The following is a 72,089-nucleotide window of genomic DNA, read 5'->3' on the forward strand; positions in this document are numbered from 1 at the left end:
GGACGGTGACTAATGATGAGGGGAATTGTTTGGGGCAGATCTACCACTTCATCCACTTGCAGAGTTGGCTTCCAGCCCCTACACCCCTGCTTATCGCTGTTAACCTCTCCCTTTTGAGGACAACACTTCCCCCCGGTGGTGATTTGCCGCTGTAACAGGACCCCCGATTTGTGGACTCCATTGTCACCAGGTGGCGCTCTGCCACAATAACGCTGAGAGACGGAAATGTGACGCTGCAGCCTGCTGAAATGTTTATTCAAGATTCAAGTTTGTTTAATTCCATTTCCAGAAGACAAGTCTAAATGAGATGGAAATAATTCTTACTCCGTCTCCAAAGCAGTACAAAAACACGATAGTGAAAACATATATCCACAGCTTATATAATGTGCATGGATTGATTGTATGGCCATAAAGTGACGCTCGGCATAGGATGCCTGCAAATAAGATGACAGACAGAAAATTATAAAGTAGCGGTGTTTGGTGATGTGGAAGGATAGGTTAGTGGTTAGGGGTATTTAACAGCCTTAACTGCTTGGGAAAAGCAGCTGTCCCAGAGTCTGGTTGTTCTGGTGAGGAAGCTGCATAGTCTACCCACATCACACCCCCCCCCCCCACCACCACCCCCGATGGGAGTGGGACAAACAGTTCACGAGCGGGATGGGTGGAGGTTGATTATGAAAATCAGATTGATCTCAAGAGAGGGAGTTTGGAAATACCTGTGAGATGCTATTAGAATAGCTTGTAATTGTGCACATTAGAGTAAAAATAATTCTGGATTGGATTTTGTGCAAAGAAGCAAATTTGATTAGGGAGTCTCTGGGAAAGGAAACATGTGGACGCAGTGATCACAATAGGTTAGAATTCACCCTGCACTTCGAGAGGGGAAAGGTACAAAATGCATCAGTATTAGTACAGTGAGGGGAACTATGGAGGCACGGGAGAAGAGCTCACCAATGTTGATTGGAAGGGGACACTAGCAGGGGTGATGGCAGAATAGCGATGGCTGGAGTTGATGAACTTGACAGTCTCCCGGTTGAAAAGAAATATTCCAACTGCGTAGCTCCGACCTGAAGGCATGAATAGCGATTTATCTTTCCAGTAAAAAAATCACTGCTCACGTGCATTAAGATGTTTTTAAATACGACAGGTCCCGCAGGTGACGTCACACAGCCCCCCCCCACGCGCCTTACGTCACCCACGCGCTGCTGTGCTCGAGCCTTGTCGGTTCAACGGCTGGTCTGCTAACCGCGTGACCACTCCCCACCGCAGACAACAAACGCTTCAGGCGCTGCGCTTTTGCCATTGGTGCGCAGGACTGTCAATTACTGGTTACACCCAATAGAGGAGGCGGACCAGCGCAATGGGCGTTACCCCTGTTAACATCGTTTCCCACTCCAGTTCGATTTCCCGTTTACTGATTTATTTCCATTTCCCTCCGAGGGAAGTTGCGGGGTTTGTGAAGCGTCTACTGCGCCCGGAGTCTGATGTAGCGCTGAGAGGTAGGAGAAGACCGCTCGGGCCGTCGGTTTGATGCCGGTTCCCCGCGGAGGGAGGTAGAGGGGGATTTTATTGAAAGGATGAAGATGGTGTGAGAGGGGGCGGACAGGATGCTTGTCCCGGTGGGGACAGGAGGGACTCATCTGTGGAAATGTCTGAGCCCACGGTGGTGGCGAGCAGAGGGATTCACCACATTGGGGGGCAAACACCGGCAGACTGTTGCCCTGCAAGTGGGGCCAATGGTTCGGGCAAAGTGACAATTATTAGGGATTTGTTGAGACTGTCCCTGGAATATGGTGTAAAATCCCGCTGCCCATACTAACACCGGTTATACAGACCAAAGAACAAACTGCCAGAGGAACTCAGTGGGTCGGGCAGCATCTGTGGAGGGAAATGGACCGTCAACATTTCGGGCCGAGACCCTCCCTCTGGACTGAGAGTGGACGGGAAATAGTCAGAGAAAAGAGGTGAGGGGTGGGGATGGGGCAAGAGCTGGGGAGTGAGAGGTGGATCCAGGTGAGGGGGAGGTGAGAAGGTGGAAATAGTGACAGGGGTGGGAGGTGAGTGGTTGGGGCAACACCGGGCTGCAGAAGATGGAAATAAATTCCATAGAGGATTTACAAAGAGGTCAGAGAGTATTTATTATAGAGAGTGCAATGAAGATTCACCAGACCGATCCCTGGAGTGGTGGGTCATCATACGAAGAAAGATCAAATGCGATAACCCTTTCATTTAGAGAATCGAGGACTGAGAGATGAACACATTGAAATGAACAACATTATTACCGGTTGAACCAGGGATCCCAGTCTCTGAAAAGGGAGTGGACTGTCCGGGACTGAGATGAGGGGAAATGTCTCCATTCCACGGGTGGTGAATGTCTGTAAATCCCCACCACAGAGGGCGGTGAAGACTCGGTGATCGTCCTCACATAAAACCGAGGCCGGCAGATGTGTGGAGACCGAAGGGATCGAGGAAATGAGGATCGGGCAGAAACATGTAACTGTGATGGGTGAACAGCCGTCATCTTGTTGATGGTTATTGGTGTTGAATGGCCCACCTGTTTCTCACTTGATGTCTCAGTGTTCCTATCCAGTGAGGCCAGAGGAATGTGAATAGAAATTAGTGTTTATAAACATAGGCTGATTTAAATGAAACCAGCAAATTTCCTGTGTGGTGTGAATTGTGTGTCTGACCGAGCTGGGAATCGAAACTCTAACTATAAGAACTCTGTGACCTGGGGGTGGAGGGAAAGGGATCGAAGAAGATATGGAGGGAAAAACTAAATACAAATCTGGTGTAAATATGGAAATTACATAGGGAAATATTGAAATAATGTGGGAAGGCGGCGGTGGGTCTGGCAGCGTGTGAGGGGCGAGGAGCGAAGACTCCGGGTCACGTGGGAAACGCTCCACCGTCACGTGATCCCGTTTATCGCAGATCCGCAGCATCTGCAGGTTTGGTTGCGATGTCCCGCCCACTGCCTCATGACGCCTGTTTCGCATCGCGCATGCTCAGTCCGAGATGGGCCCTGTTGTTTTTCGTCCTTTGTGGAAGCGGGCCGGGGGTGGGATCGGTATCGGGAGGGGTCTTCCCTCCTGGGGCGGGGAGCTGGGACGGATTATTATCTGCGGGGCAACACCAACAATTTCCTTTCGGTGAGTATTGAAGCCGGTCCTGAGCGGAGAGGTCTGACGGTGGGTGGTGAGTTAACTTTCCCGAACTCAAACAAGAGAAAATCTGCAGATTCTGGAAATGCGAGAAACGCGCACAAAATGCTGGGGGAACTCAGCAGGCCGGGCAGCATCTAGGAAAAGAGTACGGTCGACGTTACCGGACGAAACCCTTCGGCAGGACCTGACAATAAAAGGTGGGAGTGAGGAAGAGACAGAGATAGATAGATAGATAGATACTTTATTTATCCCCATGGGGAAATTCAACTTTTTTTTTCCCAATGTCCCATACACTTGTTGTAGCAAAACTAATTACATACAATACTTAACTCAGTAAAAAGTATGATATGCATCTAAATCACTATCTCAAAAAGCATTAATAATAGCTTTTAAAAAAGTTCTTAAGTCCTGGTGGTTGAATTGTAAAGCCTAATGGCATTGGGGAGTATTGACCTCTTCATCCTGTCTGAGGAGCATTGCATCGATAGTAACCTGTCGCTGAAACTGCTTCTCTGTCTCTGGATGGTGCTATGTAGAGGATGTTCAGAGTTTTCCGTAATTGACCGTAGCCTACTCAGCGCCCTTCGCTCAGCTACCGATGTTAAACTCTCCAGTACTTTGCCCACGACAGAGCCCGCCTTCCTTACCAGCTTATTAAGACGTGAGGCGTCCCTCTTCTTAATGCTTCCTCCCCAACACGCCAATGAAACTCAAGGTGATCGGTGAAGAGGGAGAGGGAGGGGATGAACTTTCCCGAACTGGCGGCCTCGCCTCGCTTCCTTCACAGAATCTGCCGGGGTCGGTCCGGGTTGTGAGACCTTCACACCGAACCGTCTGAGATGAGCCGCCGCTCAGCCCCTGTTGTTCTGGTCCTATTAGCAGGATGACGTAAAACATATTTCTATATTGACACTGAGGGAGAATTGTATAATTTATGTTGCGTGTGTTATCTGAATGTACTTGCCTGTGATGCTGCTGCAAGTCAGTGTTTCTCTGTGCCTGTACCTACCCGTACTTGTGCACTTGGCAATAAATTCAGCAGGATCTGGGAGAACTGTGACATTTGATTAGTGATGATCATCTTGGCAGCTCGGTAGGTCGAATGTATGAGACAGTATACTGTTAAATGCAAAATGCTGAACAGTGTTGATAATCAGAGGGATCTCAGACTCCAAGTTTATCGCTCCCTGAAAGAGACTGCACAGATTGATCGGGTGGTTAAGAAGGCAAATGGCGTGGTTGTCTTTATTAGTTGAAGCAGTGAGTTCAAAAGTCGGGAAGTAGTGTCGCAGCTTTATAAAACTAGTTAGAGCACATCTGGAGTGTTTCTGACAGTTCTGGTCGCCCTCATTCTCAGAAGGATGTTGGGGCTTTGGAGAGGGCACAGAAGAGGTTTACCAGGATACTGCCTGGATTAGAGGACCTGAACTATAACGAGAGGTTGGACAAGATTGTGTTGTTTTCTCTGGAGCCGTGCCGGCTGGGGTGAGACTGGGTAGACGTTTATAAGATTACCAGAGGATTATAAGCAGTGTCTCAGAAAGGCAGCGTCCATTATCAAGGACCTCCAGTACCCAAGGAATGCCCTTTTCTCAATGTTACCATCAGATAGGGAGGTTCGGAAGCCTGAACGCGCACACTCAGTAATTCAAGAACTGATTCTTCTTCTCTGCCATCCAGTTGCTAAATGGACATTGAACCCAGAAACACTAACTCACTTTTAAAATATATAGTATTTCTGTTTCTTGCACGATTTTTACTCTATTCATAGAAACATAGAAAACCTACAGCACAATATAAGCCCTTTGGCCCACAAAGTTGTGCCAACATGTCCCGACCTTAGAAATTACTCAGCTTACCCATAGCCCTCTATTTTTCCAAGCTAGTTTGTTTTCTATTTTTCTCTGATGTGTCTATGTACCTATCCAAATGTCTCTTAAAAAACCCTATCGTATCTGCCTCCAGCACCGTTGCTGGCAGCCCATTCCACATACTCACCACTCTCTGAGTAAAAAAAAAACTTGTCTCTGACATCTCCTCTCTACCTACTCCCCAGCACCTTAAACCTGTGTCCTCTTGTGGCAACCATTTCAGCCCTGGGGAAAAGCCTCTGAGTATCCACATGATCAATACCACTTACTATCTATGCACCTCTGTCAGGTCACGTCTCATCTTCTGTCACTCCAAGGAGAAAAGGCTGAGTTCACTAAACCTATTTCCATATGGCATGCTCCCCAATCCAGGCAACATCCTTGTAAGTCTCCTCTGCACACTTTCTAAGGTTCCACGTCATTCCTGTAGTGAGGCGACCAGAACTGAGCACAGTGGGGGGTGAGCAGGGTCCTATATAGCTGTGACTTTACCTCTCAGCTACTGAATTCAGTCCCATGATTGATGAAGGTCAATGCACTGTACGCCACCTTAACTACAGTGTCAACCTGCTTAGCAGCTTTGAGTGTCCTATGGACTCAGATCCCAAGATCCCTCTAATCCTCCGCACTGCCAAGTCTTAGCATTAATGCTATATTCTGCCATCATGTTTGACTTAACAAAATGAATCACTTCACACTTATCTGGGTTGAACTCCATTTGCCACTTCTTAGCCCAGTTTTGCATCTTAACTATATCCCACTGTAACCTCTAACAGCCCTCAACAATATCCACAACACCTCCAACATTTGTGTCATCAGCAAATTTACTAACCCATCCCTCCACTTCCTCATCCAGGTCATTTATAAAAATCACGATGAGCAAGGGTCCCAGATATATATATACTGTAATTGATATAGTTATTTATTTTTATTATTTTATTTTGTGTTTTTTTTTCTGTATTATGCATTGCATTGAAATGCTGCTGCAAAGATAACAAATTTCATGACACATGCCAGTGATAATAAACCTGATTCTGATTCTGAGAGGCACATTCAGAGAGTTCAGAGGTAATCTACTGTAAACAGAGTACTAATTGTCTGTAAATGATTGAAAATGATTTATTCCGTGAACTTCTCTAACTGGATCACCTACTGCAAGTTCTAATCTGTGATTAAGATAGTGCCAAATTGTCACATCACGGTAATGTTCCTTGAGAATTGTAGCAACACCAGATTTTACACCATGCATGACGCTCACTCCGTCACTAGCAAATGCTACAAGGTTCTGTTTCAAGTAAGAGTCATCAAACCCATGGTTAATGAGACTGTTCAATAGATGCTCAGCAACAGTTGCAGCTTTCTGATCAGGCAGTTCAATTAGATCTAAAAACATAAAATGGGGGTCACCTGCCTTGTCACTTTCACATTTCAAATAATCTATTAATGCTTGTTGATTCATCCATGAGAACAGAAAATCTGCCATTTATCTGCTTGATACACTTGCAAATTTTCTTTTTTTCATATTAGCTGCTACAGTTGAAGTCAGAAGTTTACATACACTGTAGCCAAATACATTTAAACTCAGTTTTTCACAATTCCTGACATTTAATTCTAGAAAACATTCCCTGTCTTAGATCAGTTGGGATCACTGCTTTATTTTAAGAATGCGAAATGTCAATAATAGAAGAGGGTGTAAAAGTGGTTTACCAGGATATTGTCTGCATTAGAGTGTGTGAGGTATAATGAGAGGTTGGACAAACTTGTTTTTTTTTTCTCAGAGCGACGCAGGCTGGGGTGAGACTGGATGGACATTTATAAGATTACGAGAGGAATAGATAGAGTAGACAGACGTTATGTTTTTCCTGGCTGTTGAAATATCTGATACAGTTAACATGAGAGGAGATGTGAGAGACAAGTTTGTTTCTTTCCACAGAGTGGTGGGTAGCTGGAGTGCTCTGTCAGCAGTGATGGTAGACTCTACCAGTCACGTAACCCCATTTGCCTCTCCCTTTCAACCGCAGATGTAACAATCTCTTCACGCATGCTGTGTCTCCGGATGATTGGTGTTTTTTTTCCTTTTCGCTCAGTGTTCAAGTGGATTGTCTTCGGGATTGGGGAAGTGTCCATGCCTCCGGGGCCGGGGAGCCAGGGGTTGGGGTCCCTGTCAGTGGGCCGATGATATCACTTTCCCCTTGGAGTATTGAGACCGATCCGGAGCGGGGAGATCTGGTTTCAGCCATGAGCCCCGAACTGAGGGCTAATTGCTCATTTAGTACCCAGTTACCTGGCCTCATTAAAAATGTGTAGACTTCTCTTCATCTGCATTGAATGATCCAAACCGGGAGTCAAGACTGTCTATTCCTGCAGATTTGAAATTGAAGACCCACCAAAATGTCACGTGAAGCTGTTTACCGCAGATCCGGCCTGCCCTCTGCTTTGTGACATAAGATCACGTGGTGTGTGCGCATAGTCCCTGGATGGGTGGTGATGCTTTCGCCATGTTGTGTTGGGATGTCTGATGTTGGCCACGAAGTCTCTTTAACTTTCCTCAAAATGCCTCACATTTGTCCTTGAGATTTACGACTGTTGTGTCTTCTCCCGAACTGGGGTGGGTGAGAAAGGAAAATGTCCCATGTTGTGTGATCTTTGATTTCACTGCCTGCTTTACCGAGGGACTGGGAAGCCTAGGGGGGAAAGTGGTTTCTGTGATATGCTGATCTGTATCCAAAGGTCTCTGCAGTCCCTCACAGTCACAGGCAGAGCAGTTACGATGCAGAGCGTGAAGTGTCTGGATGGGAAACTTTCTATGGTGTGTTGATAAAAATTTGGTGAGGGTCAAAGTGTAAATGCCAAAGTTCTTGTTGTTTGTTTTGTTCTAACTTTGTCATTTTAGAATCTTTTTATACAGTAGTATGTACTATTCATTCACTATCTGTGTATTGCTGGAGGATCATCAGTGATTGTCCTTGATCCCTTCTCCTACCTGGTTCCATCTGGTCATTCCCTGCCTATCTTGTTCAGCCTCTGTCCAGTCTCCTCACCCCCACTTCAGTGATATACATCAACCATCTGGGTCAACCTCGGTCCACCCTGTATCCCACCTCCGCAATGTTATATATCAGCAATCTTTCTTCTAAACTTTTTTTCATTGTGAAGTGTTCTTTTGCACCTTTGGCCTTGCTGAGTTATTTCCAGAATCGTTTTTTGTTAGCTGGAATGCCGGAGGGTCATCAGGTACCACTTCTGTTGTGCATTGGTGTGGAGGTGCTAGTTTTTGAACAGTGACTGGCTGACACCCTACAGCATTTTACTGGCAGCAAGGAGTACTGGGAGAGTTGGTGCTTGGGCTATAATCCTGCGATCAGCATTCCAGGCATATGGAACTGTCGGTGTTTTGGCTTTGACTTTGGTTAGTGCTTCTACAGATGGAGCTGGATGCTCGTCCTTCTGCAATGAAGAAGATATCTCGAGAAGCTGGACATTGGTTGTGGGGAAATCCCGGATTGCACTACCCAGTCTGAGATGTGCTGATGATGTGTGAGACTCTCAGGGTGGGTAAGTGGCAGGTTCAGCTGTGTGAGTCTGTAAGGTTGGATATCTCAGTTTTAGATCCAAGTAAAATGCCCTTGGGGACCAAGCTGCCTGGATCAAGCTGTCAGGCAGTGGGAATCAAACAGAAACTCAAGTTGCTGGACATCTGCACTAAAAACTGAAAATGTTTGAAGCTATTCTGACAAAACGCTATTAGCCTGAATTGTAAAGTTTGTTCTTATGCCCATAGCTGTTCCTTACCTGCTGAGTGTTTCTGGTAATTCCAGTTTCTTTTTATTACATTCACCCTGAAATGGTTTATATTTCCTGAAATGGATCTGTTTTAATCTGGAAAAGGAAATGGCTCACTCTGTGATGGTAGAACAGTGAAGAAACCACAACTTTTCCCTGTAAATTATCCTGGTATCAATTTGTCTCTTATTCCTGGAAATGTATTCAGTACAGTTGTTGCTAACAAGGTTTACATGAATAATCTCAGGAATAATCAGCTTTATGTATGAGAAGCATTTGATGGTTCTGGACCTGTACTCAATGGAGTTCAGAGGGACAGTGGGGGTGGTGGAGGGATGTATGGTTAAGTAAACCTACCAAATGCTGAAAACCCTGGATACAGTGCACATGGAGAGGATATTTCCATCTTAGTTTTGTTCTTAGCAGAAATTAAGCAGAAATGTTTGGTTCTTTTTACTGTTAATGTGCTTCATTATCATTCATGTTAAAGTTAGACCTGCGGTGAGGGATTTATTGGAAGAAAAACCCCAACTGGAAGCAAACCACGACTGAAGACGAGGGAACACCAACAAGTGAACCAACCAAAGGATTGAGAGCATCAATTGGAGAGGACCCAACAGACTTGGAGATTCCAGTGATTTAGTCAGGAGAAAGTTTGGTGAGTCTGATTTACTCAAACACTGGTCCTTTAGATATTACATACCTGTACAAAGGAAGGTAGGAAATAGTTGGAGTGAGACTGAATGTGCCCAGAGGAGCCAGTTATGCCTCTGTCAGACGGAGTTGCAATCACTCCAGGTCTGGTAACGTGCTTCCAGCAACCCACCCCTTTAAAACCACTCCCATTGTGTAGAAGTTGAATCCGGATAAAGTCACTCAGAGACCGTATAAGTACAAACACTTTATTCTAAGCACCTGGGGCTTACTCAGTTAGTCGCTCAAACAGGGACAGTTTTTCACTGTTCCTACCAATCCACAAACTGACTAACAATTTCCCTTACACCACAGATATATCCATCCAGATATCCCCCACACAAGACAGTCTGGAGCCAAAGTTATATACTACATGACAGCCCCTAAAGACAATTTACAAAACAGTCATAATGGCTTACACACACAGAACAGACTGAAGCTGTCCTATCTCTACACGTGAATGCACAAGTAGATAAGCATCTAGAAACCGTAGACAGCTACCCTCAAGCAGAAATATGGCTCAGCATGGCTTAGCACATCTGTTGATCACTAACAGTCTCTTTCAGAAAAACAGGTTGCTTTTTTTTAACAAACTATTAACACTTTTACATACTTTATCATTCCCTCCTTTTGATCATTACATGATCAACAAAACGGTAATTTTTTACAGAGAAAGCAACCGAGTATAGCATTGATTTATCAGTGTACAACAGTAATTATAACAATGATATGCACAACTATTGGGCCATAATGCAATATCATGCCCCACATATTACCGAACAGTCCTTCAAAGACCAGCATTTCGACCCTTCAGTGAACCGGTGTAAATCCTGCCCTACTTTCTTGATGCTGTCCATCTCCTTGGCAGTGTGCTTGGAGAGGGATGTAATGTTAGAATCATCAGGGATATAGGTGCTACATTCTGTGTCAATAATAGCACAGGTTCCCCTTTCTCAGCGAGGATAAAATCTAAAGCCATACGATTCTGTACGACTGTTTGCTGGATTGCAATCATTTCAGTGGATATTTCTGTTACTTGGCCCTGTGTTTCTGTCAGGTCCTCTGCAGTATTGTGGCCAGCTCCTCAAGTGCTGTAGCCAAATTGATTATTTCTCATGAATTCCTGGCTACTCCATAGGACAGAAAAGTGATCATCCAAAATCGCTCAGTCTCAGCTATTCCTCTTCGCTGTTGGGCACCTGCAAGTATGGTCAGGATGCATGTTTCCCAGTAAAGGAACCTCCATTTGGTGTGGGCCTGAGATACCATCCCTCAAAACACTGACAGTCACAGTCATCTCTGACTGGATCACAGTTCCTCACTTCTCTTCCCTGATTTGAGAAAGCCCAGGCTGAGAGTTCCTCACTCTGGTTGAACGGAATTACTGACATTGGAATCATAGTTTTACCATGCTACAGAATTTCGGCACAAACCCAGCTAGACCCTAGTTCTACCGGTTTGGCATAGGTGAGACAGAGAGACAGAAAGGTGTTAACATGGGAGCCCCTGGATGCTGAGGTAATCCCTCTCAAAGACATAAACACGAACACCACTGTTACGTACCCGTAATGGTTTAAATAAACCAGCAGCCATAGACCACACCTGGAGTCTGGTTTTGATGTTAAAACCACTATCTTTATTAGTATCTACTTATAATATAACAACAAGCAAAATAATCAAAAATTAATGGTGTTATGAGTATACATATGTGTAAATATAACTCCCAAACCACTGAGCTCAGGCAATACCAAGCTTAAAGTCTTGAGATGGTAAAGTATGAAAGTTCAGTTTATTCACGAAATCAATGATGAGAGAGAAAAATTTGTAATCCAGGGTGAATGTCGAGAGAAGGCAATTACATCGAATTCTACAATTCCACGCTGGTAAAACAAAATAACATTCACCGTAGGTCATATTCATTGTCATTCCAAATCCACATACGAATTATCACCAAAAGTAGCTTATGACAGGGGTACCGTCTTCAAAAGGAACTACCACCCAGGCAGATTCCACAAGGTACTCCCAAGCCAGATCCAACACACAAATTACCAACAGTGATTTCCACAGAATATCCCCTCTCACAAGTGGTTACCACATAACACACCCGAATCCAGCTAAGGGTTAACAAAAGTGGTGGCCACAGGATACTCCCAACAAAATCCACATACGGATTGTAGGAATTATCACCAAAAGTGATTTGTCACAAGGGTACCCTCTTCAAGTGAATTACCACCCCCAGGCAAGGGTTAGTACAAGTGGTCTTCACAGGATACTTCCAAACCAACAGATCCACTCCAGTGGATCAAACAAATTGACAATCACACATTCGGTATACGCCGGATCAATAATCAACCCGCTCTTGTGGGCACAGGAGAGTTCAAACAGTGACCTTTGGCCACTAGGTCCTTTGTTTCGAACCTTCCATCTCCTTTCTTTCTCTTCGTCTGACTGTCTGTCTCTGACTGTCCTTGCTTAAATAAAACAAACTACGAGCTATGTAAACACAAGCTACCAGCAAGTGTAAACATGCTGCATAGTCAAATAGTTCTGCCCCTCTCTCTCTCTCAGTAAGAATCAAACAAGAGCTGAGAAAGCCAGCGGCTGACCTCACTCAGGCACTCTCTCTTAAAATGACAGTCCACGGCAAGCAACGTAGAGGTTCGTCACACCACTATCAACCAATACATTTTCATTTAGTCTGAGATGGTCCTTCTACTTAGTTCCTTCAGTAACACATTTGTAGTATGTTCGATGTATCCACCGAGATTGCCCCTTCAGTCTCACAGCCGTGGAAGTGGTCAGTAACACCTGATATGTTCCTCTTCACCGAGGTCTGAGTTTTCCTCGATCCCAGTTCTTGTTCAGGACAAAATTCCCAGGTTCTATGGTGGGATAGTCACTCCTCTCTGTGGGGTAGTTCTCTTCCTTGTAAGCCTGTCATACCTGTGAACGTAATGCTTGGAAAATCTTTTTTAGTTGACATATATATTTCCCCATCTCTTCTCCGGGGGTATGCATATCCAATTTTGCTGGTAGACTTTCTGGGAGCAATGGTCTAGGTCCACAGGGTGTCCTCATGGGCCGTCCATAAATGATTTCAGCTGGTGATAACCTTGCTTACCCCTGTGGGGTAACCCTCATGTGGAATAGGGCTAACGGCAGGACCTTCAACCAAGTGAGCCCAGTCTCCACTGTTAGTTTGGCCAATTTCCTCTTCAGAGTACCATTGACTCTTTCCACTATGCCAGTGGCCCGTGGGTGGTGTAGACAGTGGAACTATTGCTTGATAGCTAGTTGATTACATACCCCTTCGTTTACTTTCACCACAAAGTGTGGGCCATTGTCAGAGCTCAGCATCTCTGGCAGGCCATACCTGAGAATTATATCCCATACTAATACCTTCACAGCAGTCATAGCGCTATTATTGGTATTTGGAATAGCTTCAATCCATCTACTAAACACATCTATAATAACTAAGCAGTATCTATAGCAATGTACTCTAGGCAACTCAGTAAAATCAACTTGTCCACCTGTCAAGGGAGTCGTACCCGGAGTGCAGGGTACAGGTTACCAACCATTCCTTCCTTTCCCAGGTGTGTACAATTATATACATAATTGACCAATATTGGTAAAAACTGTGTAGGAACACAAACCTGTCTAGCTGGGGTAATCTTAAAACCAAGGTCAGGGTCTTTCTGGCACCCCATCTGGGACCACAGTTTGCGCTCCTCCTCAGAGACATCCCCCTGAAAAGTACATACCTCCTGTATGTCTGCAAACCCATTCTGCTTAAGTCACGGAGGATTGATTGATGGGAACCCGAGGGGACTACAACTACCAAGGATTGTGCCGCACTTTTCGTTGTCTTATCTGCTAAAGCATTGCCTTTAGTGACCCGGTCAGACATGTGGGTGTGGGCCGCACATTTAATAATACCCAAAACTCGAGGTAGCTGTAGAACAGTGAGTAAGTTGTTTACAAAGGTGACATTACTAATGGGGTGGCCAGAAGAATTCAGAAATCCCCCTGTTCCCAGAGAGCCCCGTAGTCATGTTCAACTCCAAATGCATAACGGGAGTCTGTGTAAACGTTCGCACTTTAGTCTGTTGCTAGGATACAGGCACGAGTCAAAGCAAACAGCTCAGCCTTCAGGGTGGAGACAGCTGCTTCAAAAGAGGCCTGCTCAATTATTTCACTGTCCATCACTATCGCATAGTCAGAATATTGTTTTCCTGCTGGATCCACAACAGAGCTTCCATCCTCATGAAACGTTGCCTCGGGCTTGAGGGCGTATTGCGGAATGGATGGGAGAGTCTGTCCTTCTTTCATGGTGATCCAGACAAGGGGAGCAGTTGGTGAGGCCAACTTCATGGCCTGAAGTTGCCCAGAGACGGAGTACAACATCTAAGGTTCGGTCAATATTAAAAGAGTGTCTTACCAGATGTCCCGCCTTTGGATCAGAGTCCTTCCAGTATTTGAGTTGGCCCGCGACCAAGTTTTGCCAGTCTCCCTCATTGCTGGAGGCTTGTTACATCAAAATGTAGGCAAGGAACCCAGGCTCTTTGGCTTGAACCCAGGGCAAACCCTAACGGTGGAATAGGAAACCACCAGTCCTATCTGTCGCCAAAGGAAATCCGGAACTTCGGCCAGTAATGCACTGCCCTCTCTTCCTTTAATCTCCAATCATTGTGACTGGGTACTTCTGTCCCTCAAGGAATGCATAGCACAGAGTCACATGAGGGTCGCCCACTGGCAGAAGGGGTTCAAACGCAGTGGAGTCCAGATTAAGTGCCCACCACTTGGTGTTCAGAAACTAGGGATGTTGTCGGTTGTTCACTAGTCCCAGAGTGATACTCTTGTCCACGCAGACAATCTCAACTTCCAACGGACAGAGCAAGTCTCTCTCTGCTGGATTACACCCCCGACTGGTGGTGACTGTCAATGAAACCTCACACTGGGTCCCCTGGAATTCCACCTGCAGTGGCTGGGTACGTGAATACATATGCTCCGTCCCTTCGAACCCAGACATAGTGATTGTAACGTCTGATAGCTGGAATCCTTTTCCGATGCCATTTCCTGGTAGAGAGAGGTTGTGGATGCCCCCATATCAATCAGAAACAGAAGGGGAATTTCAGCAACTTGCAACATTGCATTGGGCTGTTCCTGAGGGGTGGTACTCACGGTAGGAAGCATCCTTGATTGTCAATTTCTAAACAGGTTGCTGTCCCCACCTGTCCCTTGGTAGGTTTTTGTTCTCATTTCTTATCCCCAGATATAGCACACTCATGTCTTTTTTCCCACTGAACATATTCACCTTTAATATTAGTTCCCTTTGGGTTTGATCAGGATACGAATGTAGGGTCCCAATAATATGTCAAAGCTCATCACATTTGATTTCAGTCATTGTCAGGCCAATCCATTTTATTTGTTTTAATCATGTTGGCTAACTTAGTTGGTGCGCATTGGAGCAGTAAGACAATAAACTGGGGGGAACAGATTCCCATCAGTAAAGACTTGGTTTTCAGTGAAAGTGCCGTAGCAGGCCAGAAATCGCTCCCGATAGTGTGGTCCTGTTTCCCCAGGCTTAGGTTTGCATTGAAGTACTTTAGTGATGTTTACAGGTTGCTGGAGAGCCCTTTCCAAGGCTTGAATGATCTGGTCTGTCTGTTCATTCTCATTATGTAACTCCTGATAGGTTTTGATATCTCAGTTCTGCCTTCCATTTCCACCCCTCATCAGCTGAGAGAATCATGCGTCAGAGACCGAATAAGTCTTGCGTGGTCGCATTAAACATTTGTATAGTACTGCGGACACACTGAGCAAACTGTGCTGGTTTTTCTTTTCTTTATGGGGCCTACCTTATACGAGTCTCTCAACAGATTCTTTCCCAATCCTATCAAGGTACATTATCAGCCTTGGGCGAGGGTCCCTACCTTGAAAGGACCTAACAAAAAGTAAAATACCAATTGGACTCAGTCTCCGCCGTCCCCAGAGTGGTCCAGCCGCTTACTCAGCCCATCTGCTTGGCACTCCCTATTTTGGGATCCTGTTCGTGATGCTAAACGTTAAAGTGGAATCTGAGTAAAACTTGGGAGACCAGCTTCTTATCGTCACCACAGTTTATTGCGCATTCTCCTGTAGGAGTTTGAGACCCAGTTGTCAAAGGGAAGTCACGTAAGCACTGCCACCATCTGACAAGTGGACTGACTTAGTCAGGTTACAGCCATGTACTTATACATAGTAAGCCCCTACATTACTATTGCAAGATGTTATTTGAACTGGTATGCCCACCAAGTCTGTAGGCGCAAAACTTAATTACTTAGATAAGAGAGTTCACTAAATGAAGGTTTTAATTACAGATGGATGTACTGTCCAGTCCATATCAGTTGTTACCTTTGCAAGGCCCTGACTTAATTACAGACGTGTTCATTCCTGTCCTAATCAGCGAGTCCTCCTCCTTTTACACAAACGAGGGTACAATGTATAATTTTATCAGCTAATGAGGGTAGAATGTATAATGTTATCAACTAACGAGGGTAGATGTATAATGTTATCAACTAATGAGGATAGAATGCATAATGTTATCAGCTAACGAGGGTACAATGTATAATGTTATCATCTCTCAGTGTGTCTCTCTGCAAGCCGCAGAGAACTGGTAATGAGCCTGTCTTAACAAACCACTGAAAACAGAGTTTACTTCAGTTCAAAAACTCCTATTCAGTCCCAAATATTCTTTTAGCGAGAGATTACATAGGTTCAAAATGTTTTTTTTTAATATATCCTTAATTCCTCAGGAGAGTTCACAGTAAATATTTATGTCCATTATAGAAACTTATGTTACCTGTGTGTATTGTGGTGATGCAAAAGTTGCTGTAGAATTTACAAGTGGGAAGAAGTGGAGGGATATTTGGAACTCTGACTTTTTAAAGGGTAATTTAGCAAACAAACCACTTACGGACAACATGCAAAAGCTTTGGTGAGAAAATCCTTCATTACCTGTTACAGTCTTGCTACGTAGTTTGTGTGAGAGTGCAGATGAACTCCCACACAAAGAGGAGATCAAAGTCCTTATCGACAGTGATTTGCTAGCTGTGAAAATGAATACCTCACTATATAAAAATCACTGTGCACATGTTGTCACATATGCACAATACATGATTTATGTGCACACTGGTCATTACAAATTAGAGGGAACATTGGTGGGAAGGTGGGGAGACCTCCAGTGTCCCTGATGCCCTCACACAAGATGTGCATCCAAATGCAGCTTGTAACCCTGCACTTTAAGGAGTTGGAACTTGAAATGAATGAATTCTGGACCAGCTGGGAGTCGGACGGAGTGATAGATGTGAGTGACATGAAGAGACGTGAGTTACTCCCAAGGTGCAGGACACAGGAAACTGGGTGACAGTTACGAAGGGGAATGAGGTTAAAGTGCCGTCGCAGAGTACTCTTGTGGTCATCCCACACAACACCAGGTAGACCACTTTAGAAACTGTTGGGGGGGATTACCTGGCAGTGGAAAGTCAAAGGGGGTGTTAGGGGATTTGTTTGTTATGGGAATGGAACAAGAAGGGGACTAATATCCTAGTGTTAAAGCTTGCTAGAGCTAGTGTGGGGGGAGAGGTGATGTGGTTAAAATAAGTTGTAGGGGGTATTGGAGCCAGAGTGACAGAACAGATAGTGGAGAGGGTGAATTGAATTGAATTTACTTTATTACATACATCCTTCATAAACATGAGGAGTAGAAATATTTACGTTACATCTCCATCTAAATGTGCAATGTGTAAGTTATGGTAATTTCTAATAAATCGTTTGTACATAGGACAGTCAATATAGCATCGAAATGCAATTATATCAGCATGAATTAATCAGTCTGATGGCCTGGTAGAAGATGATGTCCTGGAGCCTGTTGGTCCTTTTGCTGTGGTACCGTTTCCTGGATGGTAGCAGCTGGATCAGTTTGTGGTTGTGGTGAATTGGGTCCTCAATATACTTTGGGCCACTTTTAAACAACTATATCTGTAAATGTCCTGAATCATGGGAAGTTCACATCTACAGATGTGCTGGGCTGTCTGCACCACTCTCTGCAGGTTCCTGTGATTAAGGGAAGTACAGTTCAGATACCAGGCAGTGATGCAGCCAGTCAGGATGCTCTCAATTGTCTCCCTGCAGAAAGCTCTTAGGATTTGAGGCCCATACGAAACTTCTTCAACCATCTGAGGTGAAAAAGGGGTTGCTATACTCTTTTCACAACACAGCCGGTATATACAGACAATATGAGATCCTTGGTGATGTTTGTGCTGAGGATCTAAAAGCTATTTACCCTCTCAACCTCAGATCCATTGATGTAAATAGGGGCTAGCTTTTCTCCATTTCTCCTGTAATCCACAATCAGCTCCTTTTTTTTTGTGCCAATGAGGGAGAATTTGTTTACTTGACACCAGTGAGATGTTGTTCAGACCTTAGACAGAGTCAGCAATCAAATGGTTGAGCATGGTGCGATGAATGTGCTGAGCTGTGTATATCACAATGCAGGAAGCATCGTAGGAAAGCCAGATAAGCTCAGGTCAGGGAATTATGATATTGTAGCCATTACTGGGACTTGCTTACACCCAACAGTCTGAGGGATTTAGAGGAACAAATTTCCAGAGAGGTCGCAGACCATGCCAAGAAACAAAAGTTGATTCAGTAAGTGATTTTAACTTTCCAGATATTGTCTGGGACTCCCATGCTGTAAAAGGACTAGATGAGGTAGAGTTTGTCAAACGTGCCCTTAATCAGTATGTTGATTTCCCGATGTACAAGTGTACAATAAGCTGTTAGGAAATGATCCAGGGCTGGTGTCCTGGTTTTCTGATCGCGTCCAAGATATCCTGAAGTGGGAGGGTGAGGAGCCAGAGGTTGTGGTACATGTAGGTACCAATGACATAGGTAGGAAAGGGGAAGAGGTCCTGAAACGAGAGTATAGGGAGTTAGGAAGGCAGTTAAGAAGAAGGACCGCAAAGGTAGTAATCTCGGGATTACTGCCTGTGCCACGTGACAGTGAGAGTAGGAATGGAATTAGGTGGAGGATGAATGCGTGGTTGAGGGATTGGAGCAGGGGGCAGGGATTCAAGTTTCGGGATCATTGGGACCTCTTCTGGGGCAGGCGTGACCTGTTCAAGAAGGACGGGTTACACTTGAATCCTGGGGGGACCAATATCCTAGCGGGGAGGTTTGCTAGGGCTACAGGGCAGACTTTAAACTAGTAAGATGGGGGGGCGGAAATCAATTTGAGGAAACTATGAGAGAGGAGGTTAGTTCACCAGTAGAGCAAGTAAGTAGACTGTGTGAGGGAGGAAAGGCAGGTGATGGAGAAGGGATGCGCTCAGCCCGAAGTTGTAGGGGAGAAGAAAGAAAAGGATAATAAAATTTGAATGCATTGCTAGGGATGAAAAGAGAGGAGGAGGTGGAGAGTATCTTAAATGTATCTATTTTAATGCTAGGAGCATTGTAAGAAAGGTGGATGAGCTTAAAGTGTGGATTGATACCTGGAATTATGATGTTGTAGCTATTAGTGAAACATGGTTGCAGGAAGGGTGTGATTGGCAACTAAATATTCCTGGATTTAGTTGCTTCAGGTGTGATAGAGTAGGAGGGGCCAGAGGAGGAGGTGTTGCATTGCTTGTCCGAGAAAATCTTATGGCGGTGCTTTGAAAGGATAGATTACAGAGCTCCTCTAGGGAGCCTATTTGGGTGGAATTGAGGAATGGGAAAGGTGTAATAACACTGATAGGAGTGTATTATAGGCCACCTAATGGGGAGCGTGAGTTGGAAGAGCAAATGTGTAAGGAGATAGCAGATATTTGTAGTAAACACAAGGTGGTGATTGTGGGAGATTTTAATTTTCCACACATAGATTGGGAAGCTCATTCTGTAAAAGGGCTGGATGGTTTAGAGTTTGTGAAATGTGTGCAGGATAGTTTTTTGCAACAATACATAGAAGTACCGACTAGAGATGGGGCAGTGTTGGATCTCCTGTTAGGGAATGCGATAGGTCAGCTGACAGATGTATATATTGGGGAGCACTTCGGGTCCAGTGATCACAATAGCATTAGCTTCAATATAATTATGGAGAAGGACAGGACTGGACCTAGAGTTGAGATTTTTGATTGGAGAAAGGCTAACTTTGAGGAGATGCACAGGGATTTAGAGAGAGTGGATTGGGTCAAGTTGTTTTATGGGAAGGATGTAATAGAGAAATGGAGGTCATTTAAGGGTGAAATTATGAGGGTACAGAATCTTTATGTTCCTGTTCGGTTGAAAGGAAAGGTTAAAGGTTTGAAAGTGCCATGGTTTTCAAGGGATATTAGAAACTTGGTTCGAAAAAAGAGGGATGTCAACAATAGATATAGGCAGCATGGAGTAAAGGAATTGCTCGAGGAATATAAAGAATGTAAAAGGAAACTTAAGAAAGAGATTAGAAAAGCTAAAATAAGTTACGAGTTTGGTTTGGCAAATAACGTGGAAGTAAATCCGAAAGGCTTCTACAGTTATATTAAAAGCAAGAGGATAGTGAGGGATAAAATTGGTCCCTTAGAGAATCAGGGTGGTCAGCTATGTGTGGAGCCGAGGGAGATGGGAGAGATTTTGAATGATTTCTTCTCTTCGGTATTCACTAAGGAGAAGGATATTGAATGGTGTAAGGTGTGGGAAACAAGTAAGGAAGTTATGGAACCTATGACAATTAAAGAGGTGGAAGTACTGGCGCTTTTAAGAAATTTAAAAGTGGATAAATCTCCGGGTCCTGACCGGATATTCCCCAGGACCTTGAGGGAAGTTTGTGTAGAGATAGCAGGAGCTCTGACGGAGATCTTTCAGATGTCAGTAGAAACGGGGATTGTGCCGGAGGATTGGCGTATTGCTCATGTGGTTCCATTGTTTTAAAAGGGTTCTAGAAGTAAGCCTGGCAATTATAGTCCTGTCAGTTTGACATCAGTGGTGGGTAAATTAATGGAAAGTATTCTTAGAGATAGTATTTATAATTATCTGGATAGACAGGATCTGATTAGGAGTAGCCAGCATGGATTTGTGCGTGGAAGGTCATGTTTGACAAACCTTATTGAATTTTTTGAAGTAGTTACGAGGAATGTTGACGAGGGTAAGGCAGTGGATGTAGTCTATATGGAGTTCAGCCATGCCTTTGACAAAGTTCCACATGGAAGGTTAGTTAAGAAGGTTCAGTCGTTAGGTATTAATGCTGGAGTAATAAAATGGATTCAACAGTGGCTAGATGGGAGATGCCAGAGAGTAGTGGTGGATAATTGTTTATCGGGATGGAGGCCGGTGACTAGCAGGGTGCCTCAGGGATCTGTTTTGGGCCCAATGTTGTTTGTAATATACATAAATGATCTGGATGATGGGGTGGTAAATTGGATTAGTAAGTATGCTGATGATACTAAGGTAGGAGGTGTTGTGGATAATGAGGTGGGTTTTCAAAGCTTGCAGGGAGATTTATGCCGGTTAGAAGAATGGGCTGAACGTTGGCAGATGGAGTTTAATGCTGAGAAGTGTGAGGTTCTACATTTTGGCAGGAATAATCCAAATAGAACATACAGGGTAAATGGTAGGGCATTGAGGAATGCAGTGGAACAGAGAGATCTAGGAATAACAGTGCATAGTTCCCTGAAGGTGGAGTCTCATGGAGATAGGGTGGTGAAGAAGGCTTTTGGAACGCTGGCCTTTATAAATCAGAGCATTGAGTACAGAAGTTGGGATGTAATGTTAAAATTGTACAAGGCATTGGTAAGGCCAAATTTGGAATATTGTGTACAGTTCTGGTCACCGAATTATAGGAAAGATATCAATAAATTAGAGAGAGTGCAGAGACGATTTACTAGGATGCTACCTGGGTTTCAGCACTTAAGTTACAGAGAAAGGTTGAACAAGTTAGGTCTCTATTCATTGGAGCGTAGAAGGTTGAGGGGGGATTTGATCAAGGTATTTAAAATGTTGAGAGGGATAGATAGAGTTGACGTGAATAGGCTGTTTCCATTGAGAGTAGGGGAGATTCAAATGAGAGGACATGATTTGAGAGTTAGGGGGCAAAAGTTTAAGGGAAACACGAGGGGGTATTTCTTTACTCAGAGAGTGATAGCTGTGTGGAATGAGCTTCCTGTAGAAGTAGTAGAGGCCAGTTCAGTTGAGTCATTTAAGGTAAAATTGGATAGGTATATGGACAGGAAAGGAGTGGAGGGTTATGGGCTGAGTGCGGGTAGGTGGGACTAGGTGAGATTAAGAGTTCGGCACGGACTAGGAGGGCCGGAATGGCCTGTTTCCATGCTGTGATTGTTATATGGTTATATGGTGACAGCAATTAGTGATCATAATCCCATGAGATTCAAAGTAAATATGGAAAAAGAGAGATCTGGATCATGAGTTGAGATTCTAAATTGGAGAAAGGTCAATTTTAATGTTATCATAAAGGATCTGACAAGTGTGGTTTGGGACAGGCTGTTTTCTGGCAAAGGAGTACTTGGTAAGTGGGAGGCCTTCAGAAGTGAAATTTTGAGGGTGTACAGTTTGTATGTGTCTGCCAAAAGAAAAGTTGAAAGGTAACTGGTGCAGAGAACCTGGGTTTTCAAGAGATATTGAGGTCCCAGATATTTTGTTCCTCTAAATGCCTCAGACTGTTGGGTGCTACAAAAGAGTCATTAATGTCTATAATATCATGATTCCACACACTGAGCTCATCTGACTTTTTTCTAGTAATCTGCTGTTGGTTTCTAAAAGCTTCCCAATCATTTTTGCTCTTTTGTTTGCCCTCTCTTTGGCTTTTATGTTGGCTTTGGCTTCTCATTTTAGCCACAGTTGTGTCCTGCCTTTCCAGTGCTTCCCCTTCTTTGGGATGTATCGATCACTCAGCTCCCGAATTGCTCCCAGAAACTCCAGCCATTGCTGCTCCGTTGTCACTCCTACCTTTTCCCTTCCAAACAAGTTTGGCCAGCTTTTCTGTCATAGAATCATGGACAAGTTCAGTATGGAAACAGGCTATTTGGCCCATGTAGTCAATGCTGAAAAAACATTTAAGCTGTCTAATGCAACTACCTGCACCAGGACCATCGCCCTCCATACCCCTACCATCCAGGCTCCCATCCAGACTTCTTTTAAATGCTGAAACTGAGCTCATATTCACAACTTGTGCTGGCATCTCTCTCCACACTCTCACAACCATTTTAGCAAAGAGCTATTCCACATGCTCCCATTAAATTTTCACCTTCCCCACTTACCCATGATCTCTGGTTATCATCGCATCCAACCTCAGTGGAAAATGCTGCTTGCATTTACCCTATCTGTACCCTAATAATTTTGTATACTTCTAATAAAACCTCAAAGCAATGTATGATTCCCTTGTTTATGTTTAGAGCATATTTTAGGTGTATAAGATGATGAGGGGCATTGATCCTGTGGATAGCCAGAGGCTTTTTCCCAGGTCTAAAATGGCTAACACGAGGGGTATAGTTTTAAGGTGGTTGGAAATTTATACTGAGGGGATGTCAGGCGTAAGTTTTTCACACAGAGAGTGGTGGGTGTGTGGAATGCACTGCTGGCTATTTGTGTGAGAGTGTTTCAGTTACTGTGGGGTCAGGAACCCATAGAGCTCAGTGGGAACAGGGAATAATACCAATGGAGAGAGTCAAACTGAGCCAGGTCACAGATTGAAGATGGCAGAAATGCCCCATTCTCATAGAGACAGGAGGAGCATCAGAGAATTTGAGGGTCATTCCAGATACCAGCACTGTGCCCAATTAGAAGATGATTTCTCTCTCCAACTTGGGTTGAACCTCACTGTAACAGTGTGAAGCCATATCACACCTTGACGAGTCAAGCGATCTCATCTGAAATGTTGTCCTACACCCATTGATGGATTTTGTAAATCTTTTTACAGGTTGAAAATGATGAGGAATTTGTCTACTGGAATCGCAAACAGAACACGCCAGTTTTGCTGTCTCTGACCAGATATTTAAGAAGTGGTGCAAGGGATCACTTCATCTTCCTTCCTACTCAGACTGTGGCGAGGGATTCACTCGATCATTTGACCGACTGGCACGCCTGTTATTTTACATGGGGGATCCCATTCACCTGCTCAGACAGTGGGAATGGATTCATTCGGACATCTCAACTGAAGGTACATCAGCAAGTTCACACTGGGACAAGGCCATTCACCTGTTCTGTGTGTGAGAAGGGATTCAGTCGGTCTTCCCACTTATGGACACACCAGTCAGTTCACACTGGGCAGAAGTTGGTCATCTGCTGAATTTGTGGGGAAAAATTCACTCTGTCATCTGACATAATGGCTCACCAGTGAGTTCACAACGGGGAGAGGCCATTCACCTGCTCAGACTGTGGGACGGGATTCACTTGCTTATCTGACCTAATGGCTCATCTGCGAGTTCACACTGGGGAGAGGCCGTTCACCTGCTCTGACTGTGGGAAGGGATTCACTCAGTCATCTCAACTGAAGGTACATCAGCGAGTTCACACTGGGGAGAGGCCGTTCACCTGCTCAGACTGTGGAAAGGGATTCACTCGGTCATCTGACCTAATGGTACACCAGCGAGTTCACACCGGGGTGCGGCCATTCACCTGTTCAGACTGTGGGAAGGGATTCACTCAGTCATCTAAACTACTGGTACACAAGTCAGTTCACACTGGAGAGAGGCCATTCACCTGCTTGGACTGTGGGAAGGGATTCACTTGCTCATCCCAACTGAAGGTACATCAGCGAGTTCACACTGGAGAGAGGCCGTTCACCTGCTCAGACTGTGGAAAGGGATTCATTCGGTCATCTGACCTAATGGTACACCAGCGAGTTCACACTGGAGAGAGGCCATTCACCTGCTTGGACTGTGGGAAGGGATTCACTCGGTCATCTCAACTGAAGGTACATCAGCGAGTTCACACTGGGGAGAGGCCATTCACCTGCTCAGACTGTGGGACAGGATTCACTCAGTCATCCTTGCTAATGAAACACCAGCGTGTCCACACCGGGGAGCGGCCGTTCACCTGCTCGGACTGTGGGAAGGGATTCATTTGCTCATCTAACCTGAAGACACATCAGCAAGTTCACACTGGTGAGAGGCCATTCACCTGCTCAGACTGTGGGAAGGGATTCATTCGGTCATCTTACCTAATAGCTCACCATCGAGTTCACACAAGGGAGCGGCCGTTCACCTGCTCGGACTGCGGGGAGAGATTCATTTGCTCATCTAACCTTAAGGTACACCAGCAAGTTCACACTGGCAAGAGGCCATTCACCTGCTCAGACTGTGGGAAGGGATTCCCTTGCTCATCTCAGCTGATGGTACATCAGCGAGTTCACACTGGAGAGAGGCCATTCACCTGCTCAGACTGTGGGAAGGGATTCACTTGCTCATCCCAACTGAAGGTACATCAGCGAGTTCACACTGGAGAGAGGCCGTTCACCTGCTCAGACTGTGGGAAGGGATTCACTCGGTCATCTATACTGAAGGTACATCAGCGATTTCACACTGACGAGTGGCCGTTCACCTGCTCAGACTGTGGGAAGGGATTCACTCGGTCATCTATACTGAAGGTACATCAGCGATTTCACACTGGCGAGTGGCCGTTCACCTGCTCAGACTGTGGGAAGGGATTCACTCGGTCATCTATACTGAAGGTACATCAGCGATTTCACACTGGCGAGTGGCCATTCACCTGCTCAGACTGTGGAAAGGGATTCCCTTGCTCATCTAAACTGAAGGTACATGAGCGAGTTCACACTGGAGAGAGGCCGTTCACCTGCTAGGACTGCGGGAAGGGATTCATTTGCTCATCTAACCTGAAGGTACATCAGCGAGTTCACACCGGAGAGAGGCCGTTCACCTGCTAGGACTGCGGGAAGGGATTCATTTGCTCATCTAACCTGAAGGTACATCAGCGAGTTCACACTGGAGAGAGGCCGTTCACCTGCTAGGACTGCGGGAAGGGATTCATTTGCTCATCTAACCTGAAGGTACATCAGCGAGTTCACACTGGAGAGAGGCCGTTCACCTGCTAGGACTGCGGGAAGGGATTCATTTGCTCATCTAACCTGAAGGTACATCAGCGAGTTCACACTGGGTAGATGCCGTTCACCTGCTCAGACTTTGGGAAGAGATTCTCTCAGCCAAATCAACCAAATGTGCATCATTGAGTTCACACTGGGGAGAGGCCGTTCACTTGCTGTGAATGTGGGGAGCGATTCACTCAGGTCATCTCGGCTTATGTAACTCTCGCTTCAGCTAGCAGCTTAATGTAGGGGGTGATAGCCCCCAGCCCGGCCAAACTTGTGAAATCTCGTTTGGGTGGATGCTGTGTGATGTGTCCCCTGTTACAAATCAGTTCCCCGAAATTACAAACAGTACACAATGTGCGATTAAACGATTGAGCTTTATAATTCTTACTTTGACTATAGGGTTAGTAAAGTAAACAAAGAAAAATGGCCTGCACTCTCCATTCGCGTCTTCTCATCTCTCCCTAGCGAAAGACCACAAATTCCCTCTTCCAGACTCACAAGAAAGAACGTTTCTATCATCGGATAGCCCCGCACTCCATAACCCATAAGTCTGGTCATAACATAAACATTGCTGCTACAGAGAAACCATTACCTCAGCAGTGAAACATTACAGAGAGGCCATTACATTAGCAGTGAAACATTACAGAGAGGCCATTACATGAGCAGTGAAACCTTGCAGCATGTTACACTTGTGACACTCTACCGGGTTCACACTGGGGAGAAAGTTTCAATGAGTGCATGCTGGATATTTGTCCATCACCGTTGCTGAATGCAATTTCAAGAGTGACTGTCGGTGCTGAACTCTGCAATTATTGCTGCTGCTCACCACACCCAGTTCTGCACCCTGGTCACTGGGCATGGGAGGAGTTTCTTCTGCTGCACATTCTCCTTTAATGTGACTGTGGTTTAATATTCTGGATCTGAGACAAATAAATCAGTTTATTTTAAACTCTGTCTCTGGTACTTAAGTGAATTTCTAACACACCTAGTGTACAGTAGAGAGTCAGCTCTGGCCAGCTGGACCCTGCCAGTGATTCTGTTCCATGACAGTCCTTTTAAATCCTCCCCTGTACGGCTAAAGTTGGCATGGTTTTCCTCAGGAGAAATCTTCCCAGACAGATCTGTTGGAATTCTTTGGTGAAATGAGGAAGGTGGTGTGTGTTGTTTGTTTGGATTTTCAGATGGATTTGAACAAGGTGCTGCACCTGAAGCTGCTTAACAAGATACCAGTTCATGGTATTTGATGTCTCTGTGCCTGTTCCCGCTGAAGTTTAGAATTATGGGCGGGGTGTAGAGTTGCGGGAGCGGGGTTCCCAAATACTGTAAAGCCGAGACAGAGAGGATACGGAGAGGATGTTTCCCATAATACGGAGCCCAGGTCCAGGGATACACCCTCAGACTACAGGGAAATCAATTCAGATGAGGAGGAAGTCTTATGATATCATGTTTATTCAGCATGGCCGTGTCTGATCTATGCTTCTGTGCCCTTCCCCCTGTATCTCCAGCTCAAATGTACCCAGCCACCCGCCTACACTCAGATAGATAGACACTTCATTGATTCTAAAGGAATTTACATGGAAGATTTAGAATTTTAGAAAATTCCATATGTCTCCATTTAAAATGAGTGGCCCTTTTCGATCCCTGTCAGTTTCTCTCTCACTGATCAACAAGAGATATCAAAAGGCCCGTCCCTTTCCCTCGTATATCTCCACCGGCTCAATCCCTGGTTTCTATCCCAGTTTAACTCTCTATCTCTCTTCCCTCCAGTATTCCCTCCAATCTCTCTCCTCAGTCATTCTCTCCCACGCCTCCTTCTGCCCCCTCACTCGCTCCTTGTTTATTTCTCACCCACATCCATCTCCCCGCCATTCTCTCCCCTCACTGGTTGTCGCCACCATCTCTCTCCCCTGTTTCTTGCCTCTGCCACTTCCCTCTCATCTCTCCTCAGTCTGTCTCGCTAACACTCCTACTGTCTCTCGATTCTCTCTCCCTCTCTTTCAATACCACCACTCAGCCTGTTCTCTCTTCTCTCTCTCTCTCCCCCCCCACTCTCTCTATCTCTCCCTCCACCTCTCACTTTCCCACTGTCCCTTCTCTCCTTCTCCCTCTTCCTCTATCTCTCTGTCTCTTTCTTTTCCTCCTTTGCTTCATCCAACTCCAAGTGCCAGTAAGTTCCGATGTCACCGTTGCACATTGAAGGGTGCTATTATGGAGTGAACATGGACCGAGGATCCGGGTCGGTCTGTAAAGGTGGGGTGTGGTTTGTAGACAGAAAGTGGAGTAGAGAAGTGAGTGTGAGAGGAAGTTGGGGTGAGCAGAGTAAGAGAGGGAGGTGAGGTAGTGGGAGAGGTATTAATAAGATAAGAGTGGAGAGCAGGAAAGGGAGAGTGAGAGTAGATGGAGGAGAGAAGCAGAGAGGAATGTGTGCTGAGGATCGAGAGGAGGGTGGGGGTAGGGAGAAAGGGACTGACAGATCTGGTGAGCGCACTATGGAGAGAGGAAGGAGCAAGATGTTGAGGGAGCTGCACACACTCAGGGTTGGGGGAGTTGCATTTCCTCTGTCCCACTCAGTAACTCTTCTAAGGATGTATTTGCATCAACAAAAGCAGGATTCAACACGATGTGAGCGTGTGCTATTCTGAACTGAAATGAAAGCTCAACCCAGAAAGATGAAGAAATTATCACAATGGAACAGTGATTCCCTCTGGAGGCAGTTACGCGTCCTAAGATGGCTTTAGGAGCAAATAGCACTCGCCGGGGGTGGGGGGCATTCGAGATTCCTGGCAGGGCAATAAGCTGCCTCTAACTTGCGGTATCAGACCTGATCGACCGTTAGTAGAGCAGGTACTTCCAAAAAGGATGTGGCACTGGAATAAAGGAAGAAGCATCGCACTGCAGGCCTTGAGCATTCGTCGTCACAACGGGTCTGACACTTGGCGATCTCGTCCGACCTTACCAACCTAACAGACGTCGTTGGGGATTAGCAACGAGGGTGCTCGGCATTTCGCCTTGACTTGCGGCACTAGGGCTGGGAAACACTGCTATAGAAGAAAGGTTAGCCAATAGATGAGCATAATCGTCCATGGATGAGATCCCCACGATGTGAGCAAAGGAGGAAAGCGTCCAACGTCAGGCTCAAAGCTGGAGACCTCTTCCCAGAAACTGCGTAGTTCCTTGTGTCAATACAGGAACAGGCGGTTGACACAGAAGTAACAAAAATGCACATTAAAAGAGTCACGAACTCAAGACGAAGTGTTGTGCCTCTCACGGGGCTCTGAAGCAGAATATGCCGTTTGATTGCTTACACAGCGCCATCAAGTGGCAAGCAGCATTCACCAAAATCCTGCTTTAAGAGACGATCATGAAAGATACTATCAATGACAATCAATACAAACCTGATCCAGTTTTAGATTCGGAGTGAAACAATTGCATTACTACCGATCCGTTATCAGAGATAGGACGATACATGATCCCGTCCGGATATAATGTCACAGGATAAACATGCAAATTAGATTTACTGAATAGATACGGGCATTCCGACACACACAGCACGCTGAAATCAATAAGTGAAAAAACCTGAAATATCCCATGGCGTTGATAGCAGTGTGACGTCATTCACTGTCTCTCATTTTGGAAGGGATTCAATTGGCCATCGCAGATACACCAACAGCTTCGCACCCGGAAGCGACCGTTCACCTGCTCCGTGTGTGCGAAGAGACTCATTCAGTTAACCCACCTTGTGATGCTCCGGTGAGTTCATAATAAATAGAGGCCACATTTCTGTCCGGAGTGAGCAAAGAGATTTACTCAATCATCCCAGCTACGGCAACACCAGCAACTTCACATCAGGGAGGAAGTTCTAATCAGCTCTATGTTAAATATTTAACCATCACGGTGACTGAAGGCAGCTGCAGGATCATGAGGGACTGTTACTGTCAGATTCTGCAGTTCTTGCGGCTGCTCATCGCACCCAGGACTGAACCCTGGTCACTGAGCATTGGGGGAGTCTGTTCTGCTGATGTTAGCCTTAAACTAGACTGGTGTTTAATATTACGCTCACTCTCTACTACTCTCACAATGTACACTAGAGAGGCCACTCAATCCATCTGGTCCTAGCCCATATTTCTGTTCCATATCAGTATTTTAAAGTGTATCTCTGCCGTTTATCTCTCATACTCTCTGTTGCAAATAGTCACTATTCCGTGGGAGAAGAGATTTCCCTTGAATTTCATGGAATCATAGAAATCTGCAGCAAATTACAGGCCCTTCAGCCAACAATGTTGTGCCGACCATGTACCCTACTCCAGACAACTGCCGAGAATTGCCCTACCGCAGAGCCCTCTGATCTTCTAAGTTCCATGAACCTATCTAAGATTCTCTTAACAGACCCTATTGTATCTGCCTCTACCACTTCAAGCAACTTAAACTATTTTCACTCATTTCAAAGGACTGGGCCTCAGACTGCTGGGTTGCTGCAATGCACCTCTAAAGCCTGACAGCAGACTAGCGAGTGAATCTTCGATGGAGCAGAGTCAGAAACCAAAGAGTTGCCAGCACCAGTCAGGGCTTTGGGGCTCCAGAAAAAGATGGGGTCTGGAGGTTTTGAGCGGGTGGAGGGAAGAGGAATCAGACCAGCAGGATCTGGCTATGAATAAAAGATGAGAAACATTTGGAAACTGGTTAATTGAAAAACAAATTGGTTAATTTCTGCAAAATATTGCAGGTAATCAGCAGATCAGGCAGCAAATGTGGAGAGGAATAAATGGACAGCATTTTAGCCGAGCCCCTTCAGTATGCCTAGACTGTGTACTCCTCTGCTTAGTTGCTGCCTGAACTACAGAGTTCCTTCAGCATTGTGTGTGTTTGTGTTCCTCTTTTTCCAGCAACTGCAGAAACATGCCCACTCTGGGTGATCAGAATGGTAATCTATACGGGAGACAAAGTAGATGGGGGAGGTTTTAAATAGTAGTTTTACATCCGTATTTACTCAGGAGATGGACACAGAGTCTGCAGAAGTGAGGCAAAGCAGCATCAACCTCATGGACCCTGTACAGATTACAGAGGTGGAGGTGTTTGCTGTCTTAAGGCAAATTGCCATGGATCAATCCCCAGGGCCTGAAAAGTTGTTCCCTGGGACCCTGTGGAAGACAAGTGCAGAAATTGTCGGAGCCCAAGCACAGATATTTAAATCATCCTTAGTGACAGGTGAGGTACTGGAGGATTGGAGGACAGCCAATGTTGTTCCGCTGTTCAAGAAAGCCTCTAAAATTAAACTAAGAAATTGTACATTGGTGAGCTTGTCATCAGTTGTGGGAAAGTTAATGGAACGTAAGTGCAGGAACTCGATATACAAGTTTTTGGATAGATGTGGACTGATTAAGGATAGATAGCATAGCTTTGTGCAGGGTAGGACATGTCTAACCAATCTTATAGAGTCTCTTGAGGAAGTTATCAGGAAAGTGGATGAAGGCAAGGCTGCTGATGTTGTCTACATGGACTTTAGCAAGCCACTTGGCAAAGTCTCACATTGGAGGTTGGTCAAGAAGTTTCAGACATTCAGCATTCAAGATGAGATAGTAAATTGGATGAGACACTGTCTTTGGGAGAAGCCAGAGTGTGGTAGCAGATGGTTGCCTATCTGAATGGAGGCCTGTGACTAGTGGTGTGGCACAGGGATCAGTACTGGATCTGTTGTTGTTTGTCATCTATATCAGTAATCTGGATGATAGTATGGTTAGCTGGATCAGCAAATATGTGGATCACACCAAGTCCGGGAGTTTAGCGGACTGTGAGCAGACTATCATGGCTTGCAGTGCCAACTGGACCAGCTGGAAAGATGGTTTGAGAAATGGAAAATGGAACTTAATGCAGACAAGTGTGAGGTGTTGCACTTTGGCAGGACCTATTAGGGTAGGTCTTACACAGTGATTGGTCGGGAACTGAGAAGTGTTGTAGAGGAAAGGAATCTGGGAATACCGGTCTATATTTCACTGAAAGTGGTGTCACAGTTCAAAAGGTATAGAGAGAAAGATTTTGGCCCACTGGCCTTCATGAACTAAAGTACTATCAACAATAGATGGATGTTATGTTGACGTTGGTGAGGCCTAATTTGGAATATTTTGTGCAGTTTTGGTCACCAACCTACAGGAAAGATGTAAAAGAGGTTGAAAGAGTTCAGAGAAAATTTACAAGGATGTTGTCAGGTCTGGAGGGCTTGGGTTAGAAGGAAACATTGAACTGGACTGGACTTTATTCCTTGGAAAGTAGAAGAGTGAGGGGAGATCTGATGGAGGTATTCCACAGTTTTGAGGGTCATAGATGGGGTAAATGCAAGCCGGATTTTTCCACTGAGATGGGGTGGGACCACAACCAGACGCCATGGATTAAGGGTGAAAGGTGAACTGTTAAGTGGATCAAGAGGGAAAACTTGTTCACTGAGATGGTCATCCAGGTGTGGAATGAGCAGCCAGCACAAGTGGTGCATGCGAGCACGATTACAACGTGTTAGAGGTTGGTATAGGTACCTGGATGGTAGGGGTATGGGAGTGGAAAGCATAAATAGCTTAGCACTAACGAGATGGGCCAATGTGTCTGAATCTTTCTATGACTGTGACAAGAATCTTAAACAATACTAATATTCACTCTAATTTCTTTTAACAGCTGTGCAGACCAACCATACACCTGAGCAGGAGATATTTACGTGGCGTTAAAACTGTGGTACTTTAAGTTAACAGTACATAAAATAAAATCCCAGCTGCACATCAACAAAGGGTATTTGCATGAGAGTGTTTCAGTTACTGTGGGGCCAGGCTCCCATGCAGCTCAGTGGGAACAGGGAATAACACCAATGGAGAGAGTCAAACTGAGCCAATTCACAGATTGGAGAAGGTAGAAATGTCCCATTCTTATAGAGACTGGAAGAGTATCAGAGAATTTGATGGTCATTCCAGACACCAACCATGTGCCCAGTTACAAGATGATTTCTTTCTGCAACTTGGGTTGAACCTCACTGTAACAGTGTGATGTCAGATCACACCTTGGTAACTAATGTGATCTCATCTGAAATGTTGTCCTTCACCCACTGATGGATTTTGTAAATCTATTTACAGGTTAAAAATGACAAGGAAATTGCCTATGGGAATTCAAAGCAGTCTTGCTGTCTCTGTCCAGATATTTAAGAATTGGAGCAAGGGATTCCCTCAATCATCCTTCCTGCTCAGACTGTGGGAAGGGATTCACTCTATCATCTGACCGATTGGCATGCCCGTTATTTTACACAGGTAACATTCAGCTGTTCAGACTGGGAATGGAATCACTCGTTCATCTCAACTAAAGGTACGTCAGCAAGTTCACACTGGGACAAGGCTATTCACCTGTTCTGTGTGTGAGAAGGGATTCAGACGATCATTCCAGCTGTGGACACATTGAGTTCACATTGAGCAGAGGCTGGTCATCTGTTGAAATTGTGGGGAAGGATTCACTAGGCCATATCTGACCGAATGGCACACCAGCGAGTTCACACTGGGGAGCGGCCGTTCACCTGCTCAGACTGCGGGAAGGGATTCACATGCTCATCTAAACTGAAGGAACATCAGCGAGTTCACACTGGAGAGAGGCCATTCACCTGCTCAGACTGTGGGAAGGGATTCACTCAGTCATCCTCCCTATTGGCACACCAGTCAGTTCACACTGGGCAGTGGCCTTTCACCTGCTCAGTGTGTGGGAAAGGATTCACTCGATCATCCTCCCTATTGGCACACCAGTCAGTTCACACTGGAGTATGGCCATTCATTTGCTCAGACTGTGGGAAGGGATTCACTCGGTCATGTGATCTGCTGGCACACCAGCGAGTTCACACTGGGGAAAGGCCGTTCACCTGCTGTGAATGTGGGAGGGGATTCGCTCGGTCATCTGATCTACTGATACACCAGCGAGTTCACACTGGGGAGAGGCCGTTCACCTGCTGTGAATGTGGGAAAGGATTTGCTCGGTCATCTGATCTGCTGGCACACCAGTCAGTTCACACTGGGGAGAGACCATTCACGTGCTCAGTCTGTGGGAAGGGATTCCATCGATCATCCAACCTTCATAGACACCAGCGATTTCACACTGGGGAGAAGTCGTTCACCTGCTCAGACTGTGGGAAAGGATTCACTTTATTATTTCACCTACGGAGGCACCAGTCAGTTCATGCAAGGGAGAGGCTTTTCACCTGCTCAGTCTGTGGGAAGACTTTCTCTCAGTCGTCCACCCTACAGATTCACCAACGAGTTCACACTGGGGAGAGGCTGTTCACCTGCTCAGACTGTGGGAAGGGATTCACTCGGTCATCTCATCTACTGAGACACCAGCAAGTTCACACTGGGGAGAGGCCGTTCATCTGCTGTGAGTTTGGGAAGTGATTCATTCAGTCAGCTTATCTACTCAGACAGCAGCAAGTTCACACTGGGTAGAGGCCAATCAGGCTTTGGGAAAAGATTCTCTCAGTAATCTCCACCAAATGTGCATCATTGAGTTCACACTGTGGAGAGGCCGTTCACCTGCTGTGAATGTGGGAAGGGATTCACACAGTAATCTATCCTTGTGACACACTACCGGGTTCACACTGGGGAGAAAGTTTCAATAAGCTTCATGCTGGATATTTGTCCATCACCGTTGCAGAATGTAATTTCGAGAGTGACTGTCGGTGCTGAACTCTGCAATTATTGCTGCTGCTCACCACACCCAGTTCTGCACCCTGGTCACTGGACTTGGGGGGAGTTTCTTCTGCTGCACATTCACCTTTAATGGGACTGGAGCTTAATCTTCTGCATCTGAGACAAATAAATCAGCTCTATTTTAAACTTGGTTTCCGGTACTTAGTGAATTTATAACACACCTTGTGTACAGTAGAGACTCAACTCAGGTCTGCTGGACCCTGCCAGAGATCCTGCTCCAGACAGTCCTTTTACATCCTACCCTGTTGTTCATCTCTCTCTCTCTCTCTCCCTGTGGTGATGGGTTCCAAACAGTCACCACTCTAGGTGAAGAGGTTTCCGTTTTATTTTCTGCAGACTGAAGAAGTTGAGCTGACTGCAGTTCTGCTTGACATGTTCTTCACCCCTCAAATCTCTGCGCTGATAGAGAATGACATTGGTAGTTAACCTCCTTATTCAGGGCACATTCCACATTATGGGTCATTTTCCCTGCTTCTACAGGGTTGTTATAAAACACCACTCTCCTCTAAAGACTGAAATCAGAATGGAAACCATTAATTGGATGTTCAACTGAGCAAGGTCAGAAACCGGAGGCGGGTCCGCACAGGGCAGAGTTTGGTGTACTGGAGGATGGTCGGGGTAAGAACGTATGATGAGGAGAAGGGAATCAGCAGCGGGACGTGGCTACAAATGACAGAGTGGAAACATTTGGAAGCTGATTGACAGAGAAAATCTTTTGTTTGTCTGACTGATGGCACAAGCAACACCTGTGGTGAGGTGCTCTGCTGGTCGAAGAACATGTGTGTGTTGGGAAAAGTTTTATCTATTGAAGCAGTTGTTCCTGCTTGTTTATCTTGTAATGTTATATCCAGAAGTTTATTATAGATTGTCCTTTGTGAAATAATGTATTGATTATCATATAATTTGTAAGATTTTGACTCTAAAACTGTATCAGGCTGGAATTTATGGTGCCTTTATGAAGTGATGGAGGGCATTCGTGAGTTGGTATTTTAAAGCAAGATTTTGGTGAATGATATTTGCCAGTTGTTTGTAGCTTTGTAAGTAATCAGATTGAGTTAAACTACTGCAGGATCCTGGAATGTATTGGATTGTGTCTGGTTTCTCTTGGCATTTTCTGTACTTACTGCCTTGTTTGTTGTATTTAATGTATTTCTGATTTTTTTTCTTTCTTTTGTTAACTACTTTGTCCTGTATTTCTGCAAGGGGCCCCTCTGTTTCTGGGAAGAGGTCTCCAACTCTCTGTCAGGTGCTCGATGCTTCATTGTCACCATCTCGTCTGCTCAGATCATTGGGATGTCTCCCATGGAGAGTCATTCTCATTCCAGTGGTTGATGTTTCCTTCCATAGTGATAATTAATTTTTCTGAGTGGGCCTCACATTGAAGTTTCCTGGTCTGTGTTACTTATCACAATTGCATATACACACATGGAGTACTGAATCCTGTTCATTTTTGATGAAAATATATACTTAGTTTTATCTGACTCTTGTGTGATTTTTTTTTTCATGTGTGTTATTTCTCTTCCTCCTTCTGTCCAAGGTAGTGTCATTCTAGTGGGTTTGAGTGCCAATAGTCTTTTCTGAAGTTCTTATTTATCTTTGTAAATTTTACTGATTGAAATGGGACAAATATATTTTTATAAAAAAAGTTAATGTCGGTATTGATGAAAGTTCGTATTGCCTCTGTTGTATTTGTTAAGTATTGAGCTCTGTTTTGCAGTTTTTTTAAGCCTTGAACTAAATTTTGTCAAAGGGTTTTTCTATTTCCACTACTTTCTATTCTTGTTGGTTTTCCACATACGTGGGAATCAAGAGCCCCGATGAATGGTCTTGGCCCAAAATGTTGATTCCCATCCATAGATGCTGCCTGACATGCTGAGCTCCTCCAGCACTTTGTGTGATGTTCTCAGATTTCTAACATCTGCAGGTCCTCTTTTTGACTGCTTCTTTCAACGGATGCTGCTCGACCTGCTGAGTTCATCCAGCTTGTTTGTACGTCTTGATTTGACCACAGCATCCTCAGTGCACTTTGTGTTTGCAGGTCCTCTTGTTTCCCAGATACCTACCTGTTTATTGTAAGAACAAGCCAAGAACAAGCTAATAGTGGGTTTGTGTGGCTTTGTTGGTAAAATATTAAATACAATCATTAGAAAGAGGTGGCATAGGGTTGGAAAGTGCAGAATCTGTGGGTAGAATTAAAGAACTGCAAATGTAAAAAAAAAACCCTGATGGGAATTGTATAGAGACCTCCAAACAGTAGTAAGTATGTGGTCCACAAGTTACACTGGGAGATGGAAAATGCGTACCAAAAGGGCAATGTTACAATAGTCATGGGGGATTGTCATCCAGGTGATTAGGAAAATTAGGATGGTGTTGGTCTCAGAGGAGGAATTCCTTGAATCCCTACAAGATGTTTTTTTAGAGCAGCTAATGGTTGAGCCCAGATGGGGATCAGCTATTCTGGATTGGGTGTTGTAATGAACCTGAATTAATTAGGTCACTGAAGTTGAAAGAACTTTTAAAGACAAGTGATCTTAATATGATCAAATTCACCCTGACATTAAAGAAGGAGAAGCTAAAATCAGATGTGGAATAAAGAGAATTAGAGAGGCGTAAAATAAAAATTGGTCAAAAGTGATTTGTAAAGTACTTGGGTACGGATGAAAACCAAGCAGCAGTGGTTGAAATTTCTGGAAGCAATTCGGAAGGCACGGGATTTACACATCACAAAGAGGAAGTAGAATTATAAAGGTAGGGTGACAAAACCTTGGCAGATAAGAGAAACCAGAGACAGCATAAAAAACAACGAAAAGGCATAGAGCAAAAATTACTAGGAAGTTAGTGGATTGGGAAGCTTTTAAAAACCAACACAATGCAACTAAAATAATTAAGGAAAAGTTGGAATACATAGGTGAGCTAGCCAGTAATAAAGAGGATACCAAATTTTTCTTCAGGTACATATAGTGTAAAAGAGAGGCGGAAGTGGATATCAAACCACTGAAAAATGATGCTGGAGAGGTAGTAATGTGGTGGGAGTGCAAGGTGATGGCAGGTGAACCGAATAAGTCTTGTACATCACTCTTATCTGTCGAAGATGCTGACAGGAATATGGAAGTCCCAGATGTCAGTGGTTAGAATGTGTAAAGTCACGATACTCGGAAGAAGATTCTTGGGAAAGAGATGGTCTGAAGGTAAATAGGTCACCTGGACCAGATGATGTACACCCCAGAGATCTGAAAGAGGCATCTGTAGAAATGTGGAGGCATTAGCAATGATCTTTCGAGAATCGTGAAGGAAATTCTATCCTAAGGAGTTTTATCCTTCACTACTCCCCCCTCCCAGTTTCACCTATCACTTACCACTTCTTCCACCCCTTTTACCCCCACACTTGTTCCTCTGACGTCTCATCTTTATTTTTCCCCAGTCCTGATGAAGGGTCTTGGCCGGAAACGTCGACTGTTTACTATTTCCCTTATATGCTGCCTGGCCTCCTAGTTTTCTCCAGTGTTTTGTGTATCTGTTGCTTGGATTTCCAGCATCCACAGATTTTCTCCTGTATTTGATCAAAGCAAAGGTGGGGTCATATAATATAGCAAGAAAATAGTGGGAAGTTAGAGGATTGGAAAGCGTTTACATAACCAACAGGTGACAACTAATAAAACACACTGGAGAGACAAGATTAAAAATTAAGGTAAGTTTGACAAAAATATCAGGTATCAAAAGTTGTTCAGATATAGAAAGAGTGAAAGCGAGGCAAGAGTGTTACTCGGGCGTGGCGGTGGATGAACCCAAGTGCAGAACACGGATGCGGAGGCAGAGTCGGGAGTCGTTATTAATGGAGTCGGTATCCAGAAGCGATGCTAGACCAGTGTAACGGGGGGTTTCTTTTTCTTTGTTACTGTGTATGTAATCAAAATGGCGTCTTTGTTTTGTTAAAAGTAGGAATGCTGGCGCCTGTGTTAATAGTAGGAATGCTAGCGTCTTTGTTATGATAAGTGCTGGAAGCTTGTTTGGGACTGTAAACTGATTGTTGGCGGGGATTTTGGGGAGTCGGCGCGATGGAGTGAGAGAGAGAGAGAGAGAGAGGACGGGATGCTGGAAGATGGGCGACAGAACGGACCCCGAGCGGGGGGGGGGGGGTCCCCGGCCCAAAGTTTTCGGTGATGAGAGGAGACAGAGACAGAGGAGTGTGGAGCGTCTGGTCGACCACCGTGGGGGTCCCAGGAGGCGGGTCGAGGAAGTCGGAGGGGATCGAATGGTGGCCAGAAGACTTCAGTAATTGAGCTCCAACGATTGTGCACGAAGTGGTTTGGACTTTGATAAGTTTGGCGCCTTTTCTTTTTTTTCTTCTTCATATATACTGTATCGTTAGTAATCGCTTAGTTATAGTAATCTTTATAAATTGTACTCATTTAATCGCATAAGGTGTACTGTCTGTTTTTTGGGCGAGGTGGGGACATCACACAGCACCCACACCAGCTGATTACCCAGTTTGGCGGGGCCGAAGGCTGCTCCCCCTAGACGAGAACGAGCTGAGCGATGCCTGAGGCGACCCAGGGGTTACATTGTGGGGTGTTCGTCCGGGATTGATTTGTGTGGAAGCTGTGTGATCGCCCTCTTTAAATTATGTCTGCGGCGAAGAGCTGGTGTGCCTTTGTGGGTGTGCGATTGCCGGTTATCACTGCATGTGTGTTGGGTGGGGTGGCTGCTGTTGGTAGCCCGGAGGTCGTTGTTCGAGTTCCGACTAGCGCTGACGAAATGGTGGTGGTACCATGGGTTGTCCGTACTGTTTGGAGAGTGAGGAGTGGCAGGTTGGGATGTTTCAGCTACGGTGGGCTCCGCCCGGTTGTTGGAATAATGTCCAGCCCTAAAGGGGCGGAGCAGACCTCTCAGTTGTTAGGTGAGTGGCAGTGCTTGGCTGAGGGAAAGCGACAGGGATTGGTTGAAAGTTTGAGTAGGCGGGCTGGTAGCGTTGTTAGAACTGTCGGGCGCAATTACCTCTAAGTGACAGCTGCCAGTTCTGGGAAAGTGTGGGAAAATGCGTGTGGTTCGACTGGAAGTCAAATACCGCAGCTGGGGGGCTTATCATATCCGTGGCAGGAGATTGGTGGGAAGTTTTTAGGGTATCGCTTTTGGTTAGGAGGGCAGATAAATTGCTTGCGGAGCCAGGGGGATCTGTCAAGGGGATCAGTTGTTCCGTTGATCCGAGAGGTGTCGGGAAACTTAGTGGGGGAACGGCTTGGGGTCTCTGGGGGAGCACGTTCCCAGCAATGTACCAAGGAATTCCTGCAAGGAACAGACCCTATTCCTGAAGGCTTAGAGGGACCACGCACTCAGGTGTTGTTACGGATGGATGGAAGTCAAGTTAAAGCCATCCTCGGCACTGGGGCACCGGTTAAGTTGCTGTACAGTTTGTTTTATAACCGTTTTTGGAAGCCTTTACCCTTGACGACATTGACGGCACTGGAGATTTGGGGTACCAGTGCCGGTGATTATAAAGACGACGGTTGTTGGTCAGTGAAAATGGAGTTCTTAGAGGCAAATGTGGAGGTGACTGAGGTTCGTGAATCGTTAATGCTGATGTGTCCGGACACTGTTGAGACGGGCAGCGTTTCGGTTCTGGAGAGAACCAATATCCTGTTGGTGCGCTTGGGGGCCTGCCCGGAGGAGGCGGGTGAGAGCTGTTTGGAGGCATTATCGATGCACCCAGAGTTTCGAGCTGCTTGTGCGGACGTGTGTAGCAGCATTGAGCTGATACCGAATTCAAACAAGAGCCGGTGGTGGTATGGCCTGGAGGAGTATCTGAGGGTGAGACCCTCTTAGTGGACGCTGCGAAATACCACCAGGGAGGGGAGTTGACTGCTGAAGACACCTCGGTGAGGCAGAGGTTGCGGCGACTGGCCCCTACAGCCGTGGCAGACGTAGGCAGCATGTGTGTGGATTATATTGGGCCGTAGAGGCGATGGCCTATCTGAGTGGTGCGAAGAGGTTTAAGGTGCTGGATCTGAGGAGTGGATGTTGCCAGATCCCGATGAGTGAGGCCGACAAGGAGAAGACGGCGGTTATAAGTTCCCTAGGAGTCTTCCGGTCCGAAAAGATACCACAGGGTATCTCCGGAGCCCTTGCAACCTTCCTGCAGGGCATGTGGAAGACCATGGGGGTGTGGAGGCGTTTGGAATTTTGACGTATGTGGATGATCTCTTGGTATTTGGATTTGCCTCAGGAGAATATGAAGTGAGGGCATTGCAGGAGCAGCTGAGAACTACAGAGTTAAAGTGTTTTCTGGACATGTGCCAGGGCTGGCGAAGGTCGCAGCTCGTGTCTGTCTGTCTCTACGGAATCAAGTTGGAAATGGAGACTGAGAGACCGGAGAGAGTGATCTGGAACCATTTGAAAGACTTACAAGTTGGAGAGAACGAAGAAAGTTGTTTGACTGAGGGCCACAGCAAACTGAGAGCCTGGAGAAGGGAGTTTGCGGAGGTGAAGAAATTGCGGACAAATCTCGGAAGGGGGAAGCGGTAGCTTGAAGGGAACCTGAAGATGACCATCGACAGTTCAAATGAAGTGCAAAACCTGAAGGTTGATCTGGAAGAAGTCATGAGGAGAAAAAAAGCTGGAGAGAAGTGCAGTGAATACTGAACTGGAGGGTGACCAATCTTTAACTGCTGCTTTTCAGGTCGGGGTGGAAGAAGCTGTTGGAGTAACTGTATTCCAGATTGAGATGGCCGGGATGCGGGAGTCAGAACTGCTGAGCCAGGGGCCAGAGAAGATGATAATTTCAATTGCAGGAGGCTGAAGAGACTGCAGGCCACGTGTTTCCGTTTGGAGAAGATCAAACAGCAGCTACCGATCAAAGAAATGAGGAAGAATACGGATTCGAAGACTGATGTGCTGGATGTGTGGTACATGCTACCTTTTGCTGACTTTCCCTCGATTGAGGAAGAGACCTTTGGCCCTTCTTCCACTGAGTCAGGTGTAGTGGGGAGGGTTAGCTGTGTGCAGAGTGGGGCATGAGTGAGAGGTTGAAAGAGGAGTTGGTAGTGGACCCAAGGTATCCCCAGCTATGTCCTAGCCTAAGGGTTTAGGTGAGGGGGGTACGGAGGTCTCAGAAGGGTTAGGGAACGCCCAGATAGTTGGCCTATATAGCGCCTAAGAAACAGAGCATGAGGTTTACTGTGTGGGGAGATGTCACTGCTTGTGCTTGGGTTACGGTGTGTTGGCAGGAAAGGTGACGAGTTATCTAATAGTCATGAGGACATGACTTTTATTTGGTGGGGGGAGAGTGTAAAGGGGGTTTCTTCTTTTCCTTTGTTACTGTGTATATAATCAAAATGGCGCCTTTGTTTTGTTAAAAGTAGGAATGCTGGCGCCTGTGTTAATAGTAGGAATGCTAGCGTCTTTGTTATGATAAGTGCTGGAAGCTTGTTTGGGACTGTAAACTGATTGTTGGCAGGGATTTTGGGGAGTCGGCGCGATGGAGTGAGAGAGAGGACGGGATGCTGGAAGCTGGGTGACAGAACGGACCCCGAGCGGGGGTCCCCGGCCCAAGGTTTTCGTTGAGGCGAGGAGACAGAGACAGAGGAGTGTGGAGTGGGTGGTCCCAGGAGGCAGGTCGAGGAAGTCGGAGGGGATCGAATGCCAGAAGACTTCAGTAATTGAGCTCCAACGGTTGTGCACGAAGTGGTTTGGACTTTGATAAGTTTGGCGCCTTTTCTTTTTTTTTCTTCTTCATATATAACCGCATCGTTAGTAATCGCTTAGTTATAGTAATCTTTATGAATTGTACTCATTTAATCGCATAAGGTGTACTGTCTGTTTTTTGGGCGAGGCGGGGACATCACACAGCATCCACACCAGCTGATTACCCAGTTTGGCGGGGCCGAAGGCTGCTCCCCCTAGACTAGGACGAGTTTGAGCGATGCCTGAGGCGACCCAGGGGTTACACTCAGATCCCTCTAAACCTCTTCATCCTCTGCTTAAATCTCTGATCCTGGTGACACCTCTGTCCCAGGATCGAGGCCTATACGGGCATCAATGAGGCCTCTGCTAAGGTTCAGCATGGGAAGTTGCTGTGGAAAGTTAGATCACATGGGATCCAGGGAGAGCTGGCTCACTGGATGCACAGTTGGCTTGATGGTAGGAAGCAGAGAGTGATGGTGGGAGGCTGTTTATTGGACTCAAGGTCCAGCCTAGTGAGGTTCCCCTTTCATTATTCATTGATATTTAATTATATTTGCATTTGCACAGTTTGTTGAATTCTATGCTCTACTTGATCTTTCATTGTGTCATCCTGTTACTACTCTATAGATTTGCCAAGTGTTCCTGTAGGAAAAAAAATCTCAGGGTCGTATGTGGTGACAAATGTGTACGCTGATAATGAAATGTAATTTGAACTTTGAACATTGCTACTTGTCATCTAGATCAAAAATTAGGTTGAGAACGTACAGGGCATGGATAGTAGGTTTACAGCCAGTAAGTTCAAACAATTAGTTTTTCTGGAAGATATTATGTATAAATTCTCCGCTCTGTTTCCCTCTCCGCACTTGACCAACCCCTGCCCTTACTGTCTGCCCTCTCACCCTGACATTGGACATCAGTTCATGGTGAAAGTGAATTATTTTCGGGGAACCTGAAGGGGAATTCTTCACTCACAGTTTGGTCAGAGTGGAATGAGCTGCCAGTGGAAGTGTTGGATGTGGGTTCGATTTAGACATGAAAGAGAATTTGAGTGAGAACATGGATGGGAGGTGTATGTAGGCTCTGGGGCAGATAGTTGGAACCAGGCAGTAACAACAAAAAACAGGTCAGCATTGACTAGAAGGGCCAAAGGGCCTGTTTTGGTACTGCTGGGCTCTGTGACTCTTATAATATTCTGATCTGTAATTTCTGCTGTCAGTGTTTTGCTGCTAATGACTGAACCCAGAAATTCACGAAAACGAATTGAAAGACACTTAGCTGGCCACAGAAAGCACTTACACACTATGAAACTCGCTAAAGTGGGTGTTACTAAGTACTGACCATGAGGGTTCCCAAACATTTGCTTCTGGCCCTTTTCCTTTTTTGTTATTTTGAAACTGTAAAAGATGGAAATTAGAAAAGCAATCTTGCTTAAACCATTAAAGAGATGTGTCATCTTTAACGTTATGCCTTCTGGAAATCAGGTCATCTTTTACGCTCTTAACTATTCACAGTAACAGAAATTTTGACCAGGGATGCCCAAAGTTCTGCATGCCACTGTGTATATCCTGTGCCTTCTGAATTACTTCCAGAAATTCCAGCCGTTGCTGCTCTGTTTTCATCCTTGCCTGCGTTCTTCTCAAATCAATGTTGACCATTTTTTCTCTGAAGTCTCTCTAATTCTCTGAATACACATCTGACTTTAACGTCTCCTTCTCTTATGTCAGGGTAAATTTCATCACATTAAGATCACTTGCCCCTAAGTGTTCTTTGAACTTAAGTGCCCTGAGAATTTCCAGATCATTACAACACCCAATCCAAAATAGCTGATCCCCAAGTAGGCTCAACCACGAGCTGCTCAAAAAGCATCCTGTGGGCATTCTAGGAATTCCTCCTCTTGAAACCAACACCATCCTAATTTTCCTAATCACCTGCATGACAGTCCCCCATGACTATTGTAACATTGCCCTTTTGGCACGCATTTTCTATCTCCCATTGTAATTTGTGGACCACATACTTACTACTGTTTGGAGGTCTCTATACAATTCCCATTAGGGACTTTTTTTTTACATTTGCAGTTCCTTTATTCTACCCACAGATTCTACACCTGCCAACACTATGCCACCTCTTTCTAATGATTTTATTTAATATTTTACCAACACAGCCACTACCAGCTTGTTCTTTCAAGAAACATATACCGGTAATTATCTGTGAAACAAGAGGACCCGCAGATGCTGGAAATCTAGAGATCTACACACAAACTGCTGGAGGAGCTCAGCATGTTAGGCAACATCTATGGATGGGAATCGACATTTCGGGCCAAGACCCTTTATCGAGACTCTTGATACCCAAATATCTGGAATACCAACATGCAAAGACAATAGAAAGTAGTGCGAAATAGGGAAACCCTTTGACAGAATGTAGTTCAAGACTTAAAAATTCTGCCAAACAGAGCTCAATAGTTAACAAATACAACAAAGGCAATAAACACTTTCATCAATACCGACATTGACATTTTTTAATAAAAATATCTTGGTCCCATTTCAATCAGTAGAATTTACAAAGATAAATAAGAACTTTAGAAAAGTCTATTCACACTCAGATACGGGTGAATCTGCAGATGCTGGAAATAAATAAAAACACAAAATGCTGGCAGAACTCAGCAGGCCAGACAGCATCTATGGGAGGAGGTAGTGACGACGTTTCGGGCTGAAACCCTTCATCAGGAGTGATACATTTAGATTAACACTACCTTGGATACAAGGAGGAAGAGGAACAACACACATGAAAAAAATCAGACAACAGTCAGATAAAACTTCTAAGTATATATTTTCATCAAAAATGAACAGGATTCAGCACTCCATGTGTGTATATGCAATCGTGATAAGAAATACAGACCAGAAAACTTAAATGAGAGGCCAAACCAGAAAAATAAATCACCACTCTGGAAGAAAACATTAACCAGTGGAATGAGTATGACCTTCCATGGGAGACATCTCAACGATCTGAGCAAATGAGATGGTGACAAGGAAGCACCATGCACCTGACTGAGTGTTGGAGACCTCGTCCCAGAAACCCAGGGGTTTCTTGCAGAAATACAGGACAAGGTGTTTAACAAAAGGGGAAAAAAAACGAAAATACATGAAATACAAACAAACAAGGCAGTAAGTGCAGAAAATGCCAAGAGAAACCAGACACAATCCAACACATTCCAGGATCCTACAGCAGTTTAACTCAATCTGATTACTTACAAAGGTACAATCAAGTGGCAAATACCATTCACCAAAACATTGTTTAAAAATAAAAACTCATGAATGCCCTCCATAACTGAATAAAGGCACCATAAATTCAAGCCTGACCCAGTTTTAGAGTCAAGATCATACAAATTATATGATAATCAATACATTATTTCAAATAGGACAGTCCATAATAACCATCCAGATATCATATTGCAGGATAAACAAACAGGAACAACTCCCTCAATAGACAAAACCATTCCCAACACACACATGTTCCTCAACCTGTGGAGAACCTCACCACAGGCATTGTTTGTGTCATCAGTCAGACAATCAACTGATTGTCTCTGTCAATCAGCTTCCAAATATTGTTACTCTGACATTTGTTGCCACACCCCGCTGCTGATACCCTTCTCCTCATCATACGTTTGTACCCCGACCATTGCTCAGAGCCCCAAACTCTGCCTTGTGCAGACCTGCCTCTGGTGTCTGACCCTGCTCAATTGAACATACAAGTGATGGTTTCCCATTCTGTTTTCAGACTTTAGAGGACATTGATGTTCTCTAACAACCCTTTAGAAGCAGGGAAAATGACCCGTAATGTGGAAATTAGTTGTGATTAAGGAGGTTAACTACCAATGTCATTCTTCCTCAGCCCAGAGATTTGAGGGGCGAAGAACATTTCAGACAGAACTGCAATCAGCTCGACTTCTTCAGTTTGCAGAAAATTCAAGGAAAACCTCTTCACCCACAGATGATGACTATTTGTACCCATCACCAGAGTGAGAGTGAGAGATGAACAAAAGGGGAGGATTTAAATAGACTGTCATGGGACTGAATCACTGGCAGGTTCCAGCTGGGCTGAGTTGACTCTCTACTGTACACTAGGTGTGTTATAAATGCACTAAGTACCGGAGACAGAGTTTAAAATAGAACTGATTTATTTGTCTCAGATCCAGTCCCATTAAAGGTGAATGTACAGCAGAAGGAACTCCTCCCATGCCCAGTGACCAGGGTGCAGAACTGGATGTGGTGAGCAACAGCAATAATTGCAGAGTTCAGTACCGACAGTCACTCTCGAAATTACATTCTGCAACGGTGATGGACAAATATCCAGCATGAAGCTTATTGAAACTTTCTCCCCAGTGTGAACCCAGTAGTGTGTCACAAGGTTAGATTACTGAGTGAATCCCTTTCCACATTCACAGCAGGTAAACAGCCTCTCCCCAGTGTGAACCCAATGACGCACATTTGATGGAGATGGATGAGAAAAACTCTTCCCAGTGTCTCAGCAGGAGATCGTCCTTTACCCAAAGTGAACTTGCTGGTGTCTTTGTAGATTGGATGACTGAGTGAATCCCTTCCCACAGTCTGAGCAGGTGAACGGCTTCACCCCAGTGTGAACTAACTGGTGTCTATGAAGGTTGGATGATTGATGGAACCCCTTCCCACAGACTAAGCAGGTGAATGGTCTCTCCCCAGTGTGAACTCGCTGGTGACTCAGTAGATCAGATGACCGAGCAAATCCCTTCTCACATTCAAAGCAGGTGAATGGCCTCTCCCCGGTGTGAACTCGCTCGTGAGTCAGCAGATCAGATGACCGAGTGAATCCCTTTCCACAGTCTGAGCAGGTGAACGGCCTCTCCCTGGTGTGAACTGACTGGTGTCTCTGCAGAGTGGAAGAGCGAGTGAATCTCTTCCCACAATCTGAGCAGGTGAAATCCCTCTCTGCAGTGTGAACTAACTGATGTCGCAGTAGGTGAGATGACCGAGTGAATCCCTTCCCACAGTCTGAGCAGGTGAAAGGCTTTTCCCTAGTGTGAACTTGCTGGTGTCTCTGCAGGTGGAATGACTGAGTGAATCTCTTCCCACAGACTGAGCAGGTGAACGGCCTCTCCCTGGTGTGAACTGACTGGTGTCTCTGTAGGGTGGAAGAGTGACTGAATCTCTTCCCACAATCTGAGCAGGTGAAATCCCTCTCTGCAGTGTGAACTAACTGATGTTGCAGTAGGTGAGATGATCGAGTGAATCCCTTCCCACAGTCTGAGCAGGTGAATGGCCTCTCCCCGGTGTGAACTCGTTGATGTACCTTCAATTTAGATGATTCAGTGAATCTCTTCCCACAGTCCGAGCAGGTGAATGGCCACTCCCCGGTGTGAACTCGTTGCTGAGCCATTAGGTCAGATGACCGAGAGAATCCTTCCCCACAGATTCAGCAGATGACCAGACCAATGTGAACTGTCTGGTGTGTCCACAAGTGGGATGACCGACTGAATCCCTTCTCACCCACAGAACAGGTGAATGGCCTTGTCCCAGTGTGAACTTGCTGATGTACCTTCAGTTGAGATGTCCGACTGAATCCATTCCCACTGTCTGAGCAGGTGAATGGCCTCTCCCCTTGTAAAATAACAGGCGTGCCAGTCGGTCAGATGACTGAGTGAATCCCTCCCCACAGTCTGAGCAGGAAGGATGGTTGATTGAATCCCTTGTTCCACTGCTTAAATATCTAGACAGAGACAGCGAAACTGGTGTGTTGTGTTTGAGATTCCCGTAGACAAACTCCTTGTCATTTTTAACCTGTAAAAAAATTTACAAAATCCATCAATGGGTGAAGTACAACATTTCAGACGAGATCATTTTAGTTGCTCACGTGTGATCGGATAATCACACTGTTACAGTGAAGTTCAACCCAAGTTGGAGAGAGAAATCATCTTCTAACTGGGCACAGTGCTGGTATCTGGAATGACCAGCCCTTCCTGTCTCTATAAGAATGGGGCATTTCTGCCATCTCCAATCTGTGCCCTGGCTCAGTTTGACTCTCTCCATTGGTATTATTCCCTGTTCCCACTGAGCTGTATGGGTGCCTGGCCCCACAGTAACTGAAACACTCTCACACAAATAGCCTTGTCAAAGTGCAGCTGGGATTTTTTTTAATGTACTTTTAATTTAAAGTGCCACAGTTTTAATGCCATGTAAATATCTCCTACTCAGATGTATGGTTGGTCTGCACAGCTGTTGAAAGGAATTAGAGTAAATATTAGTATTATTTCAGGTTCTTGTCACAGTCATAGAAAAGTACAACACAGAAACAGACTTTTTGGCCCATCCAGTTTGTGTTGAACTATATAAACTGCCCACTCCTGTACACCTGGCCTCCAGGTACCTATACAAACCTCTTAAATGTTGAAATCGAGCTTGCATGCACCAGTTGGGCTGTTGGCTCATTCCACACCCGGATGACAGTCTGCGTGAAGAAGTTTCCCCTCATGTTCCCCTTAACGTTTCACCTTTCACCCTTAACCCATGGCCTCTAGTTGTAGTCCCACCCCATCTCAGTGGTAAAAGCCAGCTTGTATTTACCCTATTTATACCCCTCATAATTTTGGTATACCTTTATCAAATCTCCCCTCAATCTTCTCCGTTTCAAGGAATAAAGCACAGACCTGTTCAATCGCTCCTTATAACCCAAGTCCTCCAGACCTGGCAACATCCTTGTGAATTTTCTCTCAACTCTTTTAACCTCTTTTACACCTTCCTGTAGATTGGTGACCAAAACTGCACACAATACTCCAAATTAGGCCTCACCAATGTCAACATAACATCCGTCTACTGTACTCAGTACTTTGGTTTATGAAGGCCAATGTGGCAAAATCTTTCTTTCTATTCCCATTGAACTGTGACACCATTTTCAGTGAATTATGGACCTGTATTCCCAAATCACTTTCGTCTGGAGCACTCCTCAGAGCCCTACCAGTCACTGTGTAAGACATAGGTCCTACCAAATACAACACCTCACACTTGTCTCCATTAAATTCCATTTTCCGTTTCTCAACCCATTTTTCCGAGCTGGTCCAGATCACACGGCAAGCCATGACAGTCTTCCTCGCTGTCCACTACACCCCCAGTCTTGGTGTCATCCACAAATTTGCTGATTCAGCTAACCATGTTATCATCCAGATTACTGATATAGATGACAAACAACAACAGATCCAGCACTGATCCCTCTGGCACACCACTCGGCACAAGCCTCCAGTCAGAGAGGCAACCATCTGCTACCACACTCTGGCTTCTCCCAAAGACAGTGTCTCATCCAATTTACTATCTTAACTTGAATGCTGAGTAACTGAACCTTTCTGACTCACCCCCATATAAGACTTTGTCAAGTGCCTTGCTAAAGTCCAAGTAGGCAACATCCACTGCCTTGCCTTCATCCACTTTCCTGATAACTTCCTTGAGAGACTCTATAAGATTGGTTAGACATGACCTACCATGCACAAAGCTATGCTATCTATCCTTAATCTGTCCACATCTATCCAAATACTTATCTATCCGGTTCCTGCACATACGTTCCAATAACTTTCCTATTACTGATGTCAAGGTCACCAATGTACAATTTTCTCGTTTATTTTTAGAGCCTTTCTGGAACAGCAGAACAACATTGGCTGTCCTCCAATGCTCCAGTACCTCACCCGTCACTAAGGATGATTCAAATATCTGTGCTTGAGCCCTGACAATTTCTGTACTTGTCTTCCACAGAGTCCCAGGGAACAACTTGTCAGACCCTGGGGATTTATCCATGGTAATTTGCCTTCAGACGGCAAACATCTCCACCTCTGTGATCTGTACAGGGTCCATGGAGTTGATGCTGGTTTCTTCAGTCACTTCTATAGACTGTGTCCATCTCCTGAGTAAATACAAATGCAAAAAAATCGAAAATCTCCCCCATATATTTTGTCTCTTCATATGGATTACCATTCTGAACTTCCGGAGGATTATATTTTTTTCCCTTGCAATCTTTTTGCTCTTAACGTATTTGCAAAATCCCCCCGGATTCTCCTTCACCTTGTCTGCTGGGACAACCTCATACCTTCTTTTATTTCTTTCATAAGTGTTCACTTGAATTTCCTGTACCCCATTTGTTCCTATTTGCCTGTATACACCTCCTTTTTATTGATCTGGGATAGGAAAGCCAAAGGGGTGTTAATGATGCATGGTGGGAGGTGGGGGTAGGGGATGGATGTTTAAACTAAAGTCTCAGGGGGAATAGGAGCCTGAATAACAGAACAGATAGTGGAGGTGTTGTGTAGACAGGTGTTGTTCAAACCTCAGACAAGGTCAGGAATGAAAAACATTGAGCATGATGCAGTGAATATGCTGAACCCTGTATATCTCAATACAAGGAGCATTGTAGGAAAGGTGGATGTGTTGAGGGCATGGATCAACATAGGAATTATGACACTAGGATCTGGCAACTGTGGACTGGGACAGGCTGCTTTATGGCAAAGGTGTGCTTGGTAAATGGGAGTCCTTCAAAGTGAAATTTTGAAAGTACAAAGTGGGTATGTGCTTGTCAGAATAAAAGGTAAAGATAGAAACTGTAGAGAACCTTGGATTTCAAGAGATATTGAGAGCCTGGTGAAGCACAAAATGGAGTTGCATAACAGGGATATCAGGTAGGTTTTTAAGGAGTTTAAGGAATGCAAGAGAACACATAAGAAATAAATCAGGATGGATAAAAGAAGGCATGAATGAGGTTGCCCTCACAGAAAAGATGAAGGATAATCCTCAGGGATTCTAGAGATAGATTAAGACCCAAGAGATTGCAAGGCACAAAGTTGGTCCTCTGGAAGACCGGAATGGCAATCCACGTGTGGAACCAAAGCAGATGGGGGAGATGTTAAATATCTTTTTCATCTCCATTTACTCAGGATATGGACACAGGGTCTATGTGAGTGTGGGAAAGTGGCATTAAAATTGTGGACCCTGTATAGATAAAAGGAGATGTTTGCTATCCTGAGGCAGATTAGGGTGGATAAATCTCCAAAGTATGACAAGGTGCTCCCTCGGAATCTATGGGAGGCAAGTGCAGAAATTGTTGGGGCCCGAGCAGAGACAATTAAATCATCCTTGGTGACAGGGGGAGGTACCAAAGGACTGAAGAACAGACAATGATTTTTCGCTGTTTAACATAGAACATAGAAGTCTACAACGTATTACAATGAATGACACAAGGCAAAGAGTGGTTGTAGATGAGTCATATTCTGCATGGAGGTCGGTGACCAGTGGAGTAACTCAGGTATCTGTTTCGACTCTTACTCTTAGTGATTTTTATAAATGACCTGGATGATGGTGGAGGAATGGGTTAGTAAGTTTGCTGATGACACAAAGGTTGGAGGTGTTGTGGATAGTGTGGAGGGCTGTCAGAGGTTACAGCGGGACATTGATAGGATACAAACTGGGCTGAGAAGTGGTAGATGGAGTTCAACCCAGAAAAGTGTGAAGTGATTCATTTTTTCAGGTCCAATATGATGGCAGGATATAGTATTAATGGTAAGACTCTTGGCAGTGTGGAGGATCAGAGGGATCTTGGGGTCCGAGTCCATAGGACGCTCAAAGCAGCTGCACAGGTTGTCTCTGTGGTTAAGAAGGCATATGGTGTATTGGCCTTCATCAATCGTGGGATTGAATTTAGGAGCCGAGAGGAAATGTTACAGCTATATAGGACTCTGGTCAGACCCTACTTGGAGTACTGTGCTCAGTTCTGGTCACCTCACTACAGGAAGGATGTGGAAACCATAGAAAGGGTGCAGAGGAGATTTACAAGGATGTTGCCTGGATTGGAGAGCATGCCTTATGAAATATATGTCAAACTCAAGGCCCGCGGGCCAAATCCGGCCCACGGTGGAATTATCTTTGGCCCGCGAGATAATATCTAATTACTATTAAAGCTGGCCCCAGTAATCGAAGCGCCTATGGTGTATGATATGGCTAATGCTGAGTTTATTCAGGTACCAGGTTTTCAGGGTTTTTAGTGTTTATTCGGCAGTCTTCTTCATAAGAAATGGAATTTGTAAAGTGAAACACTTTGTAGTTATAGCAGAGACTGAGACACATGAGAGCAGGCTGAAAAAACGGAGGCAACGAAAGCTGCGTTCGCACGCGTCCGACTGATCCGGCCCGCATGAAGCTGCATTTTGCTCAATCCGGCCCGTGACCTACAATGAGTTTGACACCCCTGCCTTATGAGAATAGGCTGAGTGAACTCGGCCTTTTCTCCTTGGAGTGAAGATGACCTAATAGAGGTGTACAAGCTGATGAGAGGAATTGATCATGTGGATAGTCAGAGGCTTTTTTCCCAGGGCTGAAATGGTTGCCACAAGAGGACACAGGTTTAAGGTTCTGGGGAGTAGGTACAGAGGAGATATCAGGGGTAAATTTTTTACTCAGAGAGTAGTGACTGTGTGGAATGGGCTGACGGCAACAGTGGAGGAAGAAGATATGATAGGGTCTTTTAAGAGGCTTTTAGATTGGTACATGGAGCTTAGTAAAATAGAGGGCTATAGCTAAGCCTAAGAATTTCTAAGGGAGGGACATGTACAGCACAACTTTGTGGGCCAAGGGGTCTGTATTGTGCTGTAGGTTTTCTATGTTTCTCTGTATCGCTGTTTAACATAGAACAGAGAAATCTACAACATATTACAGACCCTTCAGCCCACAAAGTTGTGCCAACCATGTAACCTACTCTGGAAACTGCCTGGAATTTCCCCAACGCAGAGCCCTCAATTTTTCTAAGCTCCATGTACCTGTCTAAGAGCCTGTTAAAAGAACCTATTGTATCCACCTCCACCACCGACGCTGGCAGTGCATTCCACTCTGTGTGTGGAAAAACTTACCCCTGACATCCCCTTGGTACACATTTTCAAGCAACCTAAAACTCTGTCCCCTTCAGCCCTGGGAAAAAGCCTCTGCCTATCCACATGATCAATGCCCCTCATCATCTTATGCACCTAAACAAGGCTCTAAACGTAAATAAGGAAATTATACAGTGCTTTGAGGATTTGTTAGAGGCATAGAATATTATGAGGGTATACATAGGGTAAATACAAGCAGGCTTTTTGAAATGAGGTTGGGTAGGATGACAACCAGAGGTCATTGGTAAGTGGGGAAAGTGAAAAGTCACGGGGAACATGTGGAAAATCTCTTCACTGAAATGGTCGTGACAGCACAAGTGGTTCCTGCCAGCTCAATTTCACTATTTAAGAGGAGTTTGGATAGGTAACTGGACGGTAAGGGTACGGAGGGCTGTGGTCCCGGTGCAGGACGTTGCATTAGAGATTTTAAATATTTTCAGCACTTTCTGGATGGGCCGAATGGCCTGTTTCACGGAACTTCTCCATGTCCCTATGACAGAGAAACTGGCCAAACTTGATTGGAAGGGGAAACTGGTAGGAATAACGGGTGGCTGGAGTTTCTGGGAGCAATTCGGGAGCTGAGTGATTGATACATCCCAATCTTTAAAGACTTTATCAGTCATGGAAGGGATAAAAAAATAATTAAGGAGAATGGGAGATGATAATGAAAAATTTGTTAAACCAAAAAATTTTCTAAATTGAGACCATATCCTTAAAGTTTGCTTAACAATTATGTTACCTGTTGTTTTATTTGCTGAAAAAGAAGAATATGATCCAAGAAGAGAGACAATAGAGGAATTTTTTACAGAATTAACTTCTAAAGAGACCCATGATGGGCAATCTTTATGATAAATATAATAGGACCAGAAAGTAAAATTCCTTATATTAGTAGCCCAATAGTAAAACCTAAAGTTGGGTAGGGCTAATCCACCCATCTCTTTATATCTTTGTAAATAAACTTTACTTAAACGAGCTTGTTTATTATTCCAAATATAAGAGGTTAAATCTGCATCTAAAGAATCAAAGTAAGTCTTAGGAACAAAAATAGGTAAGGCCTGAAAAAGATATAAAAAATTTAGGAAGGATCTTCATTTTAATCAAATTAATTTGGCCAATTAGGAATAAAGAAAGCGTCTTTTTCACATAATTCAATGAGGGGTTTAAGTTTTCTTTGAATAAATTCTTGAAGTTTTTAGTAATTGTTACACCTCGATATGTAAATTGACTTGTAACAACTTTAAACGGAAATTTGGCATTTGATGATATTAGGTCATTTAAAGGAAATAACTCACTTTTATGTAGGTGCAGCTTATATCCTGAAAAAGAACTAAACTGGGAAATTAAAGAAAGAACTAAATGTAAAGAAGTTTCAGTGCTAGAGATAAAAAGTAAAATATAATCAGCGTATAATGAAATTTTATGAGACATACCTTCCCTTAGATTGTCCTTCTGGTCTAAGGACCAGAAATGTCCTTAGATTCTCGAAGTGCTATTGCTAAGGGTTCGACAGCTAAAGCAAAAAGTAAAGGACAAAGAGGACATACTTGTCTAGTTCCCCGCTGTAATTTAAAGGTCTTAGAAATTTGGGAGTTAGTAATAACCTGAGTGGTAGGAGACAAGTAAATTAATTTAACCCAACGAATAAAATTAGGCCCAAAATTAAACTTTTCTAAGGTCTGAAAAAGATAATTCCACTCAGTCCTGTCAAAGACTTTTTCTGCATCCAAGGATAATATACACTCTGGAATTTTTTTGGATGGTGAGTATATAACATTCAATAACCGACGTATATTAAAATGTGAGTAACGATTTTTAATAAATCCTGTCTGGGCATGTGATATAATAGATGGTAGAATATTTTCAAGTCTTCGAGTTAAGATTTTGGATAAAATTTTTGCATCAACATTTAATAAAGAAATTGGTCCTTATTAAGAACATCCAGCTGGATTTTCATTTTTTTTTTAAGAATAAGAGAAATAAAAGCTTCATAGAAAGATTGTGGGAGTTTACCTGATTTAAAGGACTCTGATAAAACAGAGGACAAAAATAAGGTGTAAGTAACATAGTGAAAGTTTTATAAAACTCCCCAGGAAAGCCATCAGGTCCTGGGGTCTTACCAGAATGTAAAGCACGTATAGCCTCAGCCACTTCCAAAGAAGTGGAAGCATTGGACAGGTGGGAGGACACAACCATGGCAGAAATGAGAAGCCAAAGCCAATACAAAAGCCAAAGAGAGGGCAAATAATAGAACAACAACTATTGGAAAGTTTTTAGAAACCAACAGAAGACAACTGAAAAAAGATCAGGTATGCTCAGGGCATTGAATTATGATTTGTAGTCGTTACTGAGTCTTGGTTGCACCTAATGATCTGAGACATTTAGAGGAATAAAATATCCAGGGCCTCAATAATTCTTGAATATCTTCTACGAGTCTGTGATTGCCAGTGCTATCATGTTTGCTGTTGTCTGCTGGAGGGAACAGGCTGAGGGTAGCAGACACCAACAGAATCAACAAACTCATTCGCAAGGCCAGTGAAGGAAGTCATTCCTGCCTGTGGCCATCAAACTTTACAACTCCTCCCTCGGAGTGTTAGACACTCTGAGCCAATACGCTGGTCCTAGACTTATTTCCACTTGGCATAATTTACTTATTAATATTTAATTATTTCTGGTTTTACTTTGCTATATGTCTACTCTATTCTTGGTTGGTGCAACTGTAACAAAACCCAATTTCCGTTGGGATCAATAAAGTATGTTTGTCTGTCTGTCTGAAAAACGATATTCCCTGCACCAGTTAGCTTTCAACTTTTAACTTGGCAAGCTCATACAAACTCCACACCTTGAAAATTCCACTACTGAAGGACGCCCATTTCCCAAGTACTCCTTCCACAGAAAACATCCTGTCCCAGTCCACACTTCTTAGACCCATTCTGATACAATCAAAATTGACCTTGCTCCAATTTAGAATTTTAGCCTGTGTTCCAGACCTCTCTTTTTCTATATTTACTTGGAATCTGATGGCATTATGATCACTAGATACAAAGTGTTCCCATACGCTAATTGCTGTCACTAGCCCTGGATCATTCCCTAATAGCTTATGGCAAACTTCTATGCTGGGAATTCTACGTGCTGATTAAGGACACATTTGACAAATTCTACCCCAGCTAGTCCTTTTACAGTATGGGAGTCCCAGTCAATATTTGTTAAGTTAAAATTGCTTACCATGTCAAAATTTGTTTCTTGGCACCGTCTGCAATCTCTCCACACATTTGTTTCTCTAAATCCCTCAGACTGTTACATGCAACCAAGTCCCAGTAATGGCGACAACATCATAATTCCCTGTCCTGAGCACATCTGGCTTTCCTATGATGCTTCCAGCATTGTGATCTGCACAGCTCAGCACATTCATTACACCATGCTCAACCATTTGATTGCTGACTTTGTCTGAACAACATCTGTCTGGGTGTCAAGAAAGCAACCTCTCCCTCAATGTCACAAAAACAAGGGAACTGGTTGTGGACGACAGAAGGAATGGAGACAGGCTAACCCCTATTGACATCAATGGATCCGGGGTTGAGAGGGTGAACAGCTTTAAGTTCCTTGGCATAAACATCACCGAGGGTCTCATGTGGTCTGTACATACTGGCCGTGTGGTATGTGGCTGTGCGCCTCTTTCACCTCAGAGGGTTTGGTATGGAGTCCCATATCCTAAAAACTTTCTACAGGGGCACAATTGAGAGCATCCTGACTGCCTGCTATAGTAACTGTACTTCCCTCAATCACAGGACTCTGCAGAGAGTGGTACGGACAGCCCAGCACATCTGTGGATGTGGATTTCCCACTGTTCAGACATTTACAAAGACAGGTGTGCATAAAGGCCCGAAGGATCACTGGGGTCACAAGTCGCCCCAACTACAAACTGTTCCAGCTGCTACCATCTGAGAAACGGTACCACAGCATAAAAACCAGGTTCAACAGGCTCCAAGTCAGCTCCTTCCACCAGCTCATCAGACTGATTGATTCGTGCTGATACAATTGTATTGACTGTCCTTACTATAATTACTATATATTACACATTGCACATTTAGATGGAGAAGTAATGTACAGATTTCCACTCCCCATGTATATGAAGGATATAAATCAATTCAATACTCCCTCTCCACTATCTGTTCTGGCACTCTGACTCCAATCCCCCTGCAACTTTAGATTAATCACACAACCCACCCCACCACACACTAACACTAGCAAGCCTTACCACGAGGATATTAGACCTCTGCTGGTTTTAATTCCCTAACAAACAAATCCTTTATCAGCCCTTTGACATTCCTCTGCGAGGTAATCCCCCCTTACCGTTTTTAATGTGGTCTACCTGTTGTTGTTTGGGATAGCCAGAACAGTTCTCTGTGATGGCTATTTAACCTCATTCACCTTCCTAACTCTCAACCAGTTTCCTGTGTCCTGCACCTTGGGTTCAACTCACCTCTCTTCATGTCTTATCTAAAACCTCCTTTGACTTCCAGATGATCTGGATTTCATAGATTTCCAGCTCCAGCTCCCTAATGTGCAGGGCTACAAACTACAGCTGGATGCACATCTTGTAGGTGAGGGTGTCAAGGACACTGGAGGTCTCCCCACCTTCCCACCAATGTCCCCTCTAATTTGTAATGACCAGTGTGCCAAAAAATCTCGTGCTGTGCAATTTTTACCCAGTGACGACAACATGTGCACACTGAATTTTAAATAGAGAGGTACTTATTTTAACAGCTAGCAAATACTGTCAATAAGAACTTTGATATCCTCTGGGTTTGATCAAATTCATCTGCACTCTCATATAACCTCAGTAGCAGGCCTGTAGCGGATAATGAAGGATTTTCTCACTCCAGCATTTCCACACCATCCATATCTGATTTGCTTACTAAATATTGATTTAAAAAGTCAGATTTCCAAATATCACTCCATTTCTTCCCACTTGTCAAATTCTCCAGCAACTTTTGCATCACCACAATACACACAGGTAACACCAGTTGCTGTATTGTACATAAATATTTCCCCTGAACCCTCCACCTGACAGTGGCGAACTCAGTGATGGCAATGCCAATGTATATAAAGGGAAGGGCAGTACTCTGTCTCATTGGAGTCTGACACATTTATGATGTGAAAGCTACTTCTTACCCAGGGCAAAGGTGTTTGATATCATTATGTACCCAAACAGAATGGGTCAGAACATGTTCTCACTGGTAGAAAAGTTTAGAACAAGAGGAGGTAGAACAAGCGACACACACAGAATGCTGGAGGAACTCGGCATTGGTACTGTGTTGCATAGATGCTGCCTGGCCTGCTGAGTTCCTCCAGCATTTTGTGTGTGTTGCTTGGATTTTCAATGTCTGCACATTTTCTCTTGTTTGTGATTGGAGGTAGAACAAAGGTGATTTTCTCAACTGGTGATGGAAAAGATTTTGTTCCCTTTCTCCGAGTTCCCAATCCTTGCATATAGATAGCTGGAGCTCAGCTCCGTCTGAAAGATCCATCGGTTCCCATTCCCTCATCAGCGAGAAGATCCCCGGGGCCCGTGTAGGGATCATGGGGCTGAGAGAGAGGGGGACGAGAGCAGGACGGTCCCGGGATTACGGGTCACGGTGTCCAGAAGTCACAGCAATGGCCCCGAATTCGCTATTGAAAAAATCCAGACCGCGAACCCTCTCTTACCTGGAGTCGGGTTACCGAGGCCTTTGGGTACTGCGAGTCGGGGAGAATCCGCATCCCTGACGCCTGCGCATTCGATCGGTGCTTCAGCGACGGCGAAAATTGGAACGCGGAGCATTCTGGGTAATCACGGTCCCATTAAAAGTTTCTGCAAGCACTGATTCCATGTTCAGACCTCAGATATTCTTTTGTGTAAAAAACTCTGCAGCTCTTTCAAAGCAGAAAGCAGCTCCTATAAACAATGCACTTAATATCAGCAACCTTTCCACGTGTCAAATGCCAAAGCAGAACCTACTTACAAATGCAGATTGAAAAGTCAGAGAGGAAGAAAGGGAGTGAGAGGGAGGGAGATTTGTTCACCGGAAGGAGAATTCGATATTCTTGCCAACAGGTGGTGGGGGGGTGTTACCCGAACGGAATATAAGGTGCAGGTCCTGGACCCTGAGGGTGACCACAGCTTAGCACAAGAGGAGGCGATGGGTTGACACGTCGGGACGGGAATGGGAATCGGAATCTAATTGAAAATGTTTGGACACCGGGAAGTCCCGCTGGGAGCGGATAGTTCAAAGATCAGTTTATTATGAAAGCAGGTATCCATAAACAATTCTCGCGGTTTTTTTTTTCTTCTCCAGACAACCACAAAACAAAGAAAGAGCATGAAAGTCGTTCAGAGAGAAAAATCAAACTCCCACCCCACCCCCGCATCAAAAAGAACGGCATCCCGATCATCAACCCCCAAAACCCACCCCCAAGCACAAAAGGGAACAATAACATTGATCCGACCCCGCAAAATACAACCCTACCCCGCACAACTGCGGAGGAGCTGGTGTCACCAGTGTAGAGGCGGCCGCATCGGGAGCAGCGGACACAATAGGCGACCCCGGAAGATTCACAGGTGAAGTGTCGCCTCACCTGGAAGGATGTTTGGACAACAGAGAGAGTTCGGCCGTCCGGCCCTTTCACTGTGACACCCCGAACTCCACATCAAATCCGTCCAAACGAATCTGGGCGAACTTTAATGACCAATAAATATAATTCCTCTCAGCGATCAGCTGTCTGAATGAATGACTGACTTTAAAGAGGAAGGGGTGTCTATGGTCCATATTGTCAGGGTGTTGAGTTTACCAGGAGACAAAGACTGCAGGGACGAGAGATTTTGTGTTGACTAATACACTGTGTGTGGACCCCGCTGGCAATTCTGGTGTTGTGACCCGAATCGAGACAAACACCACGCTGCCCACTCCACCAACAACACGGCACAGCCGGACACATAACAGGGGACTTTACATCTCACAACACTGGATTCAGTGATGAAACCCGTGATTAATGTTGTTGTCCCACTGAAATCATCAGAAACGTCCATTCAGGTGTTTTCAAATGGGAGCGCTCTCCCACAGGTGACGTCACATAGGTGAATCCACGCGACTGACGTCACATATGGGCTCCCCACACCGGGACCTGCCCTCGCGTGCGCGGTGTTTACGTCACCCCCGCGCTGGAGAGCTCGAGCTTTATCGGTTTAACGGCTGAGCTACCAATCGCGTGACCATCCCCTTCCCCCACCGCTGAAAAATAAAGCTTCAAGAGCTGCGCTTTTTCCATTGGTGCGCAGGAATGTCAATCACTGGGTACACCCAATAGCGGAAGCGGACAAGCCGAGAGGGCGTTACCCCGCTGAGTTCGTCTCTCGCTGCGGTGCCGGAGTCTGGACAGAGCGGAACAAATCTCAATGTAAATGTCCGCTTTCTGATTTCTATTTCCCTCCGAGGGAAGTTGGGGAGTTTGTGCAGCGTCTCCTGCGGCCAGAGTCTGATGTATCACTGAGAGGTAGGAGGAGACCGCTCGGCCCGTCGGTTTGATGCCGGCTCCCCGGGGTGAGGAGAGGGAGAGGGGGATTTTAATGAAAGGATGAAGATGGTGTGAGAGGGGGCGGACAGGATGTTTGTCCCGGTGGGGACAGGAGGGGCTCATCTGTGGAAATGTCTGAGCCCACGGTGGTGGCGAGGAGAGGGATTCACCACATTGGGGGGCAAACACTGGCAGACTGTTGCCCTGCAAGCGGGGCCAGTGGTCCGGGCAAAGTGACAATTATTTGGGATTTGTTGAGATTGTACCTGGAATATGGTGTAAAATCCCGCTCCCCATACTAACACGGTTTATACAGACCAAAGAACAAACTGCCGGAGGAACTCAGTGGGTCGGGCAGCATCTGTGGAGGGAAATGGACCGTCAACATTTCGGGCCGAGACCCTCCCTCTGGACTGAGAGTGGACGGGAAGTAGTCAGAGAAAAGAGGTGAGGGGTGGGGATGGGGCAAGAGCTGGGGAGTGAGAGGTGGATCCGGGTGAGGGGGAGGTGGGAAGGTGGAAATAGTGACGGGGTGGGAAGTGAGATGTTGGGGCAACACCGGGCTACAGAAGATGGAAATTAATTCCATAGAGGATTGACAAAGCTGTTAGAGAGTATTTGTTACAGAGAGTGCAATGTAATGGAAGAGGAGCCACCATCTTGTTGATGGTTAGAGGGGCTGAATGGCCACAGATAGAAAAGAGCAGAGAGATGGAATAGACCTGCGGGGATGAATAAAGTATCTATCTATCTATCTATCTATCTATCTATCTAATCTCAATACACAGAGGCAGTGAGTACCTGAATGAGCTGTTCAGTGTTTGCATCGTTGGTTATCTACTTCGGGTTCAGTATCCTCACCGTGTTTGGAAATTCCCACTCACTGTCGTCTGTCTGTGAGCAGCTGGAAATTAAAGAAACACTCAAGATGCTGGAGACCTGAAATCACATCAGAAATTGTTTGAAGCCATTCCGACACAGGGTGCTGGAGCTGAAACATTAACTTTGTTCCTCACAACAGATATTCTTTGTCTGTTAAGTGTTAATTGAATTTGGAGTTTTTTTTAGAACATTTCGTAGGAATGATTTAAGTCTCCTAGGAAATGGACTTGTGTCGGACGTACAATGTAATTCACTCTCTTATAGCACAAAAACAGGTTTTTCGGCCCATCAAGCCTGTGCCATTTTCTGCCTGGTCCCATCCACGTGCACCCAGACTCTAGATGTCAATACATCCCTCAACCATGTACCCAGACAAACTTCTCTTCAATGCTGCAATTGAACCTGCAGCATTGAAGTAAAAATCACAACGAACAGGGTTGTCAGAACAAATCGGTTCAGAACACTCCTGGATACCGGCTTCCAGAGTGAATACGCTCACTCTACCACCACCCTCTGCCTCTGTGGTCAGGTCATTTCGGTATCCACAAAGCCACCTTCCCCTGGATCTCTGCTTCCAACCCCCTGACCCGGCCTAATTTCAGGAACGTTGTTAAAATTCTCACCAAAATCCATTTGGCGTTTCTTCATGAATTTTAATAAATATTCCCGAATACCTTAAGTGTAGTGAACAGTGAAAAGATAAGCGCAGAATACATAAAATTGAAAAAGACTGAAAAAATGAAGTTCCATTGTGTGTGTGTCTGTGTGTGTATTATCCTGTGAAAGTGTACATTTTGTGAGGGAGAAATGAACAGAAAAATAGATGGAAGATAGAAAAATAGATGGACAGAAACGCAGATAGAGAGAGAGAGAGATGTCCCCATCGCAGGTAAATTGTTTTGCTGTAACACAATTAAAGAGATCGGCGTGGACAGAAACGCCGGCATTGGACATCGTAGACCTCACTACACACATCGGTGCTGTGAAACTCCATGGACAAGGTGGAGCGAACTGCCCGCTTACATGAGCAGAATATGTTGATTACAGAGGGGCAGTGTGTGGTAGGGCAGAACAAGAGGAACTCTGTCACTATTGCTCCAGTGTCTTCATAAATGAGGAAATGAGGATCGGGCAGAAACATGCGGCTGAGATGGGAGAGCAGCCCTCATCTTGTTGATGGTTAGAGGGGCTGAATGGCCACAGATAGAAAAGAGCAGACAGATCGAATAGACCTGCGGGGTAATCTCAATACACAGAGGCAGTGAGTACCTGGAATGAGCTGATCAGTGTTTGCATCGTTGGTTATCTACCTCAGGTTCAGTATCCTCACCGTGTTTGGAAATTCCCACTCACTATCGCCTGTCCGTGAGCAGCTGGAAATTAAATAAACACTCAAGATGCTGGAAACCTGAAATCACATCAGAAATTGTTTGAAGCCATTCCGACACAGGGTGTTGGAGCTGAAACACTAACTTTGTTCGTCTCCACAGATGTTCTTCATCCATTGAGAGTTTCTCAATCCATTGATGGGTTCGGCCCATCTGGTTTGTGCCATTTTCTGCGTGGACCCATCCACGTGCACCCAGAATCTAGATGTCAATACCTCCCTCATCCATGTACCCCACAAACTTCTCTTCAATGCTGCAATTGAACCCGCATCCACGTTCGCATCACCTTCTGAGTGAAGTAAACATCACAACGAACAGGGTTGTTGGAAAAGATCGGTTCAGAACACTCCTGTGTACCGGCTTCCAGAGAGAATACGCTCACTCTACCAGCACCCTCTGCCTCTGTGGTCAGGTCATTTCAGTATCCACAAAGCCAAGTTCCCCTGGATCTATGCTTCCTGCCACCCTGACCCGGCTTAATTTGGGGAAAGTTATCAAAATTCTCACTAAAATCCAGTCGGTTCTTCTGCATGAATTTCAATAAATACTCCTGATTACCTGAAGTGCGGTGAGCAGTGAAAAGATAAGCGCAGAATATATCGAAAAGTGAAAAAGACCAAAAAAAATGAAGTTCCATTGGGACAAATAAATTGAAATTCCGGTGTGTGTGTGTGTGTGTGTGTGTGTGTGTGTGTGTGTGTGTGTGTGTGTGTGTGTGTGTGTGTGTGTGTGTGTGTGTGTGTGTGTGTGTGTGTGTGTGTGTGTGTGTGTGTGTGTGTGTGTGTGTGAGAGAGAGAGAGATCCTGTGAACATGTATTTTTGTGACGGAGAAATTGACAGAATCATAGATGGAAGACAGAAAAATAGATAGATGGACAGAAGCACAGATAGACAGAGATATTTCTCCATTGCAGGAAAATTCACTGCTGTAACATGACAGAAAGAAAGAGATTGGCATGGACAGAAACAGCGGCATTGGAGATCGTAGACCTCACTGCACACATCGATGCTGTGAAACTCCGTGGACAAGGTGGAGCGAACTGCCCGCTTACATGAGCAGAATATGTTGATTGCAGAGGGTCATTGTCTGGTAGGTCGGGACAAGAGGAACTGTATCGCTATTGCTCCACTGCCTCTTCTTACCAGATTGCTTCCTCTCCAGCCCGTTACCTTTCATACTCACCGGGCTTCATCTGTCACTTTCCCCTCCCCACGACATTTTATTCTGGTGCCTTCTCCGTGACTTTCCAGAACTGAAGGAAGGTCTCGGCCCGATATGTCCACTGTTGATTAATTTCATAAATGCTGCCCGACCTGCTGAGTTCCTCCAGCGTTTTCTGTGTGTGTTTCTTTGGATTTCCAGCATCTACAGAAATCCATGTGTTTGAGATAGTGAAATGTACATACTTTTTGAAAATTGGAAATGGATGGAGACACATGGATGAGTGAATCCTTAAGACCATCAGATATAGGAGCAGAAGTAGGCCATTTGTCCCATCGAGTCTGCTCCACCATTCAATAGTGAGCTGATCCAATTCTTCTAGTCATCTCCACTCCCCTGCCATCACCCCATACCCTTCGATGCCCTGGCTAATCAAGAACCTATCTATCTCTGCCTCAAATATACCCAATGACTTGCCCTCCACGGCTGCTCGTAGCAACAAATTCCACAGATTCACCACCCTCTGACTAGAGTGATTTGTCCGCATCTCAGTTCTAAATGGATGTTCTTAAATTCTGAAGTCATGCCGTCTTGTCCAAGAATCCCCTACCATGCAGATGATACTAAGGTAGGTCATGTTGTGGATAATGAAGTAGTTTTTCAAAGCTTGCAGAGAGATTTAGGCCAGTTAGAAGAGTCGGCTGAATGATGACAGATGGAGTTTAATGCTAATAATTGTGAGGTGCTATATTTATTAGGAGATCTAGGCCTCATATGGAGCCAGTGATCATTATGGAGAATGTGTGGAGCAGGTTAAGACCTACAAGTATCTGGGAGTACAGTTAGATGAGAAGTTAGACTGGACTGCCAACACAGATGCCTTGTGCAGGAAGGCACAGAGTCGACTGTACTTCCTTAGAAGGTTGGCGTCATTCAATGTCTGTAGTGAGATGCTGAAGATGTTCTATAGGTCAGTTGTGGAGAGCGCCCTCTTCTTTGTGGTGGTGTGTTGGGGAGGCAGCATTAAGAAGAGGGACGCCTCACGTCTTAATAAGCTGGTAAGGAAGGCGGGCTCTGTCGTGGGCAAAGTACTGGAGAGTTTAACATCGGTAGCTGAGCGAAGGGCGCTGAGTAGGCTACGGTCAATTATGGATAACTCTGAACATCCTCTACATAGCACCATCCAGAGACAGAGAAGCAGTTTCAGCGACAGGTTATTATCGATGCAATGCTCCTCAGACAGGATGAAGAGGTCAATACTCCCCAATGCCATTAGGCTTTACAATTCTACCGCCAGGACTTAAGAACTTTTTAAAAGCTATTATTAATGCTTTCTGAGATAGTGATTTAGATGCATATCATATTTTTTACTGAGTTAAGTATTGTATGTAATTAGTTTTGCTACAACAAGTCTATGGGACATTGGAAAAAAGTTGAATTTCCCCATGGGGATGAATAAAGTATCTATCTATCTATCTATCTATCTATCTATCTATCTATCTATCTATCTATCTATCTATCTATCTATCTATCTATCTATCTTTCTATCTATCTATCTATCTATCTATCTATCTATCTATCTATCTATCTATCTATCTATCTATCTATCTATCTATCTATCTATCTATCTATCTATTCTATTCTATTCTATCTATCTATTTTGGTAGGAATAATCCAAATAGGACATACATGGTAAATGGTACGGCACTGAAGAATGCAGTAGAACAGAGTGATCTGGGAATAATGGTGCATAGTTCCCTGAAGTTGGAATCTCATGTGGATAGGGTGGTGAGGAAAGCTTTTGGTATGCTGGCCGTTATAGATAGATAGATACTTTATTCATCCCCATGGGAAAATTCAACATTTTTTCCCAATGTCCCATACACTTGTTATAGCAAAACTAATTACATACAATGCTTAACTCAGTAAAAATATGATATACATCTAAATCACTCTCTCAAAAAGCATTAATAATAGCTTTTAAAATGTTCTTAAGTAGTTTACTTAAATACATTGAGTCCTAACCCCGGCACTTTAACATATCTTACTCCTGGCGGTTGAATTGTAAAGCCGAATGGCATTGGGCAGTATTGATCTCTTCATCCTGTCTGAGGAGCATTGCATCGATAGCAACCTGTCGCTGAAACTGCTTCTCTGTCTCTGGATGGTGCTATGTAGAGGATGTTCAGAGTTTTCCATAATTGACCGTAACCTACAGAGCGCCCTTCGCTCTGCTACCGATGTTATACTCTCCAGTACTTTGCCCACGACAGAGCCCACCTTCCTTACCAGCTTATTAAGACGTGAGGCGTCCCTCTCCTTAATGCTGCCTCCCCAACACGCCACCACAAAGAAGAGGGCGCTCTCCACAACTGACCTATAGAACATCTTCAGCATCTCACTACAGACATTGAATGACGCCAACCTTCTAAGGAAGTACAGTCGACTCTGTGCCTTCCTGCACAAGGCATCTGTGTTGGCAGTCCAGTCTAGCTTCTCATCTAACTGTACTCCCAGATACTTGTAGGTCTTAACCTGTTCCACACATTCTCCATTAATGATCACTGGCTCCATATGAGGCCTAGATCTCCTAAAGTCCACCACCATCTCCTTGGTCTTGGTGATATTGAGACGCAGGTAGTTTGAGTTGCACCATATCACAAAGTCCTGTATCAGTTTCCTATACTCTTCCTCCTGTCCATTCCTGACACACCCCACTATGGCCGTGTCATCAGCGAACTTCTGCACATGGCAGGACTCCGAGTTGTATTGGAAGTCTGATGTGTACAGGGTGAACAGGACTGGAGAGAGCACGGTCCCTGCGACGCTCCTGTGCTGCTGACCACCGTGTCAGACCTACAGTCTCCCAACTGCACATACTGAGGTCTATCTGTCAAGTAGTCCACTATGCAATCCACCATGTGAGAGTCTACTCAAATCTCCGTTTGTTTGTGCCTTAAGATCTTGGGCTGGATGGTGTTAAAGGCACTAGAGAAGTCCAGGAATGTTATCCTCACAGCACCACTGACCCCATCTAGGTGAGAGAGGATACACACTCACAGCATACAAAATCACAGCATTGAGTATAGGAGTTGTGATGTAATGTTAAAATTGTATAAGGCATTGGTAAGGCCGAATTTGGAGTATTGTGTACAGTTCTGGTCACCGATTATAGGAAAGATGTCAACAAAATAGAGAGAGTACAGAGAAGATTTACTAGAATGTTACCTGGGTTTCAGCACCTAAGTTACAGGGAAAGGTTGAACAAGTTAGGTCTTTATTCTTTGGACCGTAGAAGGTTGAGGGGGACTTGATAGAGGTATTTAAAATTATGACGGGAATAGATCGGGTTGAATAGATAGGCCTTTTCCATTGAGAGTACGGGAGAGTTGGGGGCAAAAATTTAAGGGTAACACTAGGGGAATTTCTTTACTCAGAGAGTGGTAGCTGTGTGGAACGAGCTTCCAGTAGAAGTGGTAGAGGCAGGTTCGGTATTGTCATTTAAAGTAAAATTGGATAGGTATATGGACAGGAAAGGAATGGAGGGTTATGTGCTGCGTGCGGGCCAGTGGGACTAGGTGAGAGTAAGCGTTTAGCACGGACTAGAAGGGCCAAGATGGCCTGTTTCTGTGCTGTAATTGTTATATGGTTATGGTTATTAACTTTACCATATCTAATCTGTTCAGGCCTTTTAACATTCAAAATATTAGTATAAATCCCCCTCATTCTCCTGAACTCCAGGGAATACAGCCCAAGTGTTGCCAGATATTCCTCATACGGTAACCCTCTCATTCCTAGAATAACTCTCCTGAATCTTCTCTGAACCCTCTCCAATGTCAGTATATCGTTTCTGAAATAAGGATCACAAAACTGCACACAATACTCCAAGTGTGGTCTCCGGAGTGTCTTATAGAGCCTCAGCATCACATCCCTGCTCTTATATCCTATAGGTTGAGTAATGAATGCCAACATTGCATTTGCTTTCTTCGCCACTGACTCAACCTGGAAGTTAACTTTAAGGGTATCCTGCACAAGGACTCCCAATTCCATTTGCCTCTTTGCATTTTGAAGGATCTCCCCATCTAAATCTTACTCTGCCCGTTTATTTCTTCCACCAAAGTGCATGACCATCCATTTTCCAACTTTATATTTCATTTGCCATTTCTTTGCCCGTTCCCCGAAACTATCTGAGTCTCTCTGCAGTCTTTCTGTTTCCTCAACACTACCCGCTCCTCCACCTATCTTTGTATCATCGGCAATTTTAGCCACAAATCCATTAAAGCTGTAGTCCAAATCATAGACATAAAAAGTAGCGATCCCAAAACTGACTCCTGTGGAACTCCACTGGTAACTGGCAGCCAGACAGAACACAATACATTTATTCCCACTCTCTGTTTTCTGCTGACCTAGCAATGTTCAACCACAGTAGTAACTTCCTGTAATTCCATGACCTCTTATCCTGCTAAGCAGCCCCATGTGCGGCACCTTGTCAAAGGATTTCTGAAAATCCAAGTACACTATATCTATTTCATGTCCTTTGTCTACCTGGCTTTTAATTTCCTTTAAAATTTACAGTAGGTTTCTCAGGCAGGGTTTTCCTTTCAGGAATCCATACTGGCTTTGGCATCTCTTTGGCTTTGGCATGTGTCTCAGGTACTCCGTAATCTCATCCCTAAAAATCGCTTCCAACAACTTCCCAACCACTGTTGCCGGACTAACAGGACTATAGCTTCCTTTCTTCTGCCTCCCTCCCTTCTTAAATTGCGGGTAACATTTGCAATTTACCAGTCATCTGGTACAATGCCAGAATCTGTCGTTTCTTGAAAGATCATCGTTAAGGCCTCTGCAGTCTCTCCAATTACTTCCTTCAGAACCCGAGGGTGCATTCCATCAGGTCCAGGAGATTTATCCACACTCAGACCATTATCTTCCTAAGCACTTCCTCAGTCGTAATTGTCACTTCCCTGATACTCTTGAATGTCTGATACACTACAGACATCTTCCACTGTGAAGACTGATGCAAACTACTCATTCAGTTCCACTGCCATCTCTGCATTTCTCATTACAATATCTCCAGCATCATTCTGTATTGGTCCTATATCTACCCTTGACTCTCTTTTACCTTTTGTATACTTAAAAAAGCTTTTAGTATCCTCTTTGATATTAGTCCCATGCTTACTCGCATCATTCATCAGTTCCTTCTGAATGACCTTGCTAGATTTTTTCTGCAAGTTTTTAAAAGCCTCCAATCCTCTATCTTCCCATTAGCTCTGGCTTCCTTGTATACCGTCTTTTGCTTTTGCTTTGGCTCTGACTTCACTTGTCAGCCTTGCTCTTTTCAATGTTTTGGGTGATTTTCACTAATTTCAAAGGACTGTGCCTCAGACAGCTGGGCTGTTGCAATGCATCTCTAAAGTCTGACAGCAGAGTAAGGAGTGAATCTTTGATGGAGCGGAGTCAGAAACCAAAGAGTTGCCAGCCTGAATCAGGGCTTTGGGGCTCCAGAAAGAGATGGAGCCTGGAGTTTACAAGGAGGAGGAAGACGAGGAATCAGACCAACAGGATGTGGCTACAAATGAAAGATCAGAAACTGGTTGATCGAAACAAAAGGTGGCTTATTTCGGCAAAATACTGGTGGAAATCAACAGATCAGGAAGCAAATGTAGAGAGGAATAAATAGACAACATTTAGGCCGAACCCCTTCAGCATGCCTGGACTGTGTACTCCTCTGCTTAGCTGCTGCATGCATTGCAGAGTTCCTCCTGCATTTTATGTGTATGTGTCCACATTTCCAGCAACAGCAGAATCTCTTGTGTTTCATATCTGCATTTTTAAGAAGATTCCACTTTGGCATTAAACACGCAGAAAGTTTACTGATGTTAATTGTATTCATTATAGGGGCTGCTTTCTGTGTTAAAAGAGCTGCTGAGTATTCTATACACAAAAAAAATGATATGGACATGTAACTGGTGCCTGCAGAAACTTTTAATGGCACCTTGATTACCCAGAAAGCGCTGCGTTAGAAAAATTCGGCATCTTTGACGCCTGCGCTGAAGCCCCGATTGAATGCGCAGGCGTCAAAGATGCCGATGTTCCCGAATGTTGCGCATGCGCAGTTCACAAAAGGCCTCGGAAACTCGGCGCAGGTAAGAACGATTCTCTGGGTCAGCCTTTACAACACCGACTGAGGGGCAATTGCAGTGAGTCCAGTCACTCGACCCTCAATCCCGGCACAGTCCTGCTCTCGTCCCTCTTTCTCAGCCCCACGATCCGTATTCGGGCCCCGGGGAGCTTCCGGCTGATGAGGGAATGGGAACAGATGGATCTCTCAGACAGAGCTGAGCTCCAGCTATCTAAATGTAAGGATTGGGAACTCGGAGATAGGGCACAACAATCTTTTACATCAGCTTTTGAGAAAATCACATTTGTTTTACCTCCAATCCCAAACAGGAGAAAATCTGCAGATGCTGGAAATCCAAGCAACACACACAAAATGCCGGCGGAACTCAGCATTAGTACTCTTTTCCATAGATGCTGCCTGGCCTGCTGAGTTCCTCCAGCATTTTGTCTGTGTTGCTTTGTTCCACCTCCTGCTGGTCTGAACTTTTCTGCCCGTGAGAACATGTTTTGACTCATTCTCTCTGGGAAGGTAATTATATCAAACAGCTTTTTGTCCTGGGCAACAATTAGCTTTCACATCACAAATGTGCCAGTCTCCAATGAGACAGACTACTAACCTTTCCTTCAGATTCATTGGCATTGCCATCATGAGTTCATCTTGGGGAGGGTTCGGGGTAATATTTATGTACAATACAGAAACTGGTATTATCTGTGTCTATTGTGGAGATGCAAAAGTTGCTGGAGAATTTACAAGTGGGAAAAAGTGGAGTGATACTTGGAAATGTGACTTTTTGAAGTGTAATTTAGCAAGCAAACCACATATGGACAAAGTGCAAAAGCTCTGGTGAGAAAATCCTTCATTACCCGTTACAGGCCTGTTACACAGGTTGTGTGAGAGTGCAGGTGAACTTGATCAGACCCAGAGGAGATCAAAGTTCTTTTCAACAGTGATTTGCTAGCTGTTAAAATGAATACCTCTCTATATAAAATTCACTGTGCACATGTTGACACTGGATTACAAAAATGCACAATACAGGCTTCATGTGCACACTGGTCATTACAGATTAGAGGGAACATTGGTGGGAAGGTGGGGAGACCTCCATTGTCCCTGTTGCCCTCACCTACAAGATGTGCATCCAGATGTAGCTTGTAACCCTGCACTTAAGGAGTTGGAGCTGGAAATGGATGAATTCCGGATCATCCAAGGAGTTGGAGGAGGTGATAGATATGATATGAAGAGAGGTGAGTTACACCCAAGGTGCAGGACACAGGAAACTGGGTGAGAGTCAGGAAGGGGAATGAGGTTAAACAGCCCTCACAGAGTACTCTTGTGGTCAACCCCCACAACAACAGGTAGACCACTTTAGAAACTGGTTGGGCGGGGGGTGGATTACCTGGCAGAGGTCATTCAAAGGGTTGATAGAGGATTCGTTATTTAGGGGAACAGAACAAGAAGGGGACTAATACCTTTGTGGTAAGGCTTACGACAGCTAGTGTCGGGGGAGTGGGGGCTGATGTGGTTAAAATGTTGTAGGGGGAATGGGAGCCAGAATGAGAGAACAGATAGTGGAAAGGGTGAATTGAGTTGAATTTATTACATACATCCTTCATATACTTGAGGAGTAGAAATCTTATGGTTATGTCTCCATCTAAATGTGCAATGTGTAATTTGTAGTAATTCATAATAAATAGTTTGCACTTAGGACAGTCAATATAACATAGAAATCAATTAATCAGTCTGATGGCCTGGTGGAAGATGATGTCCCAGAGTCAGCTGGTCCTTTTACTGTGGTACCGTTTCCTGGATGGTAGCAGCAGGAACAGTTTGTGGTTGTGGTGAATTGGGTCCTCAATATCCTTTGGGCCCTTCTTCCTCGGTACAGCTGTTCACCCTCTCAACAGCAAAGGGGTTTACCCTGTCTCCATTCCTTCTGTAATCCACAACCAGCTCTTTAGTTTTTGTGACATTGAGGGAGAGGTTGTCTTCTTGACACCAGACGGATGTTGTTCAGGCCTGTTAGTTTGTAAAAGCTTCCCAATATTTTTTGCTCTATTATTTACCCTCTCTTTGGCTTTTATGTTGGCTTTGGCTTCTCA

The 72,089-nt window shown here is 44.8% G+C and overlaps 1 protein-coding gene, 1 long non-coding RNA gene and 2 pseudogenes across 2 annotated transcripts; 3 read left to right on the forward strand and 1 right to left on the reverse strand.

Moving 5' to 3' along the window:
• The first annotated feature begins 3,033 nt into the window (after positions 1-3,033).
• LOC140721823 (uncharacterized) lies at positions 3,034-23,568 on the forward strand. The gene is made up of 3 exons (XR_012097473.1): positions 3,034-3,152; positions 9,312-9,479; positions 23,442-23,568. It is a non-coding gene; the product is annotated as an uncharacterized lncRNA (long non-coding RNA).
• A 55-nt stretch (positions 23,569-23,623) lies between these two features.
• On the forward strand, positions 23,624-26,520 carry LOC140721820 (uncharacterized; annotated as a pseudogene).
• A 6,468-nt stretch (positions 26,521-32,988) lies between these two features.
• Positions 32,989-34,505, forward strand: LOC140721821 (uncharacterized; annotated as a pseudogene).
• A 9,957-nt stretch (positions 34,506-44,462) lies between these two features.
• LOC140721822 (uncharacterized) lies at positions 44,463-47,557 on the reverse strand. Its single transcript, XM_073036633.1, has one exon. The coding sequence runs from the start codon at positions 47,372-47,374 to the stop codon at positions 46,505-46,507; it is 870 nt and encodes a 289-aa protein (XP_072892734.1). The 5' UTR covers positions 47,375-47,557; the 3' UTR covers positions 44,463-46,504.
• Between the last annotated feature and the right edge of the window lie 24,532 nt (positions 47,558-72,089).

This window comes from Hemitrygon akajei, unplaced genomic scaffold (genome assembly GCF_048418815.1).
Source record: "Hemitrygon akajei unplaced genomic scaffold, sHemAka1.3 Scf000062, whole genome shotgun sequence".
In the NCBI taxonomy this organism is placed as follows: Eukaryota; Metazoa; Chordata; class Chondrichthyes; order Myliobatiformes; family Dasyatidae; genus Hemitrygon; species Hemitrygon akajei.

Coding starts and splice junctions, on each gene's coding strand:
- LOC140721822 (XM_073036633.1), bottom strand. CDS start 47,374: ATGGCTCAGCAACGAGTTCACACCGGGGAGTGGCCATTCACCTGCTCG.